General features: G+C 34.3%; 1 protein-coding gene across 1 annotated transcript; it reads right to left on the bottom strand.

Moving 5' to 3' along the window:
* Positions 1-5,733: 5,733 nt before the first annotated feature.
* Positions 5,734-22,394, bottom strand: DACT2 (dishevelled binding antagonist of beta catenin 2). Its single transcript, XM_051998149.1, has 4 exons — positions 21,706-22,394; positions 12,404-12,536; positions 9,643-9,930; positions 5,734-8,425 (listed from the first exon to the last, which is right to left on the bottom strand). Exons 1-4 carry the CDS (start codon positions 22,009-22,011, stop codon positions 6,633-6,635), a joined length of 2,520 nt encoding a protein of 839 aa, XP_051854109.1. The 5' UTR covers positions 22,012-22,394; the 3' UTR covers positions 5,734-6,632.
* Between the last annotated feature and the right edge of the window lie 49,695 nt (positions 22,395-72,089).

The raw sequence follows: 72,089 nt of genomic DNA on the forward strand, positions 1-72,089 counted from the left end.
ATTTTTAAGTTTGAAAATGGGAATTTAACCTCCATTTCTATTATGGGACTTTGGAAAAATCACAACTTTTCTAATTTCTGTTTTCATCATTTGTAAAAATCTTGGGGGTGAGGAGTTGGAGAGACAGTATGGCATAATGGAAAGAACAATGGGTTTGAGATCAGAGGACCTGAATTCAAATTCTATTTCTGTTCATTACTATCTGAGTTACTTTGGACAAGCTGAACCTTCCTTAAGCTCCCTTCCATACAGAAATCACATAGGCCTAACCCATGGATTGATGGTCAAAGAAATCATGCAGTTTCCTATAAATTAGAATATAGAATGAATGTTACCCCTCTGGTTGGAATATGAAGTCCTTCATAACTTAGCCACATTTGCCTTTCAGCCTTCTTTCATATTATTCCCCCTCTTCACATTTTATAGCCATATTAGCCTACTTACTATTACATACATTGTTCCATCTCCCAATAGCTCTGTACTGGCAATTCCACATACTTGAAATACTCTCTTTTTACTTTCACCTCTTTCTTTTAGAATTCCTGATTTCTTCCAAACCTGAGTTTAAGTATCATCTTCCACAGGAGGCCTTTCTTGGTCCCCTTAACTGCTAAGACTTTCTCAAATCATTTTATCTGCTTTGTATATACATCAACTTAGTATATATTGAATGTATACTTTACTTATGTTACCTCCACAATCTAAAATAAAATCCTCTAACTTTAAAACCCCTTCATCGCCTGACTTTTCTTACCTTTCCAATATTCTTGTTATAACTTACTTCCTATATATGCAGGGATTCAATAACAATGGTTATTCCTCACAAACAACTCTCCATCTCCCAGCTCTAGGCATTTTCACTCTGTCTCCCATGCATAGTAAGCTCTTTTTCTTCCTTTCTGTCTCTTGGTTTTCTTGATCTCAGCTAAAGTCCTATCCTAATCTCATTTCCTATTTATGTTGCATATATCATTTATACAAAGTTGCTTGAATGTTGTTTCCTCTGTGAACTATGAGCTACTTGGGAACATGAAGTGTCTTTTGCCTTTATGTCATCACCAATTAAATCAGTGCCTGACACATTATAAATGATTTGTTATTGAGTCATTTCGGTCCTGTTTATTTTCTTGGCAGATATTGGAGTGGTTTTTTTATTTCCTTCACCAGATCATTTTACAGATGAGGAAACTGAGGCAAACAAGTATAGGTGACTTGCCCAGGATTACAATATTAGTAAGTATCTGAGTTCACATTTGAACTTATCTCCCTCATATAGGATACTTTAGGTTACGAGATGTTTCATTTTTGTCTTCATCATGGTACCTCATACCTTGTAGGAACTTAGTAAATGCCTATTAATTTGATCAGATCGACTACAAGACTTAGAAAAATTGAATTTGAAAGAACAAGAAACATTTTTGTCAAAAAAAATTAATGGGAGAAAAAGAGAGCTGTTGAATTGAGTTTTTTGATTAGCTCAAGATTTCACTTAGCAGGCTATCTTTTCACCTTATTAATAGAGAGGTGCTAAATCTTTCAATTGTGGCTGAGTTGAATACATGGGAACCCATACTAGTTTAATGGTGTTCTCCTGAGGATCATTTGATTGCCAGACCTTCAGATCTACATAATGAAGATCTGTGTTGGAAAGGGAAAAGTTTCTTCCAAGTTACACTATTGGGGAAATTTCTAAATTTCATTTGTCACAATATAAAAATGGCCAGAGGTTTCTTAAAGACCCAGGAAGTACTTTTTTTTATTATGTCAGCAAGTAATTAATTGCTTCTCTTTAATAGTTATTTGTAATGCAAATAGTTTAAGCTTGCTAACTGGCTTGGCTTGGCTTGCTTAATACTTAGGAAAAAGCTTTTTCAATCATGCCTTTCTCTAATAGAGGATTAAGTTTTATCAACATTAGAAGTTGTCAGTAGTGCCCAACTTATGTAAGAGAACTCCAATGCAACTTCAGGAAGAATTGAGGAAGCAATTATCTAATTGGGCTTTAAATCCACTTTAAGATCAAGAAAAACAGATTGAATAATTATGCCACTGAATGAATAGTAGAGATAAGGATTAGCTCGGTGATTTCATTGGTAGAGGGAAATCTTCATGACAAAAATTCCTCTACCATTGAAGTATACTTCTCTACAATTTATAGCCTTAGGGTAGTTGCTTAGAATACTTAAGTGATTTACTTCTTGTCATATACCCAGTATGTATCTGAGGCCAAGCTTGAACCCAGATCTTCTTGGTTTTAAATACAACTTTCTATCCACTTTGCTTTATTGCCTATTGCATATGTATACCTCTTATTTTCTTCTTTGAAGAATGGATGTCAATGTGGGGCAGGTTATGGTTAAGATGACTTAAAAGCAACTGATCCCTCATCAATCCTGCGCCATGGAGCTTGTTACATCTTTCAAAAAACCTTCATTGGCAACTTGGTCCTGTCCTGACATTTATAACCTATACCATAAATTGAGTCATATCTAAAATATTATCAAATACATGTTTGTCTTCTGTCAAAAAGCACTCTTTTAGGAGAAAACTATGCCAAATTCAACAACTGTCATTGAAGGCAATGTAGTACAAGCGAAAAATAGTGGATTTGTAAAATCCACTTGGAATTTCTAGTCTTTAGAAAAAGTGGATATGTAGTCAAAGGACCTGGATTCACACCTTAACCGTGCCCCTTACAATTTGTGCTATAGGATATTGGATAAGTCAATTTTCTAAGGTCTCAGTTTTCACATCTGTAAAATCAAATAATTTGAGATAGATTGGAAAAAGCAGGTATAGGGATAAAGAATAGCCCTGTGATTTCAATAGTATAAGGAGCTCCCCAAGAGAAATCCCCATGCATCCTCAGGTTCCACTCTAACAATTTCTCAGATTCTAAATCCAAGATCCTTTCTATATCTATTCCATCCAAGGAATGGTGATTGATTCCCCAATTAAACATATATGTCTGAGAATGTCCTTAAGAAGCATATTATCTACTGGCAAGAATTAAAAATACACAGATAACCAATTACATATGAATAGATTTAAGTCTGATTAAAAAAAAAAAAGTCCAGGAAATATATAATGAAAAATCTGAGGAAAGAGAACCCAATTTCATCTGCAAGTTGGGAGAGGAGAAGGACTGTTTTTAGGAGGAGATATATATATATATATATATATATAGATGAGGTGGCACCCCAACTGGACTTTGACAAAAGAAAATGATATAGATGAAAGGCAAGTATCCATTTCATCCAGGGGCTAATGAGAGCAAAGACAGGGCAACTGGAGAGGGCAAGATGAGAAAAAGTAGAGTAGTTTAGTTTAGTGGATATAAAAAGCATATATAAAAGAAAATAGTATAAGAAAAGATTTCATAGGTAGTTTGGAGCCAGGGGACATTACCTGAAAATCCTGATCAGTGGTTCTCAAAATATGATCCTTTGATCCCTGTGACATTTTTAAAGAGGTCCAGAAGGTGAAAATTATTTTTGTAATAATACTAAGATGTTCTTTGCATATTAAAATACTCCTGAATCTGGATTTTCTTCATATACTTCAAACAAAATACCATATCAAAACAGATTGAAAACAGAAATAGATATGTGAATCCAGCTGCCTTCCACTGAGACATTTGCATATGAAAAACATATCATTCTCACTTTGTTTTTAGAAAATATATTTTCATAAAAATGTCATTTATGTTGACATGTAATGGGATGATTATGGCAATTTAAATGAATTAATATTTTAAAAAATGATTAGTATTAATTCTTAATGTAGTAAATATCAATAGACTTAACTTTAATATAAACACAAACTTCTTGGGAGTCATTAATAATTTAAACAGTTTAAAGGGCTCCTGAGACCATAAAGTTTGAGAACCATTGATCAAAATATAATTGAAATAGTTTCTATCCAGATTTCTTAAAATCTTGTTTAGCCACAAACTACATCTAGAGTACATAATATTATTCTTAAAAATAACTTTCAGTACTACAGATCCGATTTAATTAATCCATCTCTCATATTTGCAAATAATCTTGTTACTGGACATTAGAATTCTGAAGAAGCAAACAGGCTGTGTGAATGAGAAAAGCCTATTTCTTATTTGCCTCAAACTAATCCTTTACTAGAACACTTGAGCTTTACTTATTACCGAGATGCTTTGATACTTCAAAGTCACCAGTATTTCTTCAATGTGGATTCTCCTTTCAAAGCATTTAGCATCACCCCCTAATCTAATTAGTTCCCATAAAGCCTTTAGTCAAGTCACTTTTTATCACTATATTAACTTCCTTATTTGTCAAAGGATGTGATTGGGCTCCACCTTTAAAATACCTTCCATCACCAACCATCTACTTTCCTAATTCAATTTCTATGACATTCTCTAATTTTCTGGACTGCCCATTTCATTCTGCCTCTCCCTACAAGTGGAGACAGTTTAAACATTGCTGAACTGTATCACACTAACCAATTGGTAATCCCAATAAAATGTTTTGTGAAGAATAAAGAGGTCATGACAAGAATAGCAAACTATTGTGATTTCAATTTAGCTTCATTCAATTTTGATTCACTATGATCTTGAAAAGTCATTTAAAATTCATTGTCTCTCTACCTATAAGATAAATGCATGCTTTATTGTTACAAGTATATTAGGAGAAGGAAGCAATTTAATAGTATTATGTGTAAAGCACTGTAGAGAGGAAAGTATTATAAAATTCTAGATATAATATTAAAATATAAGGTAGCCTTGTTAAATTAAATTTTGAAGCCAGCTTCCAAAACCCTCACTGGGATTTCATCCACTGAATAAAGACCAAACAGCAACTAACTCTCAGCAAAGGGCAGAGCAGAGAATCCCCTATTCTCAGGAGTTCCACAGTATTTTAGCTGAATGACTCTGGGGGAAGGGAATTCGAGGGAAATCACTTAAGCCAAGAATACCTCATATTTCCAAAATGCTAAATGAATATAAAAGTTCCATCACAGCATTGTCACAGGACTGTTGTGAGGATTAGGAATTATGTATAAAGTAGGCAATGATTCTGTGTTATAGGTCTCAAAATAAGACCCTCCAAAGAGAATTATTTTAATACTGTCTTCCTGAAAGTTAATGCCAAAGAACTCATTAGCACAGGTAAGCCTACTTCATTAAGGAAAGGTGTGAATCTTCTAGTCTGTCAGATTGAATGTTTGAACTTCAAAGCCTATTCTTGAACCTTTAAAATGTTTACACTTTTCAGACCCTTTATCCAAAAAGGAAACACCTTATTCCTAGGTATTGCTATTTGAAACATTAGCTTTCCTCCACTAGCCACAAAAATGTTTTGTTCTACAATGTTAAGCTTCTTAAACTACATCCTGGACTATGCAATTGCCACACGAATATTTAACTTCTGAAGTAAGAGGATATAGAAATCTTTATTCTTATCTACTTTCTTCAAAGTACTCCAGTCAAGTGTGCAGCTGGCCTAAGGCTAAGCAGACTCCCAATTCCCTCACTTTGTGACCCCAAACAAATCAGCTTTTTGCTTGAATTTCTCCCTTCCTCTAATTCACCCAAAAGATCTCTCTGGGATAAACTTTATAAAAATAAAATAATGCAATACTCAATAAAAAGCTTTAAATTGAAAAACTTGTGCCTTTCTCTTACCACCCTCAAACCCCAAAGAGATTTAAAAAAAGACTGAAAGAATAATAATAATATTAATAATAAAAAGACAGTGAGGCTGTTTAAAAACATATTTTTATGCCCAACTTTGTTCAGTAAAGCCAGAGTCCAGATTTCATGAGACAGATTTTTCTATTTTAAACTCAAATGATGTTTCTTCAGCAGGGAACTTGACTTTTTCCTCATGCTAAGGGAAACAGAAAAAAAATATTCACCTTTTTGGTGACTGAGTCAAATCTCTTGCATGATCAGGGCTTAAGGAGGGAGAGACTCAATTTCCAACACCTATCCACACAACCACCTCCTCTCCCTTTAAAAGATAAGAGTAGAACTGTGTAACCTTGGGCAAATCACTTAACCCCAATTGCCTCAGGAGGAAAAAAAAAGATAGTGTAGAAGAAATAAAAACTGCAGAAAGTCTATCATTCTTTGGCCAGTGTGGCAAAGCACAAATGAAAAATAGGCCTGTTAATGAGTCACAGAAACAAAAGGCTTAGAGAAAAATGTATTACCACTGACTTCAAGTATATATTAGAAGACATAGAGTGGAAGGTGGGGGTTAGAAACTGGTTTGGATGATAAATTGGAGTGTGAATGAGTCCTGAAATGTCATGGCTGTGAACTTCCCCATTCACCTCTCTGTTATAATATTCACTGTACTGAATCTAGTTGTACTTCTGGTTTTGAGGCAATTCCCTTTTTTAAACAGCATTTCTGAAGACAGAATCAAGTGGACAAGATAACACAAATTCATATTTGTATAATAAACAGTGGAAAGATAAAGAAATTACACGCATTGCTTTTTACACCAATATCAGCAAATAAAAGGTCCTTTGGCCTTTTTGGAGCATCATTTCTGGTTCATCCATGATGCATTTTTTTTTTTTTTTTTTTTTACAGAACCTCAACCCATCTTGCTCTAAAGTCAACCTGATTTCTGCTGGGGCATTTTTGTTCACACCATGGTCATAACTTTTAGAGATGCTGGCTGGAATCGCCGAATCTTCTTCTTTAGAGCCTTAGAGGCCTTGATACGGCAAATTTTGGGCACTGGATGGTGAGATGACTTCAAGGCAGGCTGCACCTTTACAGGTTGCTGGACAATGGCCTTGGGCCAAATCAGCTCACTCCCAATAGCCTCCTCATAGTCTAGAGTGAGACTGCTCTCGCTGCTTCTACAAGCCCCCTCTGAGTCACTATCTTCAGATTCACTATCCCCAAAACAGTTGGCAGTGTAATCACTGACATCATCTTCACTGGTTTCCACAATGGTGGAGTGGAAGAGGGAGGCACACTCAGCTGAGTATTCAGAGTGGTCTGACTCACTTTTGGCATATGTGTTATGACTGGGTACCTTGGACCGGGACCTGCCACTCACAGTGCGTAAGATTCCAGCTCTCCTTCCAGGTGGCCTGGGCAGGGCTAAGCCAGTGTCGGCAGGAAAGCTCGCCAGGTGGGTCTTAGCCGAGATCTCCACAGTTGACTGCCATTTTCGCTGTTGCTTCTTTTTGGTCCCCCCATTGGCTACCAGATTGAGTTGAGCCGCTTCAAAAGAGTACAAAGGATGCGCTGAGGGTGGATAAAGCTCAGGTCGGGACACTACTGCTGGGATGTGAAATGGTACAGGAAAGAGGCTGGACTCTGAGCAGGATCGGCCAGTCACTTCCCCAACAAACGCTGTCCTCCTCAAGAGATTCTTTCCTCCGTGGGACCTCGGAAAAGGGTTCCACTCTGCAGACAGTCGGGACGTTGCATGCATTCCCCTTGGCCTTTCTGCTAACATAGGCTGCTGCTTCCCAAGTCTTAGCACCTTATCGCTGCTTCTTCGTTTGACTTTCAGAGCTTTTGTTTTGGGATTGCTTGCTTTCAGTCTCATCAAGTGAGCCTCTCCAGGGACAAACTGAGCATGGACAAACTCTCCTGTGACAAGAGTGGTCCCCTTTTTGCCCACCTTTTTGGGGGGCAGGATGACTTTGACATTTGACCTTTGGGGAGCCATGTTGAGATGTGATTGGTGCACCTGGGAGCAGGAAGATGACTCCTGCTCAAGACTAATGACCTCTGGCTCTTCATGAGCAGAAGTGGGACTGACCTTCCCAGGGAAGCAGCTATTTGTAGCCATGGATTCCAAGCTCTGCTGGCTGGCTGGCTGTTTCCTCTCTAAAGAGGGTTCTCCAGATTCTTGCAGTTTTGTACTATTCTCATCTGGCATCTCCCTCTGAACTCTTCCTGTTTTAGCTTGTCTACTTTCTGGAGAGCTGATCTGCTTCTCTAGCTGACTGCCATTATTCACTCTCAGCCCACCAAGCTTCTTTTGGGATGGGAGCATCTGCCCTTTAGCTGATTCCCTCTCACTCACACTGCCACTTGTGTACTTCCCTCGGTCTCTGGTTAGCTGGAGCAGCTTGTCAATATAGCCACCAGCAGGCGGAACCTCAGCGATTGGTTTAGTCCTGATCAAACTGGGACCTGACATGCTCAGGATAGGTTTAGTGAGGGGCAAGTGGTTGTCAGTCTCTAGAGTCTCTTTAGTCAGAGAAAACAGGGGACTCTGCAAGGCTACTGCATGCAGAGGGCTTGGGTAAGGGTATCTATCATTGCCATTCTTGGAGACCAAGTCACTCTGATACTTAGGATCCACCTCATGGAACAGAATTTCTGTACCATAGCAAAGGGGTGACATATTCTTAGGATCAGTGGTTGTCTTCTGAAGACTTCCATCAGTTGGCACAATTCTTTCAAGGTCACCTGGGGGTAAGAAAAGCAAACAAAAGCACTTAAAGAGCTAAAAGGAGTGAATTTAATACTTCATTCATCCCATTTAATGTTTTAGCAAAATAATGTGAAAGAAACATTGAATACTAGAGGAGAAATGAATTACTATTTGAATCTTAAATATATTCTACAGTCTTACTCAAATGCCTCATCCTGACTTGCAGGGGATTCTTAGGTTTCCAAGGTTATTATAGTGAATCACAAATGTTGGCAGGCTGGAACATGCAGCACTTTCTTGATGATCAGCTTAACTCTGCTGGGGGAAGGCTCATCTTAAGACAGCTGACCCCCCAGGGGCTGAAATGTTTTCAACACACCAAGTACAGAAGGTTTGTACTCGGAAATGGCAAAAGGAATACTCATACTAATTAAATCACTTGAGGTCAAAAGAAAAATCATCAACATAGGCAGTATAATTTTTTTTTTTAAAGATGCACAAGGGATAACTCAGATGTTTCTTTATATACCAGTATATAGTCCTAGAGATATATTTTTAAAAACTTTAAAAAAGTAAATCATAAAAATATTAGTACTTGAGAAAACCTTAGAAATCATGTAGTTCTAAACTTCTTAACTTTTTTTGTGCTACAGACACCTTTGGCAATTTTGGAAAAGCTAACACCCTGCTCAGAGTGTTTTTAAATGTATAAAATAAAACACACAGGATTACAAAGGAAACCAATTATATCGAAATACAATCATCAAATATCTTAAAAACTGAATAAAAGAAGTAGATGGATCCCAGGTAAAAAACCTCCATTCTAGTCCAACTTCTCAATTTTACACATGAAAAAATAAATAAAATTGCATCTCTCAATGATCCTAGAATCCCATGAGTCATAAGAAATAGAATTGGGACCAGAATCCAGTTCTTTTGATTTGTATTCTAGAGTTCTTTCCATTAAAAGTACTACATGAGTAACAAAAGTAATGAATGCCACTAGAATTATGACTAGGATACAATGACCAAAAAAAGATGGTCATTTTTCTTTTCTACTTAAGAATCTAGTTCAAAAAAACAGAACCATATTTACCTAGTCATTGAATGCAAGATCAGTTTTTTACCTCATTTTAGTAATGGTCATTATAACCAAACTAAAAGACTCATGTATATATGAGGAATTATGATGAATTTTCTGAATCATTTTTAGACAGAGAGAAGGTCTTTCTATTTTCTGATTTTACTTTACCTGTAGAAACTGGCCTTGGCTTGAACTTGGGCACAGTTTCACCTTCACTCTCTGGGCTGCCCTTGATCCAGCAATCCTCACTGACAAGTCGCTGAGGTTGGAGATGGGCACTATGTACAGTGGTCTCATCAGCAGATTTGGGGCGGTAGTCGAAGATACTGAGCCTGACTTTGGGAGTGTGGATGCCAGGAAGCAAGCTGCTATGAGAGGAGGAGATGGATTCACTATAGACAGATGTGCAGGAGTTGGACAAAGAGCAGGATCCTCCATCACTCAGGTCATAAAAGCCTGGAGTGGGCAAACAAAATATTAAATTACAATGATGGTCTAGGAATGTCCAAGATTTGTGCTGCCAACCAGACATATTGCTAACTTCCACATAATAGCTCTGCTTTTTCTGTCCTTTTTTATTAGATATACAGAATTCAATTTAGCAAACATTTTTCAATTAGTCAGGAACCAGTTATTGTCCTTAGGTATTAGGAAGGAGAAATGAAAGAACAACATAGACCCAGTTCTTAGGAGACTTATAGTCTATTAAAGGAGACATGGAAAGTGCATGTATAAATATAGTACAGCATAGAGTAAGTTGATATTCTAGCAAAATGTGAGGAGTTATTAGGGAAGGCTTCATGGAAGAAGTAGTATCAGACTTAAGCTTAAAAAAGGAAAAGATTTTAACAAACAGGGAGGAGGGGAAGGGCAGTGTTCATGATAGACATGTGGGTTGGGTTGTGTGAATGCATGGAGGAGTCACCAGAGAAAGATCAGGAGATGGCTTATAGTCCAATATGATAAAATAGAGAATATACAAAAGGGAGTAGCATAAAATAAGTTTGGAAGTGAACTACAGAAGGTTTATGCATATTGAAATACCAATTTAAAGAGTTTGGTTTTTAAGCCATAGCCATAAGATGTTACTGGACTGTTTCTGAGCACACAGCAGCATAACAGGGTTAAGTTGATCAATCAGAAAGATGATTTTGATAGTTTTATGAAGGATGGAGTGGCTATGAAGTTAAGACTGGAAGTTGGGAGAAAAGAGAGATGATTATCCAACAGAAGCTATTTCAAGAGAAGGGATGAAACAAAGTTCTGTAGGAGATGGGAAGGGAAAATATAGAGGGCTTATCCCTATTTAAAAGGAATAAAAGAACTGTTTATTCTAAAGTTGGAAGAAAAATAGAGAGGATACTCCCCTAGTGGAAGAAGGCAATTCAGGATGCTTATGTCAGTCAATTCTGAAAAAAAAAAAAAAAAAAAAGGAAGCAAGGCTATCTATTGAGAATAAGAAGAAAAGAGATAGAAATAGGGCTTGAGGAGAGAAAAAAATGAAATAGTCAATAAATTATTAATCAAATTTTTGCCTTGTTGTAGGAATAATTATCAATACAGATGATAACAGGATTTAGAATGTGAAAGGACCTCAGAACATCCTCACTTTATCAATGAAAAAAGTCCAGAGTATCGAAATAACGTGCTCAAAGTCATGTAAGTAGTAAATAACATATCCCTGACTTACAAATTCAGAGTTCCTGAATTGAATTCTATTTTTAAAGTTTTTTTTTTTTTTTGCAATTCAATCCAACACTACTCTGTCTCTTAAGCTGAATTGACAATTTCTACTAGTGATTAAACGTTACTATATGCCTTTTGAAAATATTAATCAATATCAGTTGAGGAATGGCCGAATAAGTTATGGTATATGAATGTAATGAAATATTACTGCTGTGGAAGAAATGATTAACAGGTTGATTTCAGAAAAGCCTGGAAAGATTTACATCAACTGATGCTGAATGGAATGAGCAGAACCAAGAAAACATTGTACACATTATAACAGCAAGATTATGTGATTATCAACTATGATGGACTTGGCTCTTCTCAGCAATGCAATGATTCAAAATAATTCCAATAGACTTAGAGTGGAAAATGCCATCCACATTCAGAGAGAGAACTATGGAGACTGACTGTGGATCAAAGCATAGCATTTTCATCTTTTTGTTTATTTGCTTGCCTTTTTCTTTCTTGTGTTTTTTTCCCCTTTTAGTCTGATTTATCTTGCATAATATAACAAATATGGAAATATGTGAAAAAGGAATGCACATATTTAGCTTATATTAGATTGCTGTCTTGGGGAGGGAGGAGATGAAGGAAAGAGAAAAATTTGGAATACAAATAAATTCATTATAAAAATGAATGTTTAAAACTATATTTACATATATTTGGAAAAATAAAATACTATTGAGGAAAAAAATAAAATATTCTTCAAAAAGATCTCATTAATCTGCAAAATCACATAAGCTGTGAAATCCATACCTCCTCAGTATTCTCTGTCCTTCCCTGTCTCTAAGAGGAGAGGTGAAGGATTGAGAAACTCCTCAAAGGCCCCTTCATTTAGAGAGAATGTCTTGATGAGCCATTTTATAATTTCCTATCAGGTTGAACTCCTCTGGACTTCTCCCCAAATTTCTCAGGATATCCTTTTTACCTATTTTTTATATGCTACCTTTCTGAATTAGATTTTAAATTCCTTGAGGGTAGGGCCCATATTTTGCTTTTCTTTGTATTCCCAGGCTTAACATGGTCCCTGGCACACAGGAGGTGTTTAATAAATGTTGATTGACTTATTGGTCAGGTTTTCTTGGCTAATATTAATAGTAAAGGAATGTTTATGAAAACATTACAGTTTAATGCTTCTAAGACTGGGATCAGTATGATTGTAATGATAATTTCCCTAAGACTACATTCCTGGGGTTCTTACCTGAACTGGGCCTGCTGTCACTATCAAGATTTTCACTGGAAGTCTTGTTTACATCCAACTTCAGTTCACTTATTTGCTGGTCCAATTGATCCAAGTGAGTTTTCAAGCCAACATCTTGTCTTCTTAAACGTGACTAAGAAAAGAGGGGTGGAGAAATAAAAGCAATGCAGAGGAGAATTGAAATTAAAATCTGAATTCCAAAAGCATTATTATTTTTGTTTTGTTTTAGCCAAACCTATGGTTTCACTAGTGTAGGAAACTTGATGAGGAAATGCTGCAAATTAGTCTTGGACAGTTGCTTGGATGACTACCAAGTTAAGAAACTTGCCTGGGGTTACACAGCCAATTTGTACAAAGAGGCAAGACTGAATTCATATCTTCCTGAGGTCAGCTGTCTCTATCTACCATACCATGCTGACTTATGTTTACACTCAAAAATGCTGGTGATTTTATTAATGTGGGCATTCCTCTCACTATCACAAGTAGCAAACTTTTTTTATCTTTTAGAAAATGATTTCATGAGTAATTTCAGCTAAGTGAATTTGTCATCCAGTGGGTAGCTTTCAGAAAATGAATATTTCTAGAATTTACCTATTGGGCAGTAGATATCACATTGGATAGTGCATGAATTAAAATCTGGCCTCAGAGATTTAGTAGCTATGTGACCCTAGGCAAGTCATTTAATCCTATTTTCCTGTTTCTTCATCTATAAAAATGAACTGGAAAAGGAAATGGCAAACCACTCCAATATCTTTGCCAAGAAAACCCTAAATAGGCTCATGAAAAGTCACATATGACTGTAACAACTGAAATCTTTAGCTATACTACTCTGAGGTACTTAACCTTGATAAGACCTATCAGTGCTGAGTTTTCTACTAGCAAAGCTTTTGAGAACCTAAGGTCTTGTTTATACTGCTGAGGTAACCATTAGATTACCATTGTATCTACTCCTAAGAGTGGGCTCTATTTTATTCTTTCTCACTCCCTCCTTCTCTGTCTCTTTCCCTTCCTCTCTCTCTTTCTCTTTCTGCTCTATAATTTTTCCCTAGAAAAGGTAAGCCCTTCTATTAATTTTATCTACTCCCAAAAGTTCAATGATTATCTTAATGTAAATGACTCTAAAACACACAATAACTAACCCTAATCTCTGACCAGGACTCTAGTCAAACAGAGCTAATTGCTTCTAGGGCATTTCTATCTAGTAGTTCTATTGACAAATTTATTGAAATCTATTGAAAAATTCAAGATAAGATCATAAAATGGATCTAGAAGAAATTTTAGAAGTCATGCAATCCAATTTCTTCATTGCATAGATGAGGAAATTGAAGCTCAATTCTTAAGAGATCTGACCAAGGTCCCACAAGGAATAAAATAGTTGGACCAGGATTCAAAACTACTTTTTATTTTTCTCTTTAAATGTGTGCTCAGTTGCTATTGAGGGCACCATTATTCTCCTAGTCCATTTAGAAACTTTTACTCTTCCCTTTTCTTCATCCTATTACCAATGCAATGAGTTTGCCAAGTCTTATTTATTACTCTTGCATCTGATAACTTTATGTACTAATATAGCCACAGTCATAGCTCAAGATCCGATCATTACACTCTTGAACTAATTGCTTTTATTCTCTTTTCTTCATTCCATTTTCATTCCCCCACTGCTCATTTTTTTTTCCTTTTTGGAAGACACAGAGCTCTGCAGGGCCTGCAGGATAAAATACAAAATTCCTCAATCTGGCATTTAAGGCTTTTCATGGTTCAGTTCCAGCCTTCCTTTTTATCCATACTTCATATCATTTTTTATACATAGACTCTACTACAGCTAAACTGAACAGCTTGCTGAACTTGACACCCATTCTTCATCAATGCCTTTGCTCTTAGTTAATCCCCTATCACTGGAATGTACTCTCTTCTCAATTCTGCTATGGGTCTTTATCTTCCTTCAAGGCCTAGATCAAATGTCAACTACTCTAAAAGCCTTCCCTGATCACCTTTCTCATCCCACCCTAGGTATAGAAGAGGTGAAATAAGAACTTAAATATCAAAACGTTTTATTTTTGTTAGCATTAGAATTTTTTTCCTCTTCCAATTATATTGTATTTACTTATTTACAGATGTGATATAACTATTACTTTCTCTCAGGAGATTATATACTTGTAGGCAAAGACTGGGTTTCCTAGAGACTTGCTTTTGTGTGGGTGTGTGTGTGTGTGTGTGGGGGGGCGATCTTTGCATCTCCAGTGACTAAAATCTAGTTTCTTGAACTTTAAAAGTGTTCTCCCATTACCATAGTAAGCTCCTAGAAGGCAAGAACCATTTCCCCCCCTCCCTTTTTTCCCCCTCTGTAGCACTTAGCACAGTGCCTGATACATAGTAAGTGTTTAATAGATGTTTATGGTTGATAATATTGTTTTAACTAAATTGAAGAAAGAAATGAATAAAAAATGTATAAAAGAAAATATGTAAAACTAGTAGAAAAAAAGGGGCTCTTTGAGAGGAAACATAGGTTAGGAGATAGACAGTTGGCTCTGAAATCAGGAAGACATAGGTCCAAGGCCCAACAAGGCCATGTATTAGTTGTGATTCAGGACAAATCACTTAACATCTTTATGCCCAAAATTATAAATGTAGAGAAGTACATTTGCATTGATAGAGGAAGTTACTGGGAATCTTACACAGATGAAACTTTAAGTCATTCGTGTATATATACAAATATAGGCATTGGTGAGTATACATATACACATATGTATATATGCATACATATGTACACATATCTATATCTTCTAATCAACTACTATCTTTACAATATTTACGCCAACATAGTTTTGCTACAAGTTTTAAAAGAGAAAAAAAAAAGTATGCTTGTAGGGACACACATACACAAATACACACACATTCATCACCTTGAAAAGCTTCTCCCCCCCCCCCCAAATGAGATCTAGTCAGCTGTTTCTGTTTAAATGCTCAAATACTAGGTCTTCCTCCAGTATGGAATATTTTCAGCATTATCTATAGAAAAACTGTGTCAGCAGCATTGACTGTCTAATCCATGGTTACATCCCAAAGGAAGCTGTAAACAAGAATGTTTCACCTTTGAAGGTGAGTGCTTTCTTCTTAATTATCTATTCTAAGCACTATTTTATATCACCCAAAACAACCTAAATAGATCGAGATTCCAAAGTTCCTTCTGGACTCTCAAAATTACCTCAGAGCCACCATCACTAGGAAGGCAACAGGTGCAAGTTTCTTTGTTGCTTTTTAATGTACAAAAAGGTAGTTAAATTCAATGAGACAAAAAGAGTCTGTAAGCACTTCCTAACAAAACAGGTGTTTTTTTTTTTCCCCTCTTCCTGTCATAAAACAAAACCTATAGGACCAAGAAAGCCAAGCTCTTTGTTAGCCCTCCTCCTTTTAATTTTAAGTTATTTGCCATTTTATTTTATCTTTTCACTTCCAAAACATGACTTCCCTTTTATTTTTTAGAAAGGGGGAAAAAACCAAATGACTTCAATAGTGGGTCCTTTCCCTGCAAGAAATAGGTCTTTTATTTTTTTTTTCTGGAATTAATTGCTTTGTGATTAATGTTTGGCCAGTTAGTTCTTTAGACTGTGGTTTCTGATTAATGGAAGGGGGGTCCACAAAATCTACAACAAGGCTCTCAGGTATTCACAGATTATTTATTACATCCTCAGGACCTGCTTGCACTTTTATAGCACTTTAACCAACATTCATGATTTACAGCATCCTTGTTAACCCTTCCCATTGTCCCTTACCATGAGGTTTTTATGTCTCTGTGCTGTTCATTAACTGCTTTCTTAGCAACAAGCTTTTTTTTTTTTTTTTTTTAACTAATGGGTAGATAGTTTAAATGACTCATATATGGAATTTGACCACTGCAAAAAGCCCCTTCAGTGTCCTCTCCTACCTTCCACAATGGCCAATTCTGATGTCAAGATCATTTTTGTTGATACACATATGAAAGGAGAAATCTTATTTTATTATATAGCAACTATCAGTATGCTGTCAGTAAGCATTTATTAAACACTTAATATGTACCAGAAAAATAGACTAGAAGTTAAACCAATAACAGACAACAAAGTTTCTAGATACTGGGAGTCAGTGTAGATAATTCAGGCTGATTTTTTTTCTCTGTGTAGTAGCAATTATCATGATGCCTCCACTACCTACAAAATTACATCAGCTACTTTCAGAGAGTGAAAAGGGAAGCTAAAGAACTTAAATTCAAATACTATTTCTTATATTTATTACCAGGATCTAAGTATAAGGTATGATCATTTAACCTTAACTGCTCATCTTTAAAATTGGATAGCCTCTGAGGAACTATATATTGGTCATCTATACATTTTTGATTTTAGGTGTATTCTTTACAATCTACTTAGTGATTTAAAGATTTAAATTAAAGATTGAGTTGGTATTTTCTTTTTACAAAAAGACTAATTACAAAATTAGACTGAAAACCTCAAAAAATATTTTACAAAATATATTTATATTCCTTCTTCTCCTGTATTCCTCATTTAAAATCATGATATCATATATTTTGGCTGGAATGGGCGTTAGAGCCCATTTAGTACAGTGCTTTTATACTTTTGGCTGTCACACAGATAGTAGGTAACAATTTCTTCTTCTTCTTCTTTTTTTAATAGCTTTTTATTTACAAGTTATATGCATGGGTCATTTTACAGCATTGACAACTGCCAAACCTTTTGTTCCAGTTTTTCCCCTCTTTCCCCCCACCCCCTCCCCTAGATGGCAGGATGACCAGTAGATGTTAAATATATTAGAGTATAAATTGATACACAATAAGTATACATACAGGTAACAATTTCAGATCCCAAATCCTGGTTCTTTGACACTAAATCTAATTCTCTTGCCACTGTACCATACTCTCTTCTAAAATCTTTATGTCACTTAAATTTACCTAGTCTTTTTGTCATCATTTAAGTTACCCAGCCTCAAAATCTTGGAGTTAATTTTGATTCTTCCTTCTCTTACAACCTCTTGAATCATGCTTCTCTTTCCCATTCATTGGGCTATCATACCAATATAGGTTCTTACTTCTTTGATCTTAACAGTTTTCTTCTATCTAGTCCTCATGTCTCTGGTCTCATTCCATTTCAGATCCATCCTTCCTCCTACCATCAAAGTTTACATTCCTGCTATGATCATATCATTGCTCTACTCAAATAATTTCTGGCCTTTTCTTTGACAAATGAATATAGATTGATTGTGGCATTTAAGACTCTCCACAATAGAGTTGGTTCCCTTTCTAGCCTTACCTTCTGATAATTCACATTTATATATCACTATGAGCTATTATTTCAGTAGAACCTCACAACAACCCTGGGTGGCAGGTGCTATTGTCTCCATTTTGCAGATGAGAGAATTGAGATTGATAGTAGTTAAGTGACTTTATATGTATTTAACTCTAGTCTTCCTGACTCCAATTCTACCAATCCAACAATTATGACACCTATCCATTTTATACTATTCCCCTTTCCACACTATCAGTTATGGCTGATATAGACGAGTTTGTGAACCCTTTTGTCACTCTATTTTTTTCTTGTCCATCTCTCAGTTGCCTCCAATTTCCATGTGTTGAAATCTTTCCCTTCTAAATTTTCCCCTCTTCTTTGAAGAATTTCCTTCCATAACTCCATCATCTGTGATCCTTCTCAAACATCTTACAACAATTCTCCTGGAGCACTAATTTCTGTTTATTTCTGATAACCTAGGTATTTGTATAGTCTTTTCTCCCTTATTTAATTTTATGTTCCTTGAGAATTTGTACTATATTGAGGATTTAGTATTTTGCCTATGACAAGCACTTATTAAGTATTTATAATATTCAATGGAAAGCTTGGGAAAAAAGGCTAAAATGACTGTTTTAAAAAATCATGGTTAGTAGGTGACAAAGACCTTGCCTTTCTCTTTGATAGGCAAGAAAAGATGGATATAAAACATATTTCACTTCCCGTTTACACATATTAACTCTGAATCTTATCTCTACCCTCCCTAGAAATAGATCAGAACCTTCCTAACTCCATCTGGATAAAAAAAAAAAAGACAGTTCAATCTTATAGAAAGCATACTAGAGAGAAGATTTGCATACTACTGTTATTAATTATGGTGTCTCACTGAGTGACCTTGAGCAAATAAATCCTTTCACTTTTCTGGCCTCAGCTGTCCATTTGGTAAACTGGATAATAAACCTGCCCCTAGAATTAAAAAATGCAGATAGATATGAAAGCCATCTGGAAAATTTTGAGAAAAGACAGTAAATATCATACAAACTTATCTTCATTGACATTCACAGAAAAGTAACTGTGAACATAAATTAAAAAAGAAAACAAGACAAGGATTAGAACAAGAGCACCAAATTTTTGGCTACAAAGTCAGGCTGCTAGTTTGCGGCAGCAGAGATAGAAGTTGGAGCCTGTCTATGAAACTGAACTATTGTATTGCTATCCAACAAGACTGGACCTGCAAAGTCAATTTCAGTAAAATCTACAAGGGCAGGAAAGACCCTATAACCTTTAAAGAAGCTTTGGCCCATGCAACATTGACTCCAGCAGCACCTACTGGTGAAAAAAAAAACTTCCAAAATACAATTCAGTACATTCCAGGTACAATGAAGGTTCTCTACTTTCTTCTAAGTTAATTTAAAACTAATTAAAAAAAAAAAAAAAAAAGAGGAGTGGAGAGAATGCCATCCAGTTGGTAAATAATGTTGAATCTGTTTAGAAGATATAAACAAGTAAATAACTATCAACTGCCTATGCATTCCCAGATGGTTTTGATTTAGGAGTCAGAGGCATTTCCATTAGACTGGAAAACTCACAATTTTGGACTTAAATTTAACCCTTCTCTAGCTCCCCTGTGTTATATTTACAGTGATAAAATGAGTGTCATTTACAATTTATATAATTTTAATAGTGATAAGAAATAGAAAGATTAATGCAATAATCTAGAATTAAAGCCTATTTTTATAAATGTTAATTAACATGTTATTGCTGTTTTCCAAATTGCATTGGAAAATCTTTTGAAATACTAAAGCTAATTTTCACTTGGAAGAATCTGTGGAATAAAGCTGCCATCAGTTAAATAAATATTCTTTGCTTTCACACCTGACTGAAAACTGATGACCAAGCTTAACACTAGTGTGGAGGTGGGGGAGAAACTCTGAATTAACTTTAAGTTATTGAAGTGTGTAATTGTCAGTGTTCTCAAGAGGGGAAAAAGTTTTTTTTAAGGAATCCTTTTTTTATGAAACCAATATCAATCTTAATTTTCCCTTTGTATGAAAAAATTAAAGTGTTAAATACTGGGCTGATGTCACACAAATTCAATTATTCTTCTCTTTTGATCACATAATCCATTCCAAGAACAAAGTTGCAAGACAGAAGCCTGCGTGTTCCTTCTGGTCCCTATATTAAAAAAATAAAAATAATAAAAAAAGTTGTTTGATCTGTTCCAAAAGGCTACTTGTAATTAGAGGCTGAGTACTTACAAGTTTGATTTGTATATTATTTAAACCAAGTTAATCATCAGCTACATTTCTTATCCTCTTTGACAGAACAATTCAAGTTGCCATCTCAATAGCTCCTTTCTATTATAAATGTAATATATATACATATATATTCAAGCTATGGCATACTTGGCCAAAAACTAAACCTCAATTACAATCAAGTTCCAGGCCATTCTTCCTGTCCCTAAAGCCCACACCAATAAGTGCCATGTTCAAAATAAGCTATTATGTCAACAACTACAATAAGGGATACAGAAGTAGAACATGACATTTGCAGCAAATGTAGTATGCCACACACTATTGCCTATTACCTAGCAGCACTAGCTGCTGATTTGATGGTAGAACAATGAACCAAAAAGTTAGATGTCTAGGTTCTATTTCTAGTTCCTCTCAAAGGTGTGACTCTAGGCTAAATGACAAAATCTCTCATTTCCTCAATTATTTATAATAACTTCTACATTCAAAGAAAAATACAATGAGACTGGATTGCCCATACTTTGAATCCCTGAAGTTAGCAAGTCAACCAAGTGACTGCATTGATAAAAATACTGTTGTAGTTTCATCATTGCTAGAGCAGCACAGTACCTACTATGAACCAGCCTCTAAAAAGAGTTTCTGAAAAGCTAACAGAATAAAAGTCTTTTTAAAGTTAGAATATCAGATGTTTAAAAAGGTAAAGAACTATATACTAGATAATAATAATTAAAAAAAAACCTGGGGGCACTATTAATGACATTTAAAACTCTACAATTCAAGATTATAAGAACCTGTATTACAAAGAACTACATAATCTGTATTTGCACTGATTGCTAAAGGTAAGGCTTATTCTAACCAGAGAATCTCAGAATACAAACCGATTACAAGCGTTGAGAAAGCCAAAGGTGTTCACAAGAGCAATTTCATATGAAATGCTCACAATTAAAAACTCCCCTGAATACAGTATTTTGACGTGTTCACAGTTAAGATGATACAATGACCATGTTTTAATACGGAAAAGACCCCCATACAAAACATACATGCAGTTGTTATGACTTCACAATTATTCAACCCAATCTAGTTGGCACTTTGCAGTCAGGCGCTATACGCCGCTCAATGCACCAGTTAGATATACCAGTTGCTTTGAGAGCCTGTCATTTGACAAGCAAAATAGAGCAAAAAATCGAACATCAATAATCCTGCCATCACGGGATATTAAAAATGTTTCTGTTGTCAAAAAAACAATACGTCTATATATGTAGCAAGAAGACTCTATATATGTAGTACACACAAATTGGTTATGTGTCCATAAATAATTTATAAACATCCTATTTTGAACCAATTTCGTAGTATACACATATTGAGTTATTTATTGCTAGATATTTATGATATAAATATATTGATGAATAAATATATTAATGTTACTTATTACACTTATAAGTGTCACGAATTAACTTCTATTTAGAGTGATCGTACACATTCCTTATTCTTTTCTATACCGATGGTTCTACTAAGGTGAAGTCTGTTAAAACAAAACAAAACAAAAAAACAAACAAAAACCCTTCCCCACCCCTTCTCCACTCTGCTCTCAATATCGCCCCCTCCCCAGCCAAGCGACTCCAAAGGGATATGTCGTATCAATCAATCAATATTTATTGCTGAAAGCTACAAGACAGAAATAAATTAAAATCTGGCACAGCCACCAACGTCATTTTTGAGGCTTGATATGCAGACTTTTTCACCTGTCTGCCCCCTCCCCTCGCTTTCAGTCCCTGGTCCTTACCAGTTGTTCCTTGAGAGCAGTGAGAGTGGCTTCCAGCCTATGCTCCTTGCTGTGCGGGTCGCCCGCAGGGACAGTCGAGGACAGTTGCTGCGGGAGCCGAGGAGCCCGAGGAACTGGCGGCGCTGGTGGTGAGGGCGCCGCCGGCTTCATGGCTAGAGCCCGGTTCACCAGCGTCTGCTGCTTGTCCCTCAGCACCTGGAGCTCCTGGAGGCCGGCTAGGGCTGCATGCAATCTCTCGCGAACACGGCCGCGGTCCCAGCCCTCAGTTGGCCGCTTCATCCCGGTCTGACCGCTTACCATCAACATGTCGGAAGACTAGCACTACAGTCAGGGCATAACCCGTGGAAGGGGAGAGAAGTGTGTGCTGGGGGCGGGGGCCACAGAGGAAGGGGTCCTGCACCCCGCCCCCCAGCCCGCACTCGGAAGGAGGGAATAAAGCGCGACTAGCAAGATTTTCCAAGTCTGGGGAAGACGGCGGGGTACTGGGGGGGTAAGGGCGAAATGAGTTGTGAGGGGGCCGGAGGGAGGCGAGCCTAGAGCAAAGGGGGTGGTGCGAAGATCCGCAGCAGGGCGTTTCGTGAAGCTCTAGGGAGCCTCGGGGCCAGCCAGTTACCTGGCTGGATGCTGATATAGAGACTGAAGCCGAGCTCAGGAGCTCTCCCCTGTCGTTTCTCCTCCTCCTTCCCGCCGATGCCCCTTCCCCCGCCTCCGCTCGGGGCAATCCAGGAGAAGGGGGGTGGGGATTTCTATAGGGAAGGCGCAATTCCACACACCCTGAGGTCACAGTCCCTCCTAGGCTTTCCAATCTCTCCTAGTGACCCACCCTCCACCACGGACGATTCTCGTGGGTTCGTTCTCTCTCTATGTCTTCTTTGCAGTCATTAGAAGCTTCCTCCTGGCTAGGAATATTTGCGCTCTCTCTGTCTCTCTGTTTCTGTCTCTCCCTCTTTCTCTATCTCTCTCTCTCCCTGCTATTGGTTAGGTATAGTAAGAAAAAAGCAAGATTTCGGTCTCTGAAGTATTAATTCCCAACTTTTCCCTCTCAATTCAATCATTGAAATAGTATTTTTTGTTTGTTTGTTTGTTTATCAATAGCCTAATGTCTAGGCAATGAAAGGGAAGGAGAGAGGAAGAGAATAATATTCAGGTAGGAAGAAGCTTTGAATAACTCGATTCAATTCAATTCAGCCAGATTCAATGAGCATTTTCTAATGTGCCCCCTAGATAAAAGGCACAGTGTCACAGAACTAAAGACACGAACGGCCTCTGCACTAGGAACTTACTTTGGGGGAGAATGGGCTCCGGGGAAGGGGCAGAAATTGCGTTTGTGTATTGGGAGTGTGGAATCGACCGGAAGTAGGATGAAAGCTGATGGAGATTCTAATTCTGGTGATTTCAGAATGTGTATGCTAGCCATCTCCTTCCCCTTTCAATAACTGGCATTAGAACCTCCCTCCTAGCTAGGAATATTATGCCCTGTCTGGACTGAATCAATCCTTCACAGCCAAATAGCTTCAGTAAATTCTGGAACACGATGTCAAATGCTGAAGGGGATTAAAATGGGTGAAAAGAATGAGAAAGAGAAAAGGGAAAGGAAGAGAGGGACATAAGAATGGAAGAGGTCTGGTTAAGATATACTACCTTATGAAAATATTCAATTCAAAGTGAAATATATCAGTTTTGTAGGAGCATAGGCAAAACAACAACTGCAAAGTATGATTTTCTTGTCTTCTTAAGAATGAAATTCATGTTTCCTTCTTTTTCATCTCCTGAATTCAATTATTAGTGAAGTTTGTGATAGACTTGAGTTAGGAAAACTTGAGTTCTAATCTTGGCTTTTACCACCTTGAGAAAAGCGATAATTCAATTTTCAATTCAACAAACTTTTTTTTTTTAATAACTCCTATGTGGAAAGATTTTGAGATGCTGGAGATATGAAGATGCAAAAATACAGTGTGGAAACAGTTTCATCTAGATTCTGATCCCTAGAAATATTCATGCTACGAATTTGATTCTTTATCCAATGATGAAGGGGCCTGCTTATATACAATAAGAGCCCATTATTACAAAAATCTGAAGACCCATAACATCCTACTTCTCTCCCCAGAGGGTTGTAAAGAATACCCTTTAATAAATATCCTTTGGACACATAAGCCTGGTGCATGAGCTTCCACTTCCTCTTAGGGCAGATGCTTGACTTACCACTTAATCACTCATTTGGAGATGTATTGAAATGGGCAGGAAAATTGACCATATCTTTTCATTTTTAAATTCCTCAAATTCATGAAGCTTCATTCTAACCTGTTGCAGTAAGTGACTGTAATTTAGGCAGGAATTGTAGCTATAAAGTACCTTACCTTTTGTCACTCAAAAGCATTAAATGAATGCTTTCTAATGGCAATCTCTAGCTCTTTTCTCCCCTTCCTCCCACTCCAATCCCAGCTAATTGCAAAAGATTTAGACTCTTAGACCTGGAAAAAAAATTAAATGTTATCCTGTCTTACATACTCAGTTTACTTGTGAGAAAACTGAAGCTCAGAGAGATTGAATTATTTGATTGAAATCAGCAGATAGCTAATGGTTATCAGGACTATAAATCAGGTCATAAGAGCATAGAATATTACAGCTGGAAAGTATAGTTAGCACAATCAAATCAATAATTACTTATTACATGTCTACTACATACCAAGCACTGTGCAATGCCCTGGACATATAGGAATGTTTGTGTTTATGTGCACAAACATACAAATTATACACATGTGTATATATATATATATATATATATATATATATATATATATATGACATATAGGTATACTCATGGGTCTATTCATGCACATTATGTACCTTGACTTCAACATAGTAATGTCATTTTTGTCTTCTTTGAGAATGAAAGGGGCAGTTAAATGGTACAGTGGATAGAGCAAGGGCCCCAGATTTAGGAGGACCTGAGTTCAGATTCATCCTCAGACACTTAACACTTACTAGCTGTGTGACCCTGGGCAAGATACTCAGACCCAATTGCGTCTCAATAAAAAAGAAGCGAGAGAATGAAAGACAACCATCAACAAACATATACATACATGTATACACACATATTTAACTACTATATAAGTACTATATATATATATAGTATATATATATATATATAATATACTATACTATATAAAGTAGTTAAATATAAAGTAGTTTGGAAAGAAGGGTCCTAGAAGCTGCAAAGATCAGGAGAGCCTTCATGAAGAAGCTGGTATTTAAATTGTATTTAGAAGGAACCTATGAGCTAACTACTAGAGGTATGGAAGGAGTGCCTTCTCAGCATAGCAGGCAACCAGTGCAAATCTTTCATATTTGGATGAAAAAAACCCAGAAAAGTGAAGTTGATTTCCCCAAAGTCATTCAATCCAATGTTCTCTCCACTTGCAACTTATAGAAATATTTGGGAGAACCTGATTGATTTGAATGATGTCAGTCAATTGTGAAAAGTCAGGTCCCAGAAGCAGATGGATGTATTGTGTTATCCACATACAATAACCAGTCATCCAGTTGCTGTATCGGGGGTCATTAGCATTTTCTTGAACAAATAATAAGCATTGACTAAATGAGTAAATAAAGAAGAGGAAAAGGTGATTTTATTATTCATTTTACCACTTTAGGAGAGAAAAATAAAACAACCAGTATGCTCTATTTGAGCCTGTGAGTTAGATCAGCATTAGAGTTCTGTTCCTATTATATGTTCTTTGTTTCAACCTCATGAAATAAGCACATTTATTTATATTCCACTATCCCTGGATATGGTAATAACACAAAGCAACTAGCTTCCTCACAAATATATATATATACATATATATATAGTAATTACCAAGCAATTCTTTTATTTATAATTTCTCATTATCATATGTAAGTGATTTGATGGATCACAAAACATTATAAACATCTTAAAACATTTCTTCTTTTTGTTTAAGTTTTTTTTTAATTTTTGTTTAACAATAATGTTAAATATATTAATCATGTTGTGAAAGAAAAATCTTCTGAAAAAAATAAGAAAGAAAAAAGTAAATTTAAGAAAATGAAAATATTATTGATCTACTATTCATAAGACTCCATAATTCTTTCTCTAAATGTGGATAACATTTTCCATCACAAGTCTTTTGTAATTGTCTTAGGTCCAATGTATTGCTGAAATCTAAGTCTGTCTTAGTTAATCATACCATTCTGTTGCTGTTGCTGTGTAAAATGTTCTCTTGGTTCTGCTTACTTCACTTAGCATCAGTTCATGTTAAGTCTTTCCAGGATTTTTTGAAATCTGCCTGTTTATTATTTCTTATAGGACAATAGTATTCCATTACATTCACATACTATAATTTTTCATCCATTCTCTAACTGATGGACATCTACTCATTTTCCAATTCTTTGCCACTGCAAAAAAAAAAAAAAAGCTGCTAGAAATATTTTTGTACATACGTGTCCTTTTTCCTTTTCTCACTAATATTTCTTCAATCTCATGAGGGAGACAATTCCTAATTTGAAGTCTTACTTAGTTTAATAAGTTAATGAGGCTGAAAAAAATTGTTACCTGGTAACCATCTTTCTGGTAATAAGATTGTGTGTAATATATTAAAAAATATCTCATAACCTGGATTGGAAAGAAATTAAGAAGACCCTCAACCCTGTGGGGATCCAATTATTCTCTCTCTCTCTCTCTCACTGAGGCAATTGGGGTTAAATGATTTGCCTAGGTCACACAGGTAGGAAATGTTAAGTGTCTGAGATCAAATTTAAATTCAGATCTTCCTGACTTAGGGCTGGTGCTCTAACTACTTTGCAATTTAGGTGCCCCAATCCAATTAGTTTCTTGCAATGACGATAGCAAGGACTAATAAAGGAGGGGGAATAGAAAGCTTAAAAAATCATGAAACCATTAGAATTATTATAAATATTGACTCCTGACTCTGGAAAATTTCTTTGCCATGTCCACTTGCTAAGTAACTTCTTTCTGCCCCCACTCCCCTTTACAAGTTCCTTTTATGTACAGTCTTTCTCAATTTGAAAGTTAGTTTCTTTAGAATAGATTCTTTCTTCTTGTTGTTGTATTTGTATTCTCAGCATTATTCAATGTTTAATAAAATCTTGTTGACTTTTGATTTTGACTATGTAAGATGCTTGTTCCACTACTAAGAAATGAACATACTATGTAGGAACTTGATCATAGTTGTCTTGATTATTCTCAATAGAAATGAAGCCTGAGACGAAAGGAAATTGCTGCAAAATGAAAGGATGATTCATCAGTCCTCCTTGGAGAGGCAAATAAAGAAATTGTTTATAGGATGAACCTGAAGACAAAAAGAAACATCATTTCATGGAACATTTAGTCCTCTGAAATTGCAAAGCTCATAATAAGTATTTTCAAAAGGGTTGCTATGAAAATCATGGCAACTTACGTAAAAGCATATACTGGAGGGAATGAAGAGGCAGAAAAAATTCTAGAAAAAACCTTATGGGATCCTATAGTTTAAGCAAATACAGACTTTGATACTTAGTGCAATGTAAAGGTGTTTGAATTTAAAGATGGTGAAAAATATGCTGCAAATACAGGAAGTAGCCAAAGACTTATTTGGTGCACAAATGCTTGTTACTTAGCATGAACACCTTGAGAAATGAATCAAGTGATTCTGGATTTGGCAAGTACTAAGTAATAAGATTAAAAAATAAAAGAAATTATATTTGTATAGCTATTAAGAAAATCATTGTTATGTAAAAGTCATTCCTGAATCTGCTTTCAGTATTTCATCAGACTTCTGGTTTATAGAACTGTAGTATCTCAGATTTAAAATCGAAATGGACTTTAGAGGTCACTTTATCCAGTGCCCTCATTTTTATTTTGAGGAAGCTGAAGACTAAAGAAGTTGCTGGTTGCTCAAGATAGCATCTGAACTTAGCACCTCTAACTCTAATTCTAGCCTCTTTATCTTTCTACTTCCTCTTTCACAAAATGTTAGAGCAAATTTAAAAGTTAATGAAATTTGAAGAAACATTAAAAATGAAGACCAGACATCAACAGCAAATATAACAATTTCATATAGAAGTTTAAATGATATAAATGAGCTATATAAGGAGACCAAAAGAGATAAGAAGTCACTTCAGTCAGCAGAAATCTGATTTCCTTGACTAACAGACACCAAGTTAAACTGAGTAGTAGCTTACAATTCTTTTGTAAAATCTTAGCATAAAGAGAAGATTGGTGGAATATTCTGAGTAGCAGCACATTATTAAAAAAGTAAGAAGCAGTGAACTGGAAAAACAAGTTTAAAAAAATTTGGTAAGTAAATTTTTTGAAGATCATTAAAATATTAGAGATGCCAACACAAAAAGACAAGCAAGAAAAAAATCTGTAGTGATTCTTATAACAATTTAGTTTCACTGTCATGGATAGTGGAACCACCATATTTGAACTTTGGTATCACCATGAGGAATGTATTGCATTAGGCACTGGAAATATTGTTGAAGAAAACAAAGAAAGATAAAACAGCCAGGCAAAACCCAGGATACACACAGGGAGTCATTTTCAAGGTACTACTATGTTGAGGGCATTGAGGAAAAGATTTTCAAACTATCTAAAAGAAAGAAAAATATCAAAGACTTAGAAAAAATTTCCTATTACTTTAAAAAGATAACAGAATGTCAAAAACTATTGACTCAATATGCTTACATTCACAGTTCTATACACTTAAAAAACCCATAATCTACACAGGCATCAACAACATTTATGATGACGGTATGAGAAGGGAGCAAGAGGCATTCACAAATTATATTCCATAGTAAACCACATTTTTGCAATCACACAAATGACTGAAATGCATAAAGAAGATAAGAACTGAGATTAGTGTTTGTTGAAATGCTTTGTTCAAAAAAGTATTTAATGTGGTGGAGCAAAATACCAACTTAAAGGCTTTCTTCCTGAGAGATTTTACCCATTAATATGTCAAAATCATGTAAAATTCTTTTGAAGATGCAACTGGAATAACTTAGATAAAAGCATAAATTGTATGTTTACCAAAGGTGTTTGCCACTATCATGGAGCATTCTACATGACAAGATATAATCCAAATTCAAGATGGTTTCCATAGATATGGCAATATTGTTCAGACAGTTTATAAATAATATGCTAAGTGCATCAAGACCCAAAACATTGCAGAGCCTTCCAAACTAAATAAATAATCACTCAAAAGGATTTATCAGTTAATAAGCATTTATCAAGCATGTGCTAAGTGTTGGGAATAGCCCCCACCAAAAAAAAAAAAAAGGAAAAAAAAGGAGAAAGATAGCTTCTTCCTTCAAATAGTTTATAATCCAAAGGTGGAAAATAACACACAAAAGGAAACGGGGAAAGAAAAGGTACCTGGTATGTAGGAGTATTGGCAAGTATTGCCACATAGGACATGCAGAGTTTAGTTTATCTAGACAGGAAAAAAAAAGAAGTGATAAAGAATACTTATTGTTCAGATTATGAAATGCAATTGGAAGGACAATCTACAGGGGTGTGGAGTGTTCAGAAGTACTTTGTTCTTTCATGTACAGTGTAATTGGACAATGAACGAGGACTAAAACTGAACATAAGCAAGAGAGTAAGTCAGATTGCTTTTTATCAAATTATATAATTCTTTTAAGGATGCCACATTCCCCTTGAAATAAAAGTTTCTTTTTGGGGGATTCATCTTTTTAACAAAAAAATATTCTTCTGGTGTTCTTGTATACAAGATCAGATTTTGTATAGTTACCAATCTTGAACTGATTTAATCTATTGAAAAACTGATGTTGTGAATTACTGGAAAGGTAAAGGAGAAAATTGTGGGCATGCACATAAATTGCAGTTGAGGAATTTCACAGGAGAAACTGTGTAAAATATGTCATTGGGGAAATGTTTGACCAGGAAAAAAATGCACTAGCTACTTAGCAAGAGAGAAGAATAACCAATGAATGAAGACTAACAACTATCTAAAGATAATATTAACCATGTTATTTTTTTTCCTGATGCAATTTTAAGAAAATAACAGGATGACTTTCAGAAAATTTGGTGTTCCCTCTATGGCAAATTTAGGGAAAGTTATGAATAAGTGACAATACAGAATGGGTAAGCACAGATGGATTTTGAACTGAGTTATTGATAGGCTTACCTACATTAATGAGAGCATAAGCCCAGTGGAATATTCTTCTGCTGAAAGTGTTATAATGATTGTTGAATGAATGCATAAATGAATGACATTTTAACCAATATGTAATCTATTTTTCCAAATAAATGTTTTTAGTTTAAAAACTATATTCTCTTCAGGTTTGGTTCAATATTAGGAAAACTATTAGCATAATTGATGTATCAATAACCAAACAAAGAAAAAATTCTATGATTATTTCAATAGATGCAAAAAAAAGCATTTGATAAAATTTCTATTGCTATTTCCATTAAAAACACTAGAGAGTAAAGAAATAAATGGACTTTTCCTTAAAATGATCAGTAGCATCTATTTAAAACTATCAGCAAGCATCATATGTAATGGGGACAAACTAGAACCATTCCCAATAAGATCAGGGGTGAAACAAGGTTGCACACTATCACCATTACTATTCAATATTGTATTAGAAATGTTAGCTTTGGCAATAAGAGAGTATAAATAGATTAAAGGAATTGAAGTAGGTAATGAGGAAACCAAATTATCACTCTTGGTAGATAATATGTTGGTATTCTTAGAGAATCTCAGAGAATCAACTAAAAAAGTACTAGAAACAATTCACAACTGTAGCAAAGTTGCAGGATACAAAATAAATCCACATAAATCATCAGCATTTTTATATATTACCAACAAAGTCCAGCAGCAAAAGATACAAAGAGAAATTCCATTCAAAATAATTGTTGGTAGTATAAAATATTTGGAAATCTATCTGCCAAGGGAAAGTCAGGAACTATATGAACACAACTACAAAACACTTTCCACACAAATAAAGTCAGATCTAATCAATTGGAAAAATATCAAGTGCCTCATGGATAGGCACTTTTATTACATAAAAATGAAAATATTATTTAAATTAATCTATATTTAGTACCCTACCAAGCAATTTCCAAGAAATTATTATACAGATCTAGAAAAAATAATAAAAAAAGTTCTAGAAGAATAAAAGGTCAAGAATTTCAAGAGAATTAATGGAAAAAAAATGCCAATAAAGCTGACCTAGCTGTGCCACACTTAAAACTATATTACAAAGTAGCAGTCGTCATCAAAACCACTTGATACTGATGAAATAGAGAACTCAATGAGTGGAATAGGTTAGATTCACAGGACTAAATAATCAATAACTATGGCAATCTAGTATTTGACAAACCCAAAGACCTTAGTTTTTGGGATAAGAATTCACTATTTGAAAAACTACTAGGAAAATTGGAAACTAATATGACAGAAACTAGGCATTGACTCCACACCTAACACTACACCAAGATAAGGTTGAAATGAGTTCATGATCTAGACATAAAGAATGATATCATAAACAAATTAGAAGAATATGGGATAGTTTATCTCTCAAATTTGTGAAGGAAGGAATTTGTGGCCAAAGAAGAACTGGATCTCATTGAACACCAAATAGATAATTTTGATCATATTAAGTTAAATCTAACTTTTGTTGCACTTTGTGCAAACAAAACTAATGCAGACAAGATTAGAATGGAAATAAAAAATTGGGAAAACTTTTATTTTTACGGATTATGAAAAAGGCTTCATTTCTAAAATATAATTTTCTAAATTCAAGCCAATCTTCATTTGATAAATGGTAAAGAATATGAACAGACAATTTTCAGATGAAAAAACTGAAACCATTTCTAGTCATATGAAAAGGTTTTCTAAATCACTATTGATCAGAGAAATGCAAATTAAGACAACTCTGAGATATCACTATATATCTATCAGATTGGCTAACATGACAGGAAAAGATAATGATGAATGTTGGAGGGGATGTGGGAAAACTGGGACACTGATAGGTTCTTTGGTGGAATTGTGAACTGATCCAACCATTCTGAAGAGCAATTTGAAACTATGTTCAAAAAGTTATCAAACTATGCCCTTTGATCCAGCAGTGTTTCTACTGGGATTATATCCCAAAGAGATCTTAAAGGAAAGAAAGAGACCCACATATGCAAAAATGTTTGTGGCAGTCCTTTTTGTAGTGGCAAGAAACTGGAAATTGAGTGGATGCCCATTAGTTGAAGGAATGGTTGAATAAGTTGTGGTATATGGATGTTATGGAATATTATTGTTCTATAAGAAACGATCAGGAGGATGATTTTAGAGAGGCCTGGAAAGTTACATGAACAGATGCTGAATGAATTGAATAGAACCAGGAGATCATTGTACATGACAAGAAGATTATATGATGATAATCCTGATAGATGTGGCTCTTCTCAACAATGAGATGATTCAGGCTAGTTCCAATGATCTTGTGATGATGAGAGCCATCTACACCCAGAGAGAGGATTGTGGGAAGTGAGTGTGAATTACAACATAGTATTTTCACTTCTTTTGCTATTTGTTTGAACTTTATTTTCTTATTTTTTTTTTCTTTTTGATCTGATGCTTCTTGTGCAGCAGAATAATTGTATAAATTTATATGCCTATATTGGATTTACATATATTTTTACCATGTTTAACTTATATTGGATTATTTGCCATCTAGGAGAGGGTGTTGGGGGAAGGGGGAAAATTGGAACACAAGATTTTACAAGGATCAATGTTGAAAAATTATCCTTGCATATGTTTTGAAAATCAAAAGCTTCAATAAAAAACAACTATATTCTCTTTTCACAGGTTTTAAACATTAGAATCATATTACTATGTAAATAAAGTATACATACTTTATTAAATATTAAATTATCTCAACTAAACTATATATAATAAAGGATGCCAACTTTATAATCTTTTGGAAATATAACATGTAGATCTTTAATGACCAACTCAGATTTTTTTTTAATTAAAAGGAGTTTTGGTCCACTTAGATAATACCTCTTTTGACATATTTAACAAAAAAGGTAAATTCAGTGGATTATATATTATTTTGTATTATGATTATCTGTGCATCTTATTCTCCTACTGAAATGTAAATTCCATAAGGCTAGGGACCCTATCTAAAGAAAATGTTATATCTTTCTCATAGCCTACTATAGTGTTTTTGCACATTTTTTTTAAAGAAAGAATTTATTTTATTTTTCTCAGTACATATAAAAACACTTTTTAATATTCATTTTTTTAATAATTTTTGATTCCAAATGCCTTCTGTTTCTTCCTTCTCTCCTCCTTCCTTGAGTAAAAGCAAATACTTTGATATAGATTATACATGTGCAATCATGCAAAACATATTTTCATATTATTCTACATATCTCTAAAATTTTTGAACTGAATTAATAAATATTTATTGAATGAATGAGTGAATGAAATCAAATCAGTAATATTCAATGCCTACCATATGTGTAGTATTGTGAGCTATAGGCAAAGAAATGACATTTTCTGTCTCGAAGGGACTTGCAGTGCAGAGAGAGCACAAAGATGTAAATCCATGAAAATTTAAATAACAATTTAAGACAAAAGGACAACTTAAGATATGTCCCAAGGTAGAACAGAATTAACCTTTGCTTTTTCAATATACCTCCATTGTTGTCTGTCTCTCCTTACCATTCCAACTATTGATCACTCTCTAATAGGCCTTCATGACTTCTTGCCTATGCAAGATTGAGAAGGCTTCTAGTAATTTAGGTAGCCTTCTAACTACTTTCCCTATTTCCCTTCTCTGCTCAATCTAATCCATTTTATACAGTGCTGTCAGATAGATCTCCATCCCCATCTTCCAATCCCTACTTCAGTTATCAATATATTTTATAACAAAGCTGCTAGATCAGTCTTTCTAAAGCACAACCTTGATATCATCACTCTCCTGTTCAATAATCTTTTATATTACTAATGATTATCAACTGCTTACTGAATAAATCCAGTTTCTTATGTGAAGAATTCAAGATTATCTTTACCCTGGCTGCGAAATATCTTTTAACCAGTATGCCACTCTACTCCCTTTAACATAGTCTAGGATTTCTAGGCAGGCTTACACGCTTATTATTTTTTTCCTAAACATAATCAGAAATTTCATTTTATCATGCACAGTTTACACTATTTTAATCCTTTATTCCTTTTTCCATCTGTCAAAAGTTCATCCCCTGAATCCAGTTCTTCTTTGTAGGCTTCTCCCATTTCAATTTGAGGAACATGGGTTCAGTCTTTTATAGCAGAATGATCCTAAAAAAAACAACTTATCCTCTGTGATTCTCAGTTTCAAAGTCCATAAAATGGGTATAAAAATACTGGTATCTCCTACTTCATAGATGTGTGAGGCAATCATTTCCTAACCCTTAAGGAACTATGTGAATTATTATCATCATTGTTAATAATTATTATACCTTACATTCCTCAAAAAAGACCTCTTTCTCCTCTGAGCTCCTATAATAATTTCATTTTTATTTCTCCAATAGGATTTTATCTTATTTTTTATTATTGATATAAAAACACTGGATTAGGAATCAGAATGCTTAATTTCTAGTTCTGGCTGGTTACTTTCTAACACTCTCTAGCAATTTGGTGTGGAACAATTCACTTACGTTTCAAATTCTTCACCTGTGAAGTAGAACCAATGAGTCTTACTTCCTTTTGAAGTTCATAGTCTTAAGAAAATGAGATAATGGATGTGAGAACACTTTGAAATCTGTATTGCCTTATATTATTATTCTGATATCTGATTCCTTCTACTATATTATTAACTTAAGGAAAGGGACAGGGTCTTATTCATCATTCTGTTCCCTTTAGTATCCAGCATAGTAATATGTACTCAATAATGTATAGAAATAGGTAGTATAATGGACCTGAAATCAGCAAAACTTCATTTCTAATCTAGGCTCAATCACTTCCAAACTATGTAACTCTGGACAAGTTGCTTAGTTTTTATCTACCTCGATTGCCTTAATTCTAAAATGTCATAAAAGAACTTACTTCCCAAGTTCTTATAAGGATATGAGGATAAAATGTGCTATTTGTAAGGCACTTAGTATAGTGCCTGTCACATAGTAGGTATTGAATAATTACTTCTTTCCTTCCTTTTTTCCTTTCTGTCCATCTTTCCTTTCTTCTTTTAAAGAGGTAGGCTAGTTTGTTAGAAAGTGAAAAGTCTAGGACTTAATGACTGTCACTAGCTTTGATAAAGCATTGAAAATAACCTGAGTCGAGTTTCTTCATCTGTAGAAATGGGAGAAAGTGTTGGATGAAATTAAATGGTGGGAGAATTAGCATTCACTAAATTGGTAATCAGTGAATGACAGAGTCATAAATATTAGAAAGTGCAAATTCAGTGGAGGGTGGGAGTCCAGGCTTTAATCTAGAGAATAGTTCCATTGTAAATGCCCTTCTATTGGGAGGATGTGGCCTGTGCGCCAGAAGATCCCAGATCACACTTCCATGAGTGATGGAAGATAGCTTTTGGTAAAGGGCGCTAGTGATGATGGCTAAGGATGGTTATACACTGTGACTCCAGATAATCATGAATTGAAACAGAGGAAAAATAGATCTCGTGTGGAGGAAATCTCTCCCTTTTCCTTTGGGGGTAAATCACTTTCCCTTTTAGTTTAGTTCCCTGGGACAAAGTTTTGTTTGCCCCAAACTAATAAGAGCTCAGTTGCTGACTATCAGAGTTTAAAAGTTAAAATTTTGGAAGGTGAAATTTTTGAGTTTAAGATTCCATCATTTTAGCCTTTTAGAAACTCTCCAGATACTGATTTGTGGAAGACACATATTTTTGGATATATCAGACTGCCTTTACTAATCAAGCCAAAATATTTGTTCTATTTAAGAGAATGATGTCATTTTCACCAGGTTTACAATCTTTGAGTAAAACGTATCAAGGAAACCTCAGCACTGACTCTACTTGCCTATCTATTGTAATCATTCCTGAAGGACTGAGTATCTGTATATGCACATGTGTGTATACATGTACTTGTACAACACATGTATATATTTTAAATAACTAAAGTGAAATTTATTTCTCACATAAGACTAAATAAATAAGTAGTGACTATCCCAAAGTGAAGAAGGTGAAAAAGCACTTTAATGAAATTGTAACCAGTAAACATTGTCTTCACTGTGTGTCAAACCAACCCAGTTAAATGAATAGCTGCCTTACTGCCAAAGGCAATCTGGAGTTATGCAATTAAGTACTGCTCTGCTTGACTCCATCAAAGAGCAGTTAGATTCTCCGTCATCCCTAGACTCAGTGACAAATCTGGGTTTTATTTTTTTTCATGAAATATTTGATACACCTGTAGTTTTCTTGGGTAGAATTTTGGGGTGTCTAAAAACTTACAAAGAAAAAACATATTTAGATTCATTCTCCCAGTAGTTCCTTTGCGTGCGGGTCTGCCATTAATTACTATGGGAGTAGTCTATCTGAGAAGCTAGGAAATGTTGCCAACAGCATTGTGTAATGCACAGCTCCAGAAGGTTCCAGATCCCTATTCTTTAAAAGGGAGTGAACTCCCCACATCTAAGATAATGCAGTATAAAATCTGTAAATTTACCAAAGCTCCAAGAGAATATCTAATGGATTGCTTTGTACTTAAGAGTTCAGAATTATATACTTTGAATATACTTTATATGTAATTATTCTATCTCCTCTCCACTTCTCGCCAAGAATGGAATCCTCTTGAAGGCAGAGACTTTTTCACCTTTGTCTTTGTACTTCTAGCACCTGGCAGAATACCCGATGATGCTGGGAATTAAAAAAAAAAAAAAGATTTGCTGAATCCAAATGAGCTGAATGATTTGAATAATTTTTACCTCATACTACTGTTACATTGGAATGACCTATTTCACAATTATTATTTAAATTAATGTAACTACGTGTTTTACTTTATAATGCAAAAAATGAAGGGATATATATATATATATATATATATATATATATGTATATATATATGGATTACCAGGCTATTACTTCAGTAACATTGAATTGAACCTTGTAAGCATTAATAGAGGCTAAAATTTTATATCATCTCTTAACTTTTCAGTTTAATCTGTGACCTTAAGAAATGAAAGAAATTCTTTGCATTCCCATATGGGTCCTTCTGCCCCCCAGCCTTCAGTTTCTCAGTATGTGTCTCACAAAGATTTCTTTTGGGGAAGCTCCCCTTGACTTCAAAGGAAACTTTTCCCTGTGGTGGAGGTCAGCAGGGGACAGAGCCCAGAGAGTTAGACCTATGTTAATGTGCACAGCAGGAGGAAACCTTCAGAACAATTTAAAATAGGGAGGAGAAATCAGTTGTAAGTTTTTCTTGCTACATTTTGACCAAAGAGACTATAAACCTGGGAAAATGACATCATCCTCTCAGGCAGAGAAAACAGTTTTGACTTGATTTGACATGATTAGTAAAGACAGAAGACATTCTCTATCATGAAAGTCCTATTCTCAGTGGTCAAAGTTATGCCACTTATATAATGTCAGAAGACAGCCTACATATTTATTAGGAAAGTTAAAATTACATAAGGTTACATACATCTAAGCGTGTTTTCCTGTTTTCCCCACTGAACCATTCTTCTTTCTTCTTTGTTCTTACTTTTCTTTCATCTTAACAAATGTCTTTTTTCCATATGCCCTTATGTTATGCCTTGATCTTAACTAGTATCTTGATTAGCAAACTGATTCATTTGATTACACTCTGACCAGAACCTTTGAAGATGGCACAAAATCTGGATCCACAAATGACTCCGTCTCACCTCCTTGAGATTTTCTTGCTACAAGAAGACCTCTTGACCTCAAAGTATGAAAAACAATTAACAACAACAACAACAACATACTATGTTGTTGAGATTTTAGTGGAAAAACTGTGAAAGCTTTTGGGACAAAAGCCCCCCCCCACCCCTCCCAAATCCAACTTCTATTGTCCAGCCTCAAATAATGTAAAGGATCTGTAATCTTATTGATATAGGTACAATATTCCCTCAAATGATGAAAATCACAATCCATCTACCTTTGCTCATTTGGACAAACTCTTCTTGAAGTAATACTATTACTTTAACTTAAGTGGTCTATCCTATAAGTTTAGGCACTTTTCTAGTTTTCCTGATACTTCAAGAATATTAGTGGAACACATAGAGCAGCATCCAAGAGAAATCTTTTGGTCTGGCCTTGTGATCAGCCCTTGTAGCATCCTTTAAGCCCCTTCCCCTTTAAAATTCCTTGTTTGTAATATGTTAAGGACCATGCCTAAGTGAAGGGGCAGGTCAATTATCTGAGAGCCTCCATAGCTATGAATAATAACACTTGAAGGAGTTACAAAGCAGCCTTCACAAATGTTCCTTGTGGGTTGGAAATGAAATAAATTGGAGGCAAGAGGGAAGAGGAGAGAGGTCAGAGAATGCAACTGCCTCTAAGTTTCCTTGTATCATCGTCATCATCATCATCATCCTCTCACTGAAGAGATCCATTCTACAAGTCTGAGTTAGATCTCCAGCAGCCACTGGCAGGTGGCTCCTGTATTGTAACAGTAACATGTTACAATCTGCTTATGCCATCATTGGTCTTTCTATTGCAGACAATTTCAGAAATGTGTGTGTGTGTGTGTGTGTGTGTGTGTGTGTGTGTGTGTGTAGAAAAAATAAAGATGAACTCTTTCTAAAGCAGGCAATGCATATGACTGGTTAACATTGTACTAGTTAGTTTTGATTGTATATTTTGTCCTAGGAATAATAGACCTAATTTAATAAATCTTGTATTGAAGAAATAATGAAAGATAAAACTATACTACTGATTAATGTCCTTAGATGACAAAAGCTAAATGACTTCATGTGGAAGGAAACTCTACCATACTTACTGAAAATGAATGTTAATGGTGTAAATTACATCATTCCTAAATGTCATCCATGATTATAATGGCACTGGTTCATAATTATGTTTTATATACTTGAGATTTTATATCCTGGACTCCATTTAAATCCAGATCCTAGATAGCCATGTGATCTATATAAAAACTTATTTCTTCACAAACAAAAGAGGTGCAAAATATAATTAAATAGTCTTTTAGTTTGCTTTTCCCATTTATATTTAATGTTCTCAAGACACAGTACAATGCAACAAATCGTCTAACAGCTGAAATGAGTTAGGAATTGCCAAGTTTTTGCCATTTTTAAGGTGTCTTGATCAAGGGCACTGAGCACTGGTTCAGATGTTGGTATTTGGAATCCAAATGCCTACTATAATACTGTCTTGATCAAAGACACAGCCTCTGTCTTGGTTGTAAAATGTGGAGGTAAGTACACCTGGCAATTCTTGCCTCCTGGTAAGTATCTTAAATATAAATCATGCTTTCACATATGCTATCCTTATGACAATTCTATAAGGCAGAACTAGTGTCATCATCATTATTACCATCAACATTATCATCATCATTACCATTCTCATTGTACAGATAGGAAACTAAAATTAAATTCAATTAAGATTTAAAGAATAGCCAGTTTACTAATATTTATTAAGCATCTATTATGTGCTAGGCACTGTGCTAAGTGATGGGGATACAAAGAAAAGCAAAAGACATTTCCTGCTCTTATAGGGCTTACAGTCTAATGGTGAAGATAATTATACAAACAATAAAACAAATTTGAGTATACAGAATAATTTCAGTGGGGAAAGAGAATTGACAATTGTGGGTACTGGAAATGGTTTCCTAAAGAAGGTAGCATTTGAACATGCTTTGCAGGAAAATGGAATTTTTAGGAGGAATTATTTAGACATGGGGGCATCCCATCAGAAGGCATGGAGGTGGAAGGTAAAATGTCATGTATGGGAAATAGCTAATGATTATTCTGTGATAGAAACATAAAGTGCATGAAAGGTCTTAGTGCAGAAAAGTATGAGAAGTATAGTATTACAGATTTGGAAGAATCAAATTCGGAAGATATCTTAGTGGAAATGACTGAAAAAATTATTCTCTCTAAAGCATAGCTAATATCTAGCCTTTTCTTGCATGAAGTGGAATTTATTACCTCCTAAAGCAGTCCATTCCATTTTTGGATAGTTTCAGTCACTGGGAAGATTTACCTTACATGAAGACTTAGTTTTTCTCTTTACAATATCTATTCATTGCTCCTTGTTTCACCTTTGAAGAAGGTGAACCAAACAACCACCACCACACAACAACCGTAACAACAACAACAAAACCAGAAAGCCCAATTCATTTTTCAAGTGATAGTCCTTCAAATATATGAAAATAGGTATAATATACTTTTTTTTTGGTATAATATACTTATAAATATTCTCTCCTCCAAAATAAATATCACCAGTTGGTTCAGTTTTATATGCCATGAAGATAAAGCCCATAACCATCTGGTGACTCTTCCAGATGATCTTTGACTTATCATTGCTAAAACTAAATAAAACTAAGAAAATAATAAAATTTTGATGCTCTAACCAAGAAAAAGTATAGCAGGAGTAACATCTCACTGGATAGTTGAGAGCCAGATTGTAGAGAAGTTCAAGTCACAAACTAAAGATTTTGATATTATCCCAGAAGCAACAGGAAACTACTCAGATTTTTCAATAGATTGTCAGATCTGTGTTCTGCTTTATAGAATTGTCATAAGGATAGCATACGTGAAAGCATGACTTAAGAAACTGTACCAATAGATGTGCGCATATATATGTTGTAATTTGCCAGTTATGTGGAAGATGGATTGCAGAAAGGAAAGACCATTTTGAAGTTGGGAAACCAATTGGATTATTGCAAGAGTGCAAGTGAAAGGTGATAAAGGCCTTTTATCAGGGGAGAGTGCTAGAGATTCTTGAATAATTGAAACATAGCCATTTGTTGACCAAGGTAGGGGGGTTAGTATGAAATTCCTAGAGCTTCAGACACAGAGAAAGGATTAGAAATCAACTCTTCTATCTCATGGTCCACCATAATGTGCTAACATATTCATCCATCTATCCATTCATTAAAACATTTGTATGTCTGTTATGTGCAAAGCACTATGTTAGTCACATATTCTAATAAATATCATCCTAGAATCTTTATTTTTAAGTTTAATTAGAACTTCTTGTTTAGGGTATTCTAGAATGGATTCTTTTTAGTTCTTGCCAATATTTTGAGCTATGACATAGACTATACCGATAGATGCGCGCATATATACATAGTATTATATATGTTATTTTATCTACAAAGAATATATGATAGTAATACATATGATAATTTGCATTACATCTCTCTTGATTCCTTTAAGCTACAATCCAACATATCTGGAGGTCACATGCCTAGCAATCTTAAATATCAGAAACACACACACATTTATACACACACACACACACACACACACACACACACATATATCAGAAACATAAATATAAGTTCAAAAGGATTTTAATCTATCAAAAAAATCACCAAATACATGCATTGAAGCTTATTTACCTTAGTTAGACAATAGATTTTCAGACCCTGACTAAAAACTTTTTTAGTCTTCTTTTAGGGAAAAAAATGGTTTCTGAGCTCCTACATAAGAAGTAAATAAAAAATTAATGAGAGAAGAGCATTCACTCAACAAATATTTATTAAGAGCTATGCATGTACAGACAAAAGAAAAACAACCCCACAACAGATGTTACTATCAAGAAACTTACAGTCTATTGGGAGATGCCACATTTAAAAGAGATAAACAAATACAAAGTAATTTGAGGAATTAGAGAATATTAATAGCTTCTAGTTTGAGGAAACATTTTTTGGAATGGTGGTACCTGAGCTGAACCTTGAAGTAAGAATTCAAATTGTTAGAGAGGGAAAGGGAAAGTACTTCTGTAATGAGATACAGTTTCTACAAAGACAGTGAGGAGATCAAATGGGAGTTTGAGGGATAGACAGGCCAATTTGATTAGAGTATAAGAGGCTCAAAGATGCATATTTGGAGAGTTAGGTCAAAGACAGATTTTGAAAGGCTTACTTGTCAAACTGAGAAGTTTCCATTTTTTTTTTCCTTTTCTTTTTATTTTTTTGCTGAGGCAATATGGGTTAAGTGACTTGCCCAAGGTCACACAGCTAGTCCATTTTCTTCTAGAGGTAGTAAGAAGCCAATCTTTTGAGTAAGTGTGATGATCAGACAAGTACTTTAGGAAAATAATTTTGGTGGAAGGGAGAGAATGGAAGTAGATGGAACTGTTAGAAGGCTATTCAAGGAATTAACATTTTAGAGTTGGAGGGTTTATCTTTGATTTTCTGGTCCAATTTTTGTCTAAAATTTTTTTCTACAAATCAATATGTTCAATCAACAGTCATCCAGCCCCATCCAATGAGGATAAACTCTCTATTTCCCCAGGAAGCTCATCCTATTTATGTAAAGCTTTCATTGATAGGAAGGATTAATCCTCTTGACATCAAATACACATTTGCCTTTTTTGCTATTTAGTATCATAGGTTTAGAAGTGGAATGGAACTCACAGGTCACACATTCTAATCTTTTAATTTTATAGGTGAGAAAACTGAAGCCCAGAAATTCTTCTACTATCACTCATTATTCCTTGGGGCCAAACAAAACAAATTGAATGCCTTTTTGGTGACAGCTTTTCAAATATTTACATGAAGATTACCCCCCTTGAATCTTCTCTTCCCAGGATAAACATTCCAACATTGGATTTAGCCATTCCCTCTATGATATTGAACTAAGGTCTTTCACCATTTTACTTAAACTTCTTTTCAATGTCCTTTCTAAACTATAGCGCCCAGGACTAAACACATTACTCCAAGAATACTCTGACCAAGGATTATTACTTCCTTTTCCCTGGAAGCTCTACTTCCTTAAATGCAGTCCAAGATCATATTAACTTGTCCAGCTACCACATCACAATGTTGATTGATATTGAGATTGTAGTTCATTGAAACATAATTTCTTAACCTGGGTCTGTGAATATTTTTTAAAAATATTTTGATAATTATTTTTAATGTAACTGGTTTTCCTTATTTTTAAAACTTTATGCCTCAAAAATATTCTAAGAAATGGTTCATAGTAGTCATATGTCATATGTTATAGTCACTGGTCCACCCGCCAAAAGCATCTGTGATATCAAAAAATTAAGAATTACTAATATAAAACATTCAGACAAAATGCTGTTTAACTAAATCTCCCCCATGAGATACTTGTGCAATTGATTTTTTGAAGCCAATTATAAGACTTTACATTTATTTCTATTTAACTTCACCTTATTTTTAAAAAGAGGATGTTGACATTTGCTATCCATAGAACATGAATCTACAGGTTAACTGGGGATTCTACTCTCAAGAATCTTGTGCTATCAGAGGGAAACAGTTTATGTTGTCAAACAATAGAAGAACCAGGTCAAGTCTTTGCTTATACCAATGCCTGGTGATCTGTTCTCCAAAAATTTAACAGAAACACCTTTAGTGCCAGTTCCTTTGACTCCTTTCAAGATGACAGGAGATAAGAGTAAGAATATATCCTTCAAGTGGAAAATCCACTTACCTCCTGTGTAGGCCAGTTGTCTGAGATCTTATTTCTGGATAAGATATTGTTGGTGAGAGGTCTGGTGTCTACATCTTTTGGTCTTTCAGTCAGGGTCTTGATATGGGGCATAATTTCTGGACTCTCAATGATTTTTCTGATTTTCTCAGATAGTTTGGTGAAGCTCAACAGTAGGTTCAAGGATATCACAGGATGTGGATTTGGGTACAGATTGTTAGAGACTAGACACTGAAAGCAGTAAGACACAATGTGGAAGCCTAACAATCAGAGAGGAGACTGAAGAATTATATGAAAAAGACACAAATACTCTGAAAATATAGTAATCTGAGGTCAATGGGCAGATAATGCAATAGTTAGGAAGCTAGGTGGCACAAGGAATAGAGTGGGCTAGATCTGAAGTCCAGAAGACCTGAGTTCAAATCCTAACTCAGACACTTGCCAATTGTTGGATATTGTGCAAGTCATTCATAATATTCATACTAAAGTTTCCTACCTATAAAAAGGATATAATAATAACACCTATCCCATAAAGTGGCTATGAGCAGAAAATGAAATATTTGTTAAACACTCTGCAAACCATAAAATACTATATAAATGCCAGCTATTATTATTACAGACCTAATTAGATTTGGAGAGCATTGCTCTAATGATCAAGCAATCAAGTAATTTGATGACCAAAATGATGACCTTGGATTCAAGAAAAGGTTAAGTTATTTTCAGTGTTCTGTGTCTAGAAGTGCACAGTATATATATTTTTATTTCATTGTGTCATACATTTTAGAAATAATTCTAACAAAATGACTAAAATAAAAACATGTTTTGGATTTCAAAGGGGAGTAATCAGTTTGGAAAATTTGTTTGTTTTTTGGAATGGCCTTCTCTATGGCAGTTCTAGATAGCTAAGACATTGCTGAACTCATCTACAAACACAAGTTAAGTCCAAATATCATTAGGATTATCCAATCTTGATTCCTTGTCATCAGTGCTTTTTTCTATCCTTCAATTACCTAGGAGGATATCTGTATCTGCTCTGTAACCTTCCAGAAAAGCAAACTCTTTGAGGATAGAGATTTTGTGGTTTCTAGCTTTGCATCTTTAGTGCCTAGCATAGTGATTTGAATAATGATAAATGTTTGTTAAATTAAATTATTACTTTCTAGATAATATAAAATTGTCCCCTGCAAGAATAATGATAATAACAATAGTTGAACTTGACATATTGCATTAAGGCTGAGAAAGAGCTTTATGTACATGATCTCATCTGGCTCTTACAACAACTTTGTATTTTTAAATGAATAGGTACTGAGCTGTCACTGGTAATTTTTCACCTGGGGCAAGTGATGATGGTAGAGAGTCTAGGCTCTATAGGGAGTGGCTGCTGCGGTGGGGGAGAGGGTTGGGGAGAAGAGAAAGCATGTCTTAGAATGAAGCTACTGCTGGGAGGGGAGGGAAGGTCAGGAAAACAAGTACATCTTAGAGTCATTTTAAATTTCCTATCCTGCCTCTGGAAACTCTCAGATTCATTAGAAACAATAAGGGAACTGTTCTTTTTTCTCATGAAATATGAGAATTTCAGATAAAGTTATGCTATTTTTCAAATATAATGAAATAAAATTGATAGGAATACATTTAAACTTTCTATTGATAATTTCTTTCTCCAACCTTACTGCTTTAGAACTTCAATGACTGTCTACTGACTCCTTCTCTTCTACTTAAAAATATGTTCAAGCCTCCTTCTTTGTCCTAAAATGAAAAGAAAAACAAAAGTCCCCTATTCCTTTCTATTATCTGCTACTCTTATAAGCTCTACTTTCCAATAGACAAATATCTAGAGATATTATTTATTATGTCCATATTTATTATCTGTTTCCCTGTCCCCTACTTATTCCTCAATTTATTGTAATCTGTCTTCTATTCCATTCAGTGGAATTGCTTTCTTCAAAATCAGTAATAAGCTTATAATTGCCCCTTCCAGTGGTTATTCTTAGTCCTTAACCTCCTTGAACTTTAGTAGCATTTGATGCTATTGAGCCTTCTTTTTTTTATTCCTTTGATACTGTTTTCTCCTGATTATTTTCTCACATTTCTGACTGCTTCTTCTAGGGCTCTTCTGATGGTCAAGAACCCTATTCGAAACTCTCTTCTCTCTAGGTTTTTCCTTTGGTAATCTCAAGCACTTTCACAGCTTCAATTAATACAACATTTTATAATGACTGCCTCAGTCTTTCTCTCAATGTCTCTTCTTACATTTCTAATTATCCAGTAGGCATCTCTATTCAAATATGCTCTTAGTCCTTCTAAATCAAAATATCAAAATCTGACTTCATCATCCTTGCCCTCTCCATAAGCCCATCTTTTTAACTTCCCTGTTTATCTTATTGGTATCAGTGAGTCAGTTAATAAACATTTATTAAGTCACAGCTATCAACATTTTCCCCGTCACTCAGTCTTAAACATCCCATTAACTCTTGTCCATTCTTTCTCTCCCATTCCTATAACCAACTAATTTGTTAGTAATTCTATTCCTGCAAAATCTATTGCATATTTCCTCATTTGCTTTCTTATCACCATCATACATCCCATTACTTTTTGCTACTGAAACAGCCTTCTAACTTGTCTCTAGACCTCTAACATATTACATTACTTATCTTTAGTCTTTCCCAAGTGATTTTCCTATTGACAACTCTAACCATGCTAATCTTCTACTCAAAATTCTTTACTGATTCTCCATTGGATACCTAATAAAATATATGATCTTAGGTTGGCACACAAGAATTTTTTCTATCTAGCTCTAACTTGTTTTCCCAGCTTTATTTCACATTATTGCTCTTTGTATATTGGCCAGACTGGATTACTTGGTCTCATCTTTCCACTTATGTGTTTGAGTGGGCCACCTCTCATGATTGCTATGCATTTCCTTTTTGTCTGAGTCAATGACATACTCTTCTTATTTAACACTACTCACACTATTCTTGCTCACTAAGCCTCAGTTTAAGTGCCATGTATTTCATGATGTTTTCTGTGCTTCTTCCAAAAAGGCAGTCTTTCTCCCCTCAAATTTCTATCCCTTGATCCCTTTCAATGTCCTTTTCATGCTCTCATGTATATAATAGGGTAATATACATTATAGCACCTCATTAGGTTAGAACTTTCTTGAGACTGTTGTTCTTTGTGTCCCCAGTACCTTGGGGTAAATAGAAAACACTCAATAAATGCCCTGTATTTATTTTTCAACTCTATCATTTCTTCCCTGTATAACTTTGAATGATTCATTTAACCTTTCTGGTCCCAAGTTTCCTCATTTAAAAAATGAGAGGTAGTGATGAATTAGATGACCTCTAACATGCCTTCCAAGTAGAGTTCTTTGATGATTCAATCATTGGCAATGATGAGTAGAATTGTGTTTGTTTCTTTATCTCACTTTGGACCATATTATCAGAGGATGTGATGAAGGTAAAAACTATTTTTTACAGCATAAATAATTTTTTCCCCACATTTTTGAATTGGAACTGGAATTGGATTAGATTGGACTGGAATTACCATAGACATGGTCACTTATTCCTTTTTTCCATGAAGTACCTTGAGTGTTTCTGTGTCCTACTTTTATAAATGGCAAACTCTTGGAGGTCAGGAATTATTTTTCTGTCTTCTGTTTTTAAAGGGACTTTTAGAATCCCTTTGTAACTTTCCATAAGACTAATATTATTTTCTGGTTAGAAACTGCAAGAGAAATTGTTGATTAAACAAAGAGATTAAATGAGTTGCTCACAGTTACATAGCAAATGAAAGTGAATGACTATCTAAGAACTCTGAATATCCTTATCTCAGACCAATAGCTAGGGGGTATAAAATCATTGCCTCTTACATTAATATATCAAATATTGTGTGAACTTTCAACCCATTCTTCCTTTCCTAGTGTCCTCAAAACTCAGTTCAAGAGCTATGTTCTATAGGAAATCTTTCATGAATTCCTCAACTGTCAATGATATCTCTCTTTACTCTCTTTATCAAGACTTTTTATTTAATTATGATATTTAAAAGATATTCTATAAAAACACATTTTTCCATCTCTCCCCACTTCTCTTCTCTTATCCTTTCCCAAGAAATTCCTTGAAGCCAGAAACCATTTTTTGTCATTATAGTCTTAGCCTTAACATGATACCTGAACATGGTAGGCCCTTAATAAAGGATTGTTGATTGGTTGACTGATTTTAGATAGTTGCATGGTAAAATTGTCAAAATTCTTTGATAGGTGATGGTCTGGTCTATTATTTGCCTGAAATATTAGGAGGAGAGGATCAAAAAGGAAAGGACTATTAAAAGACACTTGCTAGTAGTTTTTCCGTGGATAATCACTCCCAAAGAACTTAAAATCTAAATCAATTTCTTTATAGAATTCCCCTTTTTCTTTCTCTCTTACTTCCCCCTACTCCTCCCTCAACAAATCCATTCATTATCTGATTGTGAAAGATTGCTCACAGGTATTGGACCTACCAGACTCTTCTTATCCACCTTAGTGATAAGTAAAGAAGAGGTATTTGTGTTTGAGGTGGGAGGGGGTGGGGTGTGGAAGGACCTAAAAAGAGACGTTAGGTCTATAAGAAAACAAAGAGGATCAGTGTTTAGGTCGGCAAAATTTGAGTACTCCTTCAGTATTCCTCATGGGCTATGTACTTTTTGTTGTAGTTAACAAGCTACTTTTGTGACCCTCATCATTATTTTTAGGCTTAGATAAAGAATCTGAAGGGAACGATTTAATTTTGAAAGAAGCTGTCTTCATAACTTAAAGATAAATTCTGGTAAGTGAAACTTTGTCAGGAAGTGCTCAGTGAATTCAGTTCCAATGGGGGGAAAGTGGTTTTTTGATCAAAGCTTATAAAGGAATCGACAGGAAGGAGCAGAGCCAACAGCTGGAATTCCTTTAGGAAAAACAGATTTTGTTTGATGGCCCTGTTTGGAAAGAGAGGGGATCAGTTGAACACTTGAATAAAATTCTGCCTGTGACCAGTGGGGCTTAGAAAGTGTCCATCTGTTTTGGTGATTATTTCTGTTTATTTTTCACAAGGTTACAGTTTTTATTCTTTTGCAACTCTCCCAACATAAATAAGAGAGTAAGGTTTCCCATACAACTAGGCCCATTTATCATTATATTTATTATTCTGTCCATCCTGCCCATCTAGCCATGGATTTTTCTTTTCTTTTCTACATTTAAAGTCCTTATATTTCAGTCAAATAATTTGAACACACACTGATGTAACAAAATTATCTTTCATGAAAATAAAAAATTTGGTTTAAAAAATCATGCTAATAATTGTTATTGTTCTTTAGTGTCTGATTCTTCATGACTACATGGGCAATATCACAGTAATACTATCCATAAAGTTTTCTTGTCAAAGACAGTGAGTGGAGTGGTCTGCTATAACATTAAAAAGCTTAAGAGATTATGAAATACAGAACTATATGTAGATCACAGATTTGGTCTTATTCTTCCAATCTCAATTTCACTGCAGGATGAATCTTCAGAATCAGGCTATATTATCTATCACTCCACTCACTCTCTTCCAGGCTATTACTTTGAACCTCCATTCTAGAGTGTTCCCCCTCAATATCAAGTAATTAATTAACATCAATTGAGTATTTACAAGGGATATTCACTGAGAAGAAATTGTAAGACCACAAATACCAAAATAAGGCTTACTTTTTTCTCTACCACCTCAGTCACTGGATAGAATAGACTTAAAGTAACTGCTACAAACATTTCTACCACCAATTGCACTTTTGGGAGGTGGATGAAGGGCTCTTTTGCTTGTAGATCATAATTTCTTGGTTGCCAGAGAGATTCATTTCTCAGAACTAGATAAATCTTGAATTCTACCCCTGGACCTCTTGTAGCTCTTCAGTCTTTCAAAATTTCAAAAGGCCTTGTACTGACAGAAATAGGAGCATCTCTATCTCAGACACAGTCCTTTCCTACAAGATTATGCATTTATTGGCAGTTTTGGCATGTTATAAGTTGCTTTCCCACCAGCTTTTTGGAGATAGAGAGTCATCCTTATATCTCTTAATTACTAGGAGAAAAAGATAGTTTCTCAAGTGGAATCTGTTCTATATACTCTGAGTTCTAGTTGGGCATCCTGCTAAAAGGATCAGTAAGTAAGCACACAAGAAAAAGCCACAGAATACCTGCAAACACAAAAAGTTGAGGGGTACAATCTGGTAGGTAACCATTTTAAAGATATATTATCTTTCAGTGATAAGATTTTCACAAAAGTGAAATGCAGAATTAACAGGAAATCAATAACAATAATCAACAATATATCCATGAAGATAAATGTCAACAAGAATCATAGGACTTAGAGCTCATTTCAAATATAGAATAAGTATAGTCTGCCTTGGTAGATTCAAACACAGATATCACAAACATAGAAGAAAAACAGCTGAATACCCAAGAAGACAAAGAGAAAGAAGAAACAGGAGGGGAAAAAACAAGCCCTACAAAATTACAAAGTATAGTTAGTTAAGTAACATGTGAAGCAGAAATTATAGATGGCCAGGAGCTTAAAGGAATCAATCATGGAAGTAGGGAATGTTTTAATATGGCTTATGACATTTGTTGCCACTTTATATGATCAGGCCCTCAAAAAGTCAGCACCCAAAAGCCTATTTATTTCCTCCTAGCACATTGCCTGAAATTAAAGTACACAGCCACTAGGAGAACAGTGGTGTTTCAGTTATGATGTCATGAACTAAACGATCAAGTTTCCTTTAGATATATTTGAGGGAAATTAATATATTTTTTCAACTCACTTAAAATATAATCATAAATATAATATATATATACATAAATTAATATAAATATAAACAATATCATCAGATGTCAAGAATAAACTTGATAATCAACATTCAATAAGTAATGTGTTTACTATATGTCAAGTATCGTATCAAGCACTGAGGATACAAATAAACTCCCCTAAAACAAACTAACAAACCCTCCTGTTCTCTGATCTCCAGGACCTCACAATCTAATAGAGGAAACAACATGCAGACAATTAGATATGAATGATATATACACACTAAATTGGAGATGATCAAGAGACAAGGCACTAGCACTAGGGAAATAGGAAAGAACAAAGCATGCTTTCCATATAATAGTTGATTTTCTTTTCTTTTTTCTTTCTTTCTTTCTTTCTTTTTTCTTTCTTTCTTTCTTTTTTTTTTTTTTTTTTTTTTTGTTTTGTTTTGTTTTGGAGATGATGGGGTTAAGTGACTTGCCAAGGGTCATCCAACTAGTAAGTGTCTAAAACTGAATTTAGGTCTTCCTGATTCTAGGGCCCATGCTCTGTCCAATTTGGTACCTACCTGCCCTCAATGTTGATTTAAGACATGAGGTTAGTGTGTCTACTTTGTCTCAGGGTTCTATAAAAAAGAAAACATCTACTATCATCTTTTTTAATTTCCACATTTCATTTCTACAATTTCTTTCCACTAGTGACTGTGTTTTGAGTGCCCTGGCTATTTCAAGCTTGTAACAATTGGTTTTCCTTCTTTTGGTTTTCCTGTTTAACAGCCTTGTCCAGCTTTGTTTGCACCTTCTGCTTGGCGTTTAGCCATGTTGGATATGATGATTTGTTTGGGCTCTTATACTTCCTACTTCTTTGGTTTTGTCATTTTTGGCTCACTTTAAACTCCTTGTTTTGCCCATTTAAGTGAAATGCATTATCCTCTCACAAAAAGTGTTTACAGAGTGCCTGCTTGAAATTCAGGTACTAGCCTCTTGCAGAGAGTTAATAGAATAATCTCCACCCAGTTCTGATGGCAGCTGCAGCTGGTGGTCATTAACTCATCTCCTGCCACAACTGGCAGAGCCTTGACAGAAGGCATTAGAGAAAAGCAAACACCTAAGTACAATTTGATAACTTTCTCATTAATCTTTAACCAGTATCAATCATTGCTTAATTTCATCCTGAGACTTGAGTAGAATGTTTTTTTTTCACCACTTTGAATCATCATATATTTCAAATTAAAAGTCCTTATCATATGCTTATACTCCAGTGATCCAAAGTTTCAGGTCAGTTTTTGTGAAATCCCTACCCCCACTACATCCCTATCCCATCTTTGTTCTTCTTACAGAGGAAAAAAAAGTATACTTGCTCATAGTCTATGCAGAGGAAGGAGCTTTGTAGAAGACTGTATAGAATGTTGTGACGGGGTCAATTCTGGATTCTGACACTGGCTGTGTGAATCTCGACTTTTTTTCATCCTCAATTTCCTCATCTGTAAAATGAAGATAATAATAAGCCCAATCTCACAGGGTGATTGTGAGTATAAATGAATAATACAAAGTCTTTACAAACCTCAAAGCATTACATAAAAGCTAGCTATTATTATTAATTCTCTTTTTAAAATGTTTAGTTAGCTCACTGGGGAAATCATAGATGTAACAAAGCTTTGGGTAGAATTTGGCTAATATATATTAAAGCAAAACTTTATAAGACTCTGAATTTGTGAAAGGGTTTCACCTAACTTTTCAGACTGTGATAACTGATTCAGAAAAAATTTCAATTAACTTTTTCAGCAAATATGTGGCAATAACTAACTTTTCTCAAGATAATATCCTCCTCTGGGATTCAGACAGTGAAAAGTTCAGGAGGGAAATTTAGTTCACAATGCAACCCCACTCCCCAACCAAAAAAAAAAAATCCTCCTTTTTGCTTGAAGACTTTTAAGGACTTTGAAATAATTTTCTATTTAATCTTTCTTTCTGTAGTATAAGTTTGGTAAATGCCTCTAAAGCTGTGATTAATCAAATTGACTGTTCTGGTACCACTAAGATAAGCCTGGAATAGGAAAAGGTTTGAAACAGGTGTCAAGATAAAAGGAAATGATTGTTCCTCTGATCCTCCTCTTAATGTTTCCAGATACCCCCAGGGGTCCTCAAACTTTTTAAATAGGGGGCCAGTTCACTGTCCCTCAGACTGTTGGAGGGCCAGACTACAGTAAAATCAAAAACTTTGTTTTGTGGGTCTTTAAATAAAGAAACTTCATAGCCCTGGGTGAAGGGGATAAATGTCCTCAGCTGCTGCATCTGGCCCACTGGCTGTAGTTTGAGGACCCCTTTATGGTAAAGTCCTTTCATTTAATTACATCCTCTATCTCTGTTGCCCATCCCTTTTGTTATTGGGCCATGTCCAGTTATTTCAGTATGATATGTAGGAGGGTTCTAAGCTACATAAATCTTAAAAATAAGACATTGAAGGAAGTCATGCTAATCTAATAACCCTTAAAGCAAACTCTTGTCATAGTTAAATCATTTCAAAATATGAAGCAAAGTATATTCCCATATTGGACATGTTAGTTGTTCATTGTTATCTTCACTCTTTTCATGGTTTCCTAAGATAGAAGGGAGTTCAAAAACTCATCTAATCTACCTTCTAATTTCTGGAACCTTTCCAGGTAGATGATACATGACAAATGAAAATATAGTCCACTTTTGAAGATATTTCAAGAAGGGAATTTCCACCAACTTCTATTCCATTGTTTTTATTATATACTTACAATCCATTTTCTTCCATAGTTGATGTCTCAGTTTCCCAATTAATGGTTTCTACCTTGACCTCTAGTATTTGGCTTTCATACCCAACAACCTACTAAATAAAAGATGACCAATAAATTTTTTTTCCTGCTCATCTTCCTCCTCATCCTCTTCTTTGAACATCACCCCTTCGTTTTGAAAAGAAGTTTTTTTAAAAAATTTATTTTATTTTTAATTTATGGAATAAAACAAATGTATTTGTAGCAGTATAATTTAAAAAGATGATTGCATATGAAACTGAAAATCTATTATGTATAACTTGCTATTTCTTTAAAAATATAATAACATTATTGTGTAAATTTAATTTTTCCCCTTTTTTCTTCCCACCCCCCCACCTCACCATAAAAATGGCTATCATTAGACACAAACAGATATATGTATATATAATATGTATGCACATACATATACATGTAAATTATTCTATGCATAATTCTGTTTATCAATTCTTTCTCTGGATGTAGCAAGTGTCTTCATAAGTCTTTTATTTTTAATTTATGTATTTGTAGTAGACAAAATGAATTAGATGCCTAAAATCATTCTTAAAACAATGTTGCTATCATTATATAGATTGTTCTCTTAGTTCTGTTCATTTTGCTTTTCAACATTTCATGCAGTCTTTCTATATCTTTCTAAAATCATTGAGTTAAGGAAACAAAACTATCACCCTTGCAGGTGATATGATGGTATATTTAAGGAAGCCTAGAGAATCAACTAAAAAGCTACTTGAAACAATTAACATTTTTAGCAAAGATGCAGGTTATAAAATAAATCCACATGAATCATCAGCATTTATGCATTACCAACAATGACAGCAGTAAGAAATAGAAAAGAGAAATTCCATTTAAGATAATTATAGATAATACAAAATATTTTGGAGTTTACCTGCCAAGACAAACTCAGGAACTTTATGAACACAATTACACAACATTTTTCACACCAATAGAGCCAGATCTAAACAATTAGAAAAATATCAATTGCTAATTTAATAAATATAACAATTCTATCTAACTTAATTCTACTTATTCAATCAAGCTGCCAAAAATTTTTATAGAACTAGAAAAAATAATCAACAAAATTCATTTAGAAGATCAAAAGGTCAAGACTATCAGGGGAACTAATAAAAAAGGCAAAGGAAGGTGACCTAGCCACACCAGACCTAAAACTATATTATAAAATGGCAGTTATCAAAACCATTTGGTACTGGCTAAGAAACAGAGTGGTAGAGCAGTGGAATAGGTTAGGTATACAAGATACAATAGTCAATAATTATTCTATTGTTTAATAAACCTATAGACTCCAACTTCTGAGATAAGAACTCACTAGTTGACAAAAATTGTTGGGAAAATTGGAAAACAGTATGGCAGAAACTAGGCACAAATGAACATTTCATCATACATGAACATTATCTATGCAAAGATAAGATCAAAATAGTTTCATAATTTAGACATAAAGAGTGATACTATAAGAAAATTAAGAGAGCAAGGGATAATTGACCTGTCAGATCTTTGGAGAAGATTTTTTTTGACAATACTTTTATTTATTAACAAAGTACACAATGGGAAAAATCTATCTCTTAAAAGTTCATTTTCTTTTATGGTTAGACATGCTTGACCAAAACAAAACATAAAACTTTCAAAGAAAATATATACATGGTCCCTAATTAAACTGCATTAAGTTTAGTAGAAGTGATTAAACTATCCTGCCCCATTCATACTGAACAAAAGAGCAGTTTATTGTCTTTTTGAAAAGAAATCTATATTGAATCAAGAAATGAGGAGAGTGGAAAGAGGTTTAAAACATATTTAAATGTATTATCTGTAGTTATCCCATCATTAAATTTGTATGTCCTTGAAAATATCAAAAGTGATGTAATCTATAATGAAGGCAATAACTTAACCTTTGTCCTGCTATAGTACTTTCCAGGTTATTGCTCTTCAGAGACATTTTATTTACATTTCAAGTACAAATGTTTAAGGAAGAACATTTATAGATATTTGCTAAATTGATTTCAGAAAAAAAGGTGCATGGTCCTATAGGAGCAAATTTTTAAACTATAAATTGTTAACTTTGGAATATTTCTAATTTATGACCAAACAAGAAATAAAGAACACAATAGAGAAATACAAAATGGATAATTTTGATTACATTAAATTAAAAAGGGTTATGCACAAACAAAATCAAGGTAGCCAAGATTAGAAGGGAAGCATAAAGCTGGGAAATAATTTTTACAGCCAGTGCTTCTGATAAAGGTCTCATTTCTAGAATATAAAGAGAACTGAGACAAATTTATAAGAATACAAATTGTTCCCCAATTGATAAGTGATCAAGGGATATGAACAAACAATTTTCAGATGAAGAAATTAAAGTCATTTATAATTATATGAAAAAAAAATCTCTGTCACTATTGAGAAATGCAAATTAAAACTACTCTGAGGTATCACCTCACACTTATCAGATTGACTAAGGTAATAGGAAAAGATAATGATAAATGTTGGAGGGGATGTGGGAAAACTGAAACACTAATTAATGAATTGTTATTGGAGTTATGAACTGATCCAGAAATGTTGGAAAACAATATGGAACTATCCCCAAAGGACTATCAAATTGTGCATACCCTTTGATCCAGCAGTGTCACTACTAGATCTGGATTTGAAAGAGAAAATAAAAATAGGAGAAAGAGTCCATATGTCTAAAAATGGTTATAGCAGCTCTATTTGTGGTGATAAGGAATTAGAAGTGAATGGATGCCCATCAACTGGGGAATGGCTGAATAAATTTTTGTATATGAATGTAATGAAATATTCTTGTTGTATAAGAAATGATGAGCTGGCTAATTTCAGAAAAGTCTGGAAAGATTTACATGAACTGATGCTGAGTGAAGTGAGCAGAACTGGGAGAACATTGTACACAATAACAGTAAGATTGGGTGTTTTATCAACTATGAGAGACTAAGCTCTTCTCAGCAATGTGGTATACAAGACAATTCCAATAAATTTGGAATGGAAAATGCCATCTGCATCCACAGAGATAGCTATAGAAAAGCAATGTAGATTGAAGTGTAATATTTTAGCCTTTTATGTTGTTGTTTGCTTATTTTTTCATTGGTTTTTTTCCCTTTTTGGTCTGATTTTTCTTGCACAACATGGCAAATATGGAAATACACTTAAAAGCACTGTATATGTATAGCCTATATTAGATTCCTATATTAGCCTATATATTAGATTATCTTGGGAAAGGGGAGGTAGAGGAAGGAGGGAGAAAAAAATTGGAACTCAAAATCTCACAAAAATGAATGTTGAAAACTATCTTAAATGTAATTTAAAAATATAATACTATTAAAATTAAAAAATAAAGTCGAGTTCATAATTTTTTGAGAGAACAGTAATATTCCATCACAATCATACACCATTGGTTGTTGTTCAACCATTTCTCAATGGAAAAATTAGGGAAAAAATAAAAGCAGTCCAACAAAATTATGAAAATAAAGTTAATCAATTGAAAAAAGAGACACATTTTAAAAGATTTTTTTCTACTTTTTTCATTCGCTTCCTTAGGTTTAATTATTATCTCTATGCAGATGATACATATTTGTATGTGTGCATATGTTTATATATATATAACTATAACTTTTACTTTGGATATATTGAATTTCATATGCCTATGTAGCATCTAGATAGAGATGTTGCAAGGCAAGTTGATCATATTTATCTGGAAATCAGAAGATTATGCATGTATGCACACATACACACATACATACATATTTGTAGTCCTCATCCATCTGATTTCCAGATCCACATGATCAATTTCTCTTGCAATAATTTTACCTGAAAGTAACATAGACTTGAAACAAGTAAAAATTATTATTTTTCCTCTTATATAGCACTCCTTTCTAACTTTCCAGTTGTTTGTACCATCATTTTTCTAGTTACCAGATTTATAACAAGAATTATTCTCAATTTTTCACTTTTGTCTTTTTTACCCCATCTCTAAACAGCGATCAAGTCTTCTAATTCTATATCTCCAACACTTCTTGTATCTGTCCCTTCACGTAATCCTAGTTCAGATTCTCATCACTTTTTGCCTGGAGTATTGCAAAAGATTTACTAGCTTCTGCTTCTCCCCTCTTTAATCCTTCCTCCATGCAGCCAAATTAATATTTCTAAGTGTAAGGACTCTATGTCATTTCTCCACTTAAGAGCTCAAGAAACTTCAGTGCCTCCCTTTTGCTTTTAAGGTAAAACAAAACTCTTCTGTTTGACATTCAAAATCCTGTACATCCTAGATTCACTTTATCTTTCTAGATTGATTTCATATTTCTTCCTCTCACATCCTCTTTAGATCAGGACAAATAATCTACTTACTATTGTCTGTACATGATATTTCATCTCTCACTGTCTAGTCTCTCCTGGCTAGAATTCTCTCTTTCTTGCAATTCCTAACTCTCTTCAAGGCTTAACTCCAAACATTTGGTATTGGATAAAAACATAGAATAAAATTTTGATATCCCATAAATAAAACAGGTGAGAGAAGAGAATTCAGTAAATTAGTACTCAATTCACCTGAAAACATAAATCACATTGGAAAGGGCTCTCTACTTGATAAGTAGTTCTTATACCAGATTCCAAAATGAATTCAAAATAAATATATGATCTCAATATTGAATATTATGCCATTAAAAATGAAGAAAATCAGATCATTTATCTTTCATAGGTATGGGTAGATGAAGTATTATCTTAAACAAGGAATAATAGGGACTACAAAAGATAAAAATAAGTCACTTTAATTATAGGAAATTGAAAAATTTCTTTACAAATAAAATTAATGTATCTAGGACATGAAGGAAAGTAGTTGAAAGAGAGGGCAGAAGTCTTTATATATGGATTTGGTATCCAAGGTTAAAAAACCAGAAGCAGTCATCAAAACCATATGATATTGGATTTAAAAAATAGATAAAGAGAATTTGATGTTCCATCAATAGAACAGACTAGAGAGAGGAACTCAATAAATTAGTACTTCCTTCAATAATATTAAAGGAGAGACTTTAACATTGGCTTTTGTTGCAATAATATAGGGACCATGGAACCTTTCCCTTTGACTTTTAACTGAAGCCTTTCATATGTACAATCTCCTATATATACAGTTTAAGCTCCTTGAGAAAAAAGATAACCTTATTTTTAAAAATTTGAATACCTGTTGCTTAATCATAGTGCTTTGAACATAGTAAATATTTAATAAATACTTCATCTTTGCATTCAATCACAAACTTGCTTATCTTATGTCACTCACTGAAAATTTAACAAAGCTCACTATGTTGAAGGCCTTTTTCACTTTTTCACTTTAGGAGGATAACAGTTGAACACTTTGACTGGTCTCTTACCATACTTCCATGTTGCTACAAAATCAGCCCATCTTCTTTTCTTACTTTTATAATTTAAAGATGATTCCTTTGTTCCTTCAGTTTTCCTTATTAGTTATTTAATTTATTATAGCCTTCTCAAACTCACCCTATGCCTCTCAATTGTCCTCTCTGTGGTATTTGTTTTTAGTTTATCAGAGAACTAATGTTCCATATCCCACTCTTATACAGAAATATTGGTAAAATATTAATAGTGAAAAGGTGGACCTTTGCTTTTATGGACAAGGCATGGCAATCTCAAACCAAAACATATCAATATATATCAATATATATCAATATATATATATATATTTAATTTTTTATTTTTCCAAATACAGATAAAACAAATTTAACATTCATTTAAATTTCTTTGTGTTCCAAATTCTTTTTCACCCCTTCTCCCTTTTCCTCTTACTGAGAAAGCAAATATTTTAATGTAGATTATATATGTGCATAGGTTATAACATTTCCATATTAGTCATATTGTGAAAAAAAACACAGGGACAGTTAAGTAATGCAGTGGATAAGAGTACTGGCTCTGAACTGTGCATACCCTTTGACCTAGCAGTGTTACTACTGGGCTTATATCCCAAAGAGATTTTAAAGAAAGGAAAGGGACCTGTATGTGCAAGAATGTTTGTGGCAGCCCTCTTTGTAGTGGCCAGAAACTGGAAACTGAGGGGATGCTTATCAATTGGAGAATGGCTGAATAAATTGTGGTATATGGATATTATGGAATATTATTGTTCTGTAAGAAATGGCCAACAGGATGATTTCAGAAAGGCCTGGAGAGACTTACATGAACTGATGCTGAGTGAAATGAGCAGGACCAGAAAATCATTATATACTTCAACAACAATACTATATGATGATCAGTTCTGATGGACATGGCCCTCTTCAACAATGAAGATGAGCCAAATCAGTTCCAATAGAGTAGTAATGAACTGAACCAGCTACACCCATGGAAAGAACTCTGGGAGATGACTATGAACCACTACATAGAATTCCCAATCCCTTTATTTTTGTCTGCCTGAATTCTTGATACAGGCTAATTGTACACTATTTCAAAGTCCAACTCTTTTTGTATAGCAAAATAACTGTTTGGACATGTATACATATATTGTATTTAACTTATACTTTAACATATTTAACATGTATTGGTCAACCTACCATCTGGGGGAAGGGGTGGGGGAAAGGAGGAAAAAAATTGGAACAAAAGAATTTGCAACTGTTAATGCTGAAAAATTACCTATGCATATATCTTGTAAATAAAAAGCTATGATTTTTTTAAAAAAAGAGTACTGACTCTGGAATCAGGAGAACCTGAGTTCAATTTTGGCCTCAGACAGTTGACATTTACAAGCTATGTGACCTTGGATGAGTCAATCCTGATTGCCTCGAAAAAAAAAAAAAAAAAAAAAAAAGAACGAACGAACAAAAGAGAGAAAGAAAGAAAGAAAGAAAACACAACCTCCTCATCAAAAAAAAAACCCAGCAAGAAAAATAAAGTTAAAAAGGACACTCCTATTTGCACACAAATGCCATTAGTTCTTTCTCTGGAAGTTGATATCATTTTTCATCATGAATCCTTTGAAATTGTCTTAGAGCATTAGATAATAGATAAAAGTATACACACACACACACACACACACACACACACACACACAAGAAATTCCAACCTTACTATTTTGTTGTACAAAAATATTGTGCAAAATTTTGACATGCTGAACAAAACAAACAAATAAATATTTGTTTAAAATGACTTGAAAATAAAATTAATTGAATTAATGAAACTTTTTCAGAAAGAAAATTTCTTTTTGAATCTTGTCTCTTCAATCACTCTGGGAAAACCTTAACATTTTTAGTTGACATCATTGAATTTGCTTATATATTTTCTTACTTTTGTTCTTGCTTATTTACATTTATCTTTCTGTTCTCTTAGCTTCAGATTGTAAGTTCTTCAAGAACAATACCTTATCCTTGAAAAAATAATTATATAGCTCTACCATGCTGTAGGATCTAGTTTATACTCAGTAAATACCAAGTCCCTAATTCTGGTACTTAGACTAATTTTGTGTTTTCTTCATAATAGATTTGAAGAAAGCTAGTATGAGTTCACTAATGTTTAGAAAATTTGAATATCTTTATATCATGACTTTAAAGAGACATAGCATGGCATTGTGGGAGAAATAGAGTTATGGTATGTAAGTTCTGCTATTTAATCATGCTAAACCTCAGTTTTCTCATCTGTAAAATGAGAATAACAATACTCATGGCATTTAAGTCATTGAATTGGAGTGAAGCTAAAATGTGACTGTATAAATCATTCAGTACCTACTTACACAAATGAAGTCATAGATCCATCAATGTATTAAATGTTCTGATAGTTATATCTTATAAATGTAGGTCTACATAATGCAATATTTCATGGCTGTTTAGGAATTCAAGTTCCCAGAATTTCCAAGCACCTTGCCTAAGGTTTACCATGAATTCTATTAGTTAATGATACACAAATTGATCTCCTTCATTTATCATTATTAGGGAAAAAGTAGAACTTTCCATTACCTTAAGTCATCTTTATTACTAAGACAATTAACCATAAACTAGTATTAAGTCAGACAGTCTCTCAAGAGTACCTGTCTATATTTTGATTCTTAAAATGTTATTAATAAAACAATGCTATAACAGTGGAATTATAATTAATTAGACAAGTCTATGTAAGAGGGTAAATTTTGTCTCTCAGGGCCAAATTTTTGGCTAGTTGTCAGTGGTATATAGCAATAATTTACCATCTTTTGTACATAAAGATAGAGGACTTTATATTTGGTTTTAAAGGTAACAGGGAACTACTGGTTTTTATTGAATAAAGGATGAAGTATGACACAGAGTTAAAACTTTATTTCTAACCCCATCTCCAATTCAACAAACGGGATGAATATTTTGATGCTTTTTTATACAGGAATGATCTAAAGATTCATTATATAATATTGATAAATTATTTGAATCTTTTCAGAGACTCATAAATTTCTAGAATTTCTAGAATGGAGAAAGAAGAATCTCTGTCTCTCTGTCTTCCTCCCTCCCTCTCTGTTTCTCTCTCTTTTTTCTCTCTCTCTGTTTCTCTCTCTCTGTTTCTCTTTTTTCTTTCTCTTTCTCTTTCTCTTTCTTTGTTTCTTTCTCTCTCTCTCTCTCTCTCTCTCTCTCTTCTCTCTCTCTCTCTCTCTCTCTCTCTCTCTCTCTCTCTCTCACACATACATACATATACACACACAGATACACACAGAATGAAAAGTCTACCTTGGGAAACAAGACTAATGTCCATAAAAAAGAAATTATAGCCCTAATTCACATTGATATATCACTTTATAGTTGACAAAACACTTTTCCTAAAGCAACCTTGTGAGACAGATAGTGAAAGTACTGTTATCATTCACATCAGCTATAAAGTGTGAGATTTACTTTGTTAATTTTAATTTGCACCAAGTTCCCAAAACCAATGAAATCAAAAGTCCAGTTCCAATTCCAAAACATATTTTATGTCATTTACTAGATCTTCTCAAAGATCTTCCTGCCCTTCCCATTCTCTCCCCTCTCAAAAGTTCATGTCTTATCCGACCATATAGGCTTCCTTGAGAAGAGAGATAGTCTTTTAATTAGTAACAGTTCTGACCATAAGTCTACAATGTAATCAATTCATAAATTGTCAGCACATATTTATTCATTATTCATTATGTGCCAGGCACTGTACTAAGCATTGGAGATCCAAAGGAAGAAAATCAGACTCTTCTTTGAAGGAGCTTATATTTTAATGGGATGAGACAACATGTATAATAATAGATAATTAAAAGTATACATATACACTACAAAAATATATATAGAGAGAGACAGAGACACATAGAGAGAGTAAATGGAAAATAATCTTAGAGGGACTGACTTCAGTGGCTGGGGTAGGGAGGTTGAAAAGATCTCTCTCAATGGGAAAAGATTTCCAGGCATGGATAGCCAGTACAAAGTCAGAGAAGATAATGTATTATGAACAAGCAACAGCATGTGGTCCATAAAGACTGGATTGTAGATGATGTGAAGGAGAATAAAATATTAGAAAATGGAAAAAATAGCTATAGAAATAATAATAGCTAATATTTACATAAACCTTACTATGTGCCAAGCACTTTACATTTATTTGATTCTCACAAATACCTTAGGAGATATTATTATCTTTATTTTATAGATGAGGAAACTGAGGCAAGCTGGTTAAGTAACTTGCCTAAGTGTCTGAGGTTGGATTTGAACTCCAACCTTTCTGGCTCCAGACCCAGTGCTCTAGCTACTGTACCATCTAGCTTCCAAGGAAAGATAGGAAATGACCAAGCTATGAAGAATTTTAAATGCCAAACAGAGGGACATTATATTAATTTTTCAAAATATCTAGAAAGATATACATCAGATCAGTTGGATCCAAATTGACATTTCAATGTCTATTTCAATTTCAAGAAACTGCTGTGACAGCAGGACACAATGAAGTTCAGCTTATCCTATATATTTCTCTATGGATGCTATGGTTAATTTTAACAATTACATAGAGTTGTGAATCAGTCCCATTGTTCCATCAAAAAAAATGTTTTTCCTCTAAAGAAAATAAAGGACATAGAAGGAGCCCTGCAGAAAAACGAAGTCAAACTCACCAAGTGCCAAGGTTCATGTGGAGCTGATGTCAACCTGTCACTTTCTACCACCTTTTCTGGACAGGTGCCCAATAGAGAATTAGTCTTTAAAGTCTTCATAATTACCGACAAAGAAAAGACTCCTCTGTAGCTTCTTCTGTGGATAAGCCTGAGCAGAGATGCAGCTGCTCAATGAGTTGTGTTTGAACTGCACACTCCACAGGTGCTAACTTGTTGAAAATGAGCCTTACAGGAGAACAACCAATACAGAGAAGTCAGAAGAAAAAAGAAATTGAAATCAACCTCATTCAGAATACTGGAAAGAATTGGTCAGCTATTTGGTAACTCCCTTTGGACCAAGAGAAGGAGAACATATTTTCCCTCTCTAAAGATCTGGAATTCAGCAAAGTCATCCGTTGATGAAATTCGTCAACAGAAACACAGTTGCATATTGTTGAGTCTGGTTTATTATTCTTCAATTAACAAGGATTTGCTGAGTTCTATGGATGTTCCCAGAATTATGCTAGACAGTGTATGAGACACAGAAGCAGCCTAAGTATTCATGCTTTCAAAGAGTTTACTATCTAGCTGAGGAGGCAAAGTTAATATCCACAAAAAATCCAGCAAATTATAATCCTAACTTACATTGATCTATCACTTTATGACAAAGAAAATAGTTTCCTCAAAGCAATCCTGTGAAGTAAATAGTGAATAGTATTATAATTCTCATTTTGTTCTTGAGGAATTAAGGTTCAGTGAAGTTAAATGACTTGCCCATAGGTATATATAGTAAATTTCAAAGGTCAGATTTGAATATAGGTCATTCTTGACTCTAGGTCCATCATGGCATTGTCTATGGATAGTTAAAATTAAATGTTTAACTCATATTCACTATTAAAATAATTCACTACGTATGAATGTGATCTAATTTTTAATTGGTCCTCATTTCAACCAGGTAATCCTTTAACTTCTCTCTAATGAATTTTCTATCCCATTTCTCATAAAGACTATCCCATACCTTTTTTTTTTTTTGCCTTTAGTTTTCCATATCTCCTCCATCTCCATTTACTCAGCTAAGAAAAATAGAAGTCATTTAAAGTGAAATTCCACATCTTTCTTTACATCTCAATGTATCTTGACATTACTCCCTACTTTTTTCTCTTTTATTTCTGAAATGAAGCAGCTCTTCTCATTAAGGCCAATATCCTCTATATGAATTCTTAATCTGATTCCTTTCTAGTTTTTCCTGCAGATTATCCCTTCAATCACATTCTGTTTCCCTGTAGTATTCAATCTTTCCCTATTTACTAGGTCTTCCTCCTTACCTGCAAAAATATTCAAACTTCTGACATCCTTCAAAAATACTTTTTTATTAAACCATTTTCTTCTACCATTCCTTTCTTTCACAATTGTTGACGCCACTTTCTTTCCTCTCAATTCTCAGACCTTTGCAATCTAACTCCTTACGTCATATCTCAAAGTAAACTGCTCCTCCAAAGTTTCCAATGATTAAAAAGAAATTATAAGATCTTTTCTCAATCTTACCATTTTAACTTTTCTATAGCATTCAACAACATTGATCATAATCTCTTTTTGGATCAGGGGTTATTAACCTGGTTTTTTAATAACTATTTTTCAATATAATGCTTTATTTTGTAATCCTGTGTATTTTTTTTTTTTTTTTTGGCATTTAAAAGGTTATTCTTAAAGTATACAGTTAACCAGGAAAAAAATTTGTCCCAAGTTTCTCTTATATTGGTCTCATTTCTAAAATATATTAGGAAAATATTCAAATTTATGAGAATAAGATTCATTCCTCAAGTGATTAATGGTCTTCATGTTAAAAATGCTCAAAAAATCACCAATAATTAGAGAAGTACAAATTTAAGGAAGTTCTATTTCATACCGATCTGACTAGCAAAGTTCAAAAAAAATGACAAATGTTAGAAAACTGGTTCGTTGATGGATTGTTGGTGGAATTGTTAACTGTTGTAAGCACTCTGAAAGGCAATTTAGAACCTATGTTTAAATGTTACTAAACTGTGCATATTCCTTGACTACTAAGCTTATACCCCAAAAAGATCAAAGAAAAAGGAAAAGATTTTATATATGCAAAAATAGATCTTTTTGTACAGCAAAGAGTAGAAAACTAAGGAAATAACTTTCTTTTTAGGAATAACTAAAAACTTATTGTAGATTAAGGTAATAAAGTACTATTGTGGTACATGAAATAATGCAACAATATCAGAGAAGCCTGAGAAGAGTTGTATAAGTTGATGCAAAGTGAAGTCAGTAGAACCTGGAGAAGAATTTATATTATAATGATATTATAAAAACAAAAAAAATTTGATGAACTTAACTTATTAGCATAATAATCACCCATGATTCCAGAAGACTGATGATAAAAAATGCTAGCTATTTCATGACAAAATTCAACTAAATTTGAAGAAAACAGAAAACATTTTGGACATTTGGTTAACATAGAAATTCATTTTTCTTAACTATAAATATTTATTGTGAGCATTTGTCTATCTTTGTTTTTGAGTTGGGGTGGTGATAGAAAGAAAAAAATACCTACATGCTTGAGAATTCAAAAAAACAAAATATGATATTATTCTAAAAAGGAATTGAAAGGCTTTTTCAGACTGATAAAGGATTGAATCAAGTTAAGTCAGGCCAACAAGCATTTATTAGTACCTATCATATGTCATATCACTGTGTCAAGTGCTGGGGATTCAAAGAAAAGCAACAAGTCCCTCTCTCCATGCATTTAAAGGGTGGATACAACATGTAAAGCTATGTGCAAAATAATATTTGTGCAGAATATGCTGAAAATAACAGGGGGAAGATACTGGTATTAAAGGGGATAGAAAAAGTTTTCTTATAGAAAGTGGAACTGGAAAGAAGAAAGGAAGGCCAAGAAGGAGTTAGAGCCATGGGGGACAAGTTAGTGAAAATGCCCAATCCCAGAGTTAAGAGATAGAGTGTCTTGTGCAAGGAAGAGTGAAGAGCCCAATGATACTGTATCAGAGAGCATATGATAGGTAGTAAAGTGTAAGAAAACTGAAAAGGTAGGAGGTGGTCAGGGTTGTGAAGGGTTTTAAAAGACAAATGGAATTTTTTATATTTAGTCCCTGAGATAATATGGCGTCATTAGAATTTGTTGAAGTGGGGAGAGTGACATGGTGAAACCTATTTAGTTTTATGCTTTAGGAAGATCAATTTGAGGATCAATTGAAGGATAGATTGGAGTGTAGAGAAAAGATGCAAAGAGACAGGCCTATTATATTCTAAATGTGATGTAGTAATTAAAAAAAAAACTTAAGAACACATGTAGTAGTTAGAAGTGCTTTCTTTTCTGGGCTTTCTTGGCACTTCTCTCCATTCTCCTCTTACCTGCTGAGTACTTTTTCCTAGTCTCCTTTGTTTATTCATCATCCATGTTATAATCATTAACTGTGAGTGTCTTATAAGGTCTTCTTTTCTATCTACACTCGCTCATATGTCGACCTTATCAGTTCCCATTGCTTTAATTATCATCCCTATCCAGATAATTGAGATGAATCAAGATCAATATATCTAATTATAATCTCTGTCTGAACTACCAGTACTGCATCATTAACTATTTAGCTATTTTAAATTGGATGCCCCATAGGCATCCTCTGTCTCATCCAAGCAGAACTCAGTATCCAAACTCAAACTTTTTCTGAACTCTTCTATCTTCTAAACTTTTCTACCATCATCTCAGTGTCCCAGAATGGCAACCTTGGTGTTGTCTTTGACTTCTCATTCTCTCTCACCCACATATACAGTCAGTGGCCAAATCTTGCCATCGTTACCTCCATAACATCTTTTATATACATCTTTTTCTCACTACTCACATGGCTACACCCTGAGTTTAAACCCTCATTATCTTTCACCTGGACTATTATAGTAGCCTCAGTCTCTCATCTCAAGTCTCTCTTCACTATAACCCATCCTCCATGTAGTTATCAAAGTGATTTTCCTTAACTGCAGGTCTAACCATGTCATTCTCATACTTAATAAACTACAGTGGTTACCTATTGCCTCTAGGATAAACTATAAACTCTTTCATTTGCTTTTTAAAACCCTTTGCAACCTGGCCTTAACCTACCTTATAGCTTCATTATATAACATTCTCCTTTCTATCCTCTATGGTCTGGTCAAACTGGCTTTTTTGCCCTTCCTCAAATAGAGTAATATAATTCCCATTTCTGTACTCTGGACTGATTATCCCTATGCTTGTAATGTTGTTGTTGTTGTTTGTCATTTGTTTTTAAAGAGTACCATGACATCAGGAAGGTGATGTCATCACTTGTAAGTAAATTAGTTTTAAGTGAAACAGAGCTGTACAAAGTCACTCAGAGCCAACTGGTTCTAAGAGCAAACATAGATCAGGACAACTGGACATGGTTCTGGATTCAGTAGGAGATTTTGGGCTTTTAAAGCTAGAGTTTTTCTGATATCTCAGTTCGTTTAAGGCATTGTCTCTTCAGTGATTAAGTCTAAGTAAAAAATGAGGCAAGGAATAACCTCTTTTACCTAGTCAAAAAAGATCAGTCTGGGAGGGGAAGACCCTCAGGGTTTCTATCCAAATATACTTTTTTCCTAACAACTCATTTCTCTCAAACACAACCTTCTGCATGAAATTTTTCCTAATCTTTACCCCCTCAACTGCAGTCTTCCTTCCCTACATATATCTATAACCTCTATCTGCCAATATGGACACACATTCATACACACACACACATATATATTTTATATATTTGTGTATATATGTATGTACATATATACATATACACATATATCTTTGTATCCTGGAACATAGTAAATATGTTTAATATATTTTTCTTGATTAGACTTTCAGAGAACTGCTCAAAGAACAGCCTCCTTAGGAGTTCTCATTATTCAATCACCTGTTTAGCATCCTCCAAAACTCTCATCATATTTTCCAATTTGAAAGACATTGAGTTTTCTTGACGCATCTGTGATGATTGAGGGCATTGAAGAGGGGGATAATTGTATGAGGTAATTGTCTTTTTTTCACCTTTCTTAGGTGAAAGGATCTAAACTAGTTCAATTAGTCATATAGAGAAAAACATAGGAAAGACTTTATTTAATTAAGTTTCTTGTTTGGAATATGATATTGGAATGATGTCTGCTATGTTTAACCACAGGTGTTGTAGATCAGTGATGCACAGGTTGCCATGGTAATGTAGCAACACAGTGTATTCATAAAAGTCATGGAAATATCATGTAATTCATTAGTTCTTAAGATTCCTAAGGCTAAGGTCTGAATAGGTCAGTATTCTACTTTTAGTGAAAATTTTCTCACCTTTTATATAAATTCACTTTTAAAAAAGCATAAATATCTTCTGAATTACAAAGATTTGATGAACCAGATTCTGACTTTATAAAATTTTAAAATTAGACTACATATTCCCTCTAAAAAACTATTTTCCCCAGATTTATGAAATTTATAAGGAAGATCTAATTTAGTAGAATCAGTTCCTCTTGCTGTCTTTCTCTCTTTTTTTCCATGCCTATTTCTGCTGTATGAATCTCTTTTAACATTTGCTATCATTAATTCACATTACTGTGAGTTCAGAGGGTACTCTTGGTGCTGTACCAGAGACTACAGCTTCTGAACTTGAAGTTCATATGTTCCTTGGGGACTAGGGATAAATTTCAGAAGGTCCCTGATAGTATATCTTTTCTGGCTACTTTTTTTCGTACTGACTGCACCTATCTATACTCATTCCTTTAGGTTCACTGATTGAGACAGGGGAGTTAGAATACTCTTTGCCCTTCATTACCATTTCCATGTTCTTTCCCTATCTCTATCATTCAGTAACTTCTTTGATGTTTCTCCTATTCTTCTCTACAACCAGATCAAAATCCTGACAGCTGTTATCTTCAGACCCTTCAGGTCACTCCCCTTCCTCAATGAGTTTGTTACAGGATTCAACAACCCTTTCCTTTATTCTAGGGGATATCAACATACCTATTGACTCTCCCTTCAACACACTAATCACTCAGTTCCTCAGCCCTAACTACTATACTAGTAACTATTCTAACCACTTACCCTAACTACTATACCCTAATTTCTCACTTTCCATGATCTACTCCTCTACTCCACTTCAGCCACACACAAAAATGCTCATATCCTTGATGTTGCCATCATCCACAAATATACAAGCTTTCACATTTAAGAATTTTAAAATCTTATCTAATTGTTCTTTTTGGCTTTCCATCTCTTTACTTTTTATTTTTATATTTATATTTATACTACTTAGGGTGCCCTATACATAGTATAGTAGGTGCTTAATATTTTTTTTAATGTAACTCTGGCTTTCCTGCTAACATTTTCAATGATCTTTGGCAAGCCATTTATCTACCTTATCAGTTTCTACATAATATCTTTCTAATTTTTCTATAGTAGTTTGAGAAATAGATTTTTGGTATACTTAGTTTACCATTTATCTCTTTTCACATGACTTTCTGTCATACTATTCCTATGCAGTCCTGGATTGTTTTGTCTCAAGGTTTGATTGCTCTTGTGATTTGGCCATTATTATCACCCAATTCATTCATCTGCTTCTTCTAATAAGTACTCTAGCAGAAATACCCATTACTTTGCTCCTTTATTTGTGGGAAAATGCCTTACTTGGGAGTTTTATTGAAAGGAGAGGTGAACAACTTACCTCAGTCTGGGGAGTAGAGGGTTTTGAGAAGGAGTAATTGACAGATTAGCCTTAATTTCTGAGGTATTATTGGCTCTGTAAGGGTTACTGCATATAAAGTGATTTAGAAACAATAACATTTTTATGCAGAATAAAATACATTAATTATTAGTTTTTCTATCATATAAGGTAATGAAAGACAGAAAGAAGACTTCTCATACTTCATAACGATGGCTTATCTGTCTTCTCATTTTATAAGTTCCTTTGACTTATGGGTTGTTTTCATCTTGGATCATCCCTCCATTCTATAGCCCCCCTTCTCCCATTGGTAAGTTCCTTCTTGGTCTACCATTTAGGGGAGGGGCCTCAAATAGGCCTGCTTTATTTTCCTTCCAGCTCAGTTTATGACTCTGGACTTTACTACCATGTCCCCAAACTTACTTTAACCCCCTTCCCTCTTTTTCAGCTCCCTTTTATCTATTGTCTTCCCTTATGTGATGCAAGCTCTTTAAGGACTGTGTTTGTCTTGATTTTTGCTTGTATTTATATTCCTATCACTTAGAACAGTCCCTAGCATGAAGTAAGAATCTAAAAACTGCTTTTTGTTGACTGCTTAATGGGGAGGGTATTGAAATTTTATTCATTTATTCAACTTAAATGAAGTTCTTGCCTGAATGAAATGGTTATGTTATATTTCATAGTTTCTTAATTCTAGCTCTTTTTTTCTTGCCTTTAGGAAATAAGCTTATTGAAGGCAAGAGCTAGGTGCTATTTCCCCAGCACCTAGAACAGTGTTTTGCACTTGGTAGGTGCTTAATAAATGCTTATTAGATGAAGCTGGATAAACAGGTATCCCCACTGTAACAAATTTTATGACAACACATGCCATTATGATGATATTACTTAGAAGATTTTTTTTGGCTGGCTAGTGGGGCAAGTTGTACATCTACCTGTCATCATCATTCATAAGGATTGATGAGTGCCCTTTTCCATTTCCATACCTTTCTTTATCCTGCTTTTACTTCCATTCCTAGATAGAGCCTCTTCCTGCAACTGCTGCTTTTTGTTTAAGTCCTTCCCTTTTTTAAGGACCCAATCTGGAGACTATAATTCTTCCACAAAGCTTTCTCTACCATGATACAAAGATGTAGAGGGCCTCAGATAGTGGGAGAGCCCTTAGTTTTCAGCAGCTACTGGCAGATGACTCCCATATTACAATACAAAAATGTTAAGAACCCTTGGATTAGCGGCAATTCAATTTTTCTAGCTGATTTTTTTTCTGGGGAGAAGGGGAACTACTGACTTATCATTTTGCATATTATCTATTCTTCTAGGCTTGTGCCATTTGTAAAGTTAAGGATTATATCAATGTCTTTATTCAAATCATTGATAAAAATGTAAATACAAATTGGCTCCCTTGGTGGGGGGACCCCATTGAAAATCTTCTAAGATTCAAGTAACATTAAACTATTAAACACCACTCTTTGAGTCTGGGCAGTCAATCCATTCTGAATCTACATAATTGTTTACACTTCATCTTGCCATATTTTCTACAAGAATGATACAAGGCAATTTATTAAACATTTGCTAAAAATCCAGGTCAATTATCACTATAGCATTTTCCCTGATCTACCACTTTAGTCATTTGTCCAAAAAAGGAAATAAGGTTAGTTTAGTATGACCTATACTTATTTAAGTCATTCTGGCACTTTGTGATTTTAATTTCCTCTTCTATATTTTCATTAATCACCTCATTAATAATTTGCTGTAGAATTTCACCTAGGATCAAAGCTCATTAGCCTATAACTTGTAGGTTATAGTTCTTTTTATGAAAAATAGGTTATTTTTGCTTTTCTTTCTGGTCCTGTAGAACCCTTTAAATTCTCTACAGTTTTTAAGATATCACTAACAAATAATTCTTTTATACTTCTCAGTCTTTCAGGTCTGGAATTTCCACCTATAAATTGGTCTGATTGGTGAGTACTTGATCTGGATCATTGAATCTAAGTAGCCCTTAGCTACTTAAAATAAGATTGTACTTCATTTTACTCTCTGTCTTCTTGCCTCTCTCCTTACCACATCCTTTCTCTATCCATTCTTTTCCAGGTCTGGAAATTAAAATACTATTATTACACCCCCCCCCAAAGTGTGTCAATCTCATTCCCTACTCTTTACTCACCATCTTTATAATTTTCTAAGCCATTATATTCTGTTCTGGTCACAAGTCCTTTATTTGTGTTGTCAACTTTTATTTAAATGGAAGCTCTTTGACAATAGGGACTGTCTTTACTTTTTTGTTTTTTGTATCTCCAGTATATGATAAGCACTGAATAAATGTATTTTCATTCATTATTACTCAAATATAATATTTATCTGGGCCAGTATAGGAAAATTTATTAAAAACAGCTAAGTACTCTCTTACTATTTCCTTATTTTTTAGATATCATTCCA

Source organism: Antechinus flavipes, chromosome 4 (assembly GCF_016432865.1).
Source record: "Antechinus flavipes isolate AdamAnt ecotype Samford, QLD, Australia chromosome 4, AdamAnt_v2, whole genome shotgun sequence".
Lineage (NCBI taxonomy): Eukaryota > Metazoa > Chordata > Mammalia > Dasyuromorphia > Dasyuridae > Antechinus > Antechinus flavipes.

What these genes read in the sequence shown, in the direction of transcription:
- DACT2 (XM_051998149.1), bottom strand. Translation starts at nt 22,011, where the DNA reads ATGTTGATGGTAAGCGGTCAGACCGGGATGAAGCGGCCAACTGAGGGC. An exon ending in CTGCTCTCAAGGAACAACTG is followed by an intron (nt 12,537 to 21,705) that starts GTAAGGACCAGG and finishes CTCTTTTCTTAG; the next exon opens with TCACGTTTAAGAAGACAAGA. An exon ending in TGACAGCAGGCCCAGTTCAG is followed by an intron (nt 9,931 to 12,403) that starts GTAAGAACCCCA and finishes TGCCCACTCCAG; the next exon opens with GCTTTTATGACCTGAGTGAT.